General features: G+C 42.8%; 2 protein-coding genes across 5 annotated transcripts; one reads left to right on the top strand and one right to left on the bottom strand.

Annotated features, from left to right (window-relative positions):
- Positions 1–7,566: 7,566 nt before the first annotated feature.
- On the bottom strand, positions 7,567–26,624 carry ARMC6 (armadillo repeat containing 6). Of its 2 annotated transcripts, none has more exons than XM_075280683.1 (8): positions 26,579–26,624; positions 24,436–24,591; positions 21,623–21,705; positions 16,651–17,221; positions 14,917–15,062; positions 14,155–14,286; positions 10,155–10,292; positions 7,567–8,193 (listed from the first exon to the last, which is right to left on the bottom strand). In XM_075280683.1, exons 2-8 carry the CDS (start codon positions 24,554–24,556, stop codon positions 7,981–7,983), a joined length of 1,404 nt encoding a protein of 467 aa, XP_075136784.1. In that variant the 5' UTR covers positions 24,557–24,591; positions 26,579–26,624; the 3' UTR covers positions 7,567–7,980. The 2 variants fall into 2 exon arrangements, with proteins under 2 accessions (XP_075136784.1, XP_075136792.1); XM_075280691.1 differs by having other exon boundaries at positions 26,585–26,609.
- Positions 26,625–26,857: 233 nt separating this feature from the next.
- SUGP2 (SURP and G-patch domain containing 2) lies at positions 26,858–51,827 on the top strand. Of its 3 annotated transcripts, none has more exons than XM_075280645.1 (12): positions 26,858–26,923; positions 31,862–31,986; positions 34,632–35,990; positions 38,969–39,062; positions 40,330–40,817; positions 41,136–41,247; positions 41,599–41,945; positions 44,216–44,277; positions 45,549–45,685; positions 46,263–46,382; positions 48,562–48,620; positions 49,236–51,827. In XM_075280645.1, the coding sequence occupies exons 2-11, from the start codon at positions 31,872–31,874 to the stop codon at positions 48,587–48,589; spliced, it is 2,862 nt and encodes a 953-aa protein (XP_075136746.1). In that variant the 5' UTR covers positions 26,858–26,923; positions 31,862–31,871; the 3' UTR covers positions 48,590–48,620; positions 49,236–51,827. The 3 variants fall into 3 exon arrangements, with proteins under 3 accessions (XP_075136746.1, XP_075136763.1, XP_075136755.1); XM_075280654.1 differs by having other exon boundaries at positions 26,864–26,908; XM_075280662.1 differs by lacking the exon at positions 49,236–51,827 and having other exon boundaries at positions 46,263–46,386; positions 48,562–48,610.
- The last annotated feature ends 20,262 nt before the right edge of the window (positions 51,828–72,089 follow it).

A 72,089-nucleotide genomic window follows, 5' to 3' on the forward strand; every position in this document is an offset into this window, starting at 1 on the left:
TAATGTCTGCGCAAGATTTTGAACTGACATTAGCAGCGGACACTACCTGTCGGACACTGACGGTAGTGTGAACGCCCCCTTACCATTACCTGTAGCCACGTTGTTCTGGAAACTGATCTTCAGAGGTCCTGGCTGTTATATTGCCGCAGATGTAATATTGATGGCCTATCCTAAGGACTGGCCATCAATATTAGAAAGATGGATAAATCCTTTAGGCTGGGGCCTCACGGGACATAAACGCCGCGATTTGCCCGCAGCAGAGATGCTGGAGGAAAAATCGTGGCGTTTTACAGTGCAAGCAAAGGGGATGGGATTCATGCGAATCCCACGCCAACTTTGCGGAAAAGAACGCAGTGCGGAGATACTGCGATTTGCAAAGCTGTGTACTTATAGGGACACTGCCAGTGTTTCTGTAGGTATAAGTGACATACTGCGATTTCCAAAACCACAACAGTTTTGGAAATTGCAGCGTTTCCACTGTGTGTATTTTTCTGCAATGTTTGGATGGGATTGCGCACACTATATACCTAAACATTCATACATATACCATATATACTCACAGATATACATTTATATACTCACACATATACATTTTTATAGCATATATACATACATTTATATACATTCATATACTATATATATATATATATATATATATATATATATACTTATATGAATGCATGAATAATATATATACTCACATACACTCACACATACACATTATTATAGCATAATTTATATACTCAGACATACCTATATACAACCATACAGTACTCAGTATACAAGATAAATGCTAACAGTCAGGGCTCGGGGCCCACTGGGGGATTTCCCGGTTCCCCGGTGGGCCAGTCCGACCCTGACAGAGGCTGTGTACGAACTCAACCGCATGTGGTGGCCATTGACTGCACAATTATGTAGGTAATACATGGCATGCAGCAGCCATGTGACTAGAACATAGCCTGAGCCGAGTGTGTGGCAGTACTGTGTCATAAAAGCTTTCATAATGTTTCACCAAAATGTTATCGTCTGTGTGCTGGCATAGGTGAAGCATTTGGACATTCTGTACATAGGCTGTTATATATGATTTATTTGTGCCTCATATAGTGGATGATGAACAAAATAGTTAACCCCTTGATGTCCAGGGCTATCTAGGCCTTAAAAAGATAAGAGAACAAGATTAGATGTTTTAACTGAAAATGGTTATCCCCACAATAATAAATAATTAACAGTATAGCTATAATAAAATGTAAAAAATAAAAATAAAAAATTGCAAAGATTTGGCAAAAGCACCATGCTTGCAAGTAACAAGATTTCGCCAATGCAATGTAAGAACAGAGAAATAAGTAGGACACTGAAAAATGTAAAGACGATACAATACAAAGTTGCCAGATTGTGCATCTACAGACTACATAGTCAAAAATGCAGTCTCGTCACAGCTAATTTGCTCATTTCTTCACAGCAATGCAATGACTCAAGCAGCAGCACTTTAGAAAGTACAGTAAGTTCTTCTTCACAAGTTTGTGCTCAAAGCATGCAACTGGAGACATGTTATAGGTTAAATTCCAAAGCAAGCATACGTGTGTAAACAGCCTGAAGGTAGCAATTTACTGGAGACAACATGGGAAATTTATTAAGATTGTCTCCAATTTCTCAATACTTCAGACACCCTCTTGTGCCCTAGAACTGAAACCTACGAATCCATGGCTACTCTCAGCTGCAGAATGACCATATGACCAAAGGAAGTGATGTCCCATTCTGAGAAACAGAAATCAGTGATGTTTTCTAATCCTGCAGAGGCCTATTAGCCCTGAATGCTCCTGGGAACGCTCACTCTCGATATCTGTTCTGTATAATTGTGGTGTCTAACAACTGACCAACCAGTAAACACTTGTTGGTCAACCGATTGAATTGAATTTTATTTATGCAATATAAAGGCACGGATAGATAGTGTGGTAACTACACTAGATGGAAGCCCTGCGCACCCACAGTGCCCAATAGCTGCATAACTTTCCAGGTAAGATTAAAGGGGCTCTATCATTGGGAAAAGTCATTTTTAACTAATCACATGCTTGCATATCCTTTAGAAATGCTACTTCACACCTACCTTTAGTATGTAGATTGCCTCAGTGGTTTCTGAATAAGTCCGTTTTTATTGATATGCTAATGAGATTCCAGCCAGCACAGGAAGTTCCCAGCAGCCTCCTCTCTCCTATTATCTCCTATGTGTGTGAGGCAAACAGGAAGCTGAGTCATCAGCAGCAGCAGCAGCAGCCTCCCATAGGAAACAACAGGAGAGGAGTGCACAATGTATCGTGCAACAGTCTAATTATCATATGAATAAAAACGGACTTATTCAGAAACCACTGAGGCAATCTACATACTAAAGGTAGGTGTGGAATAGACTTTCTAAAGGCTATGCAAAGATGTGATTAGTTAAAAATGACTTTTCCTAGTGATAGAGCCCCTTTAAGGGCAGAGCTTCAGCTAACTACAGTCTCTGCACTGTCTGTCCTAAAAATGCAAATTATTTGCAACACTTCGCTAGTTTCCTATGCCAGTCTTAATCAGCTCCCCTGCAGCCTGTGAATTACGGTGCAGTTCCATGTGGCAGTACTTAAGTCTCTTGTAGACAAGGACTGGCATAGATCATGACAGTTTTTTGTAGTGAGTTAGAGTAAGCTGGGCTGAGGCACCCACAGTCTTCCTTTATTCCCACCCCAACCACTGTCTGAAAAAGTGGTAGCCGGGTGGAAATAACATCAAAATAGTACAAATCCAGTGTCAACGATGCACCACTTTTAAACCAGTTTTCTGATGTACATATTACACTAATGAGCAATATTTTGAGCTTTTGACTTTCAGGCTCCATATCTCACCATCCACAACAGCTTCCAACATGAGACTACCATCATTTTATAGACAATCATCTTGGCTATCTCATACATAAATTTGACTTGCAACTATTTAGCATATGATTAGTTATGCAGATTCTTGTCATGTAACTGCATTGTTACTGTTTTGCTCCTAAAAATCTAGATTTTTATTACGGTATTTTATTAGTATTTTATTAGTATTTTGTAATTCCAATTTTGACTTTCAACATTGTCTGAATTTTTCTGGTCATGCTCTCGATCAGATTCAAGCACATCTCAACCAAAATCTGATACCAGGTCTCAATGTTGGTGCATACTGATTGACTCACTCAAGTACAAATACAGCTATATCATAACTACCCACAAGTTTTCAATTGTGTCGCGGTCTGGGAACTGTGGAGGCCAATTCAGCACCCCTACTTCATTGTTATAGAACCATTTCTTTGCTAAAATCGACATATGCTTTGGGTCATTGTCCTGCTTGAACACTTATTTCATCCTTTTCATACCCATAGTAATCATGTGCACAAAGTAACTCGTCTTGTAGGACACTCACATATAGTTCAGCATTGAGACCACCATCAATCCTGGTGAAGTATACAACACCTTTGGCTGTGAAACAACCCTATATCATCAGGCTTCATCCACCAAACTTCACAGTTCCTTCAATTTCTCAATAAGTTAGACCTCTTTTCTCTTGTTTCTTCCACTTCTGTCCACTTTTTGTATTTTTTTTCTTTGCAAACTAGAGCCAACGCTTTATATGATGATATTGAAGTTGAGGCTTTTTCACCTTTTTTCGGGCAACCATTCCAGACCTGTGTAACGTGCATCGCACAACGCTTATATGGACGTCTGTGATCTTACTATTACGAAGCATATGATTTACCTCCACTGCCATGTTTGTCGTGCCAGAACTGATAGACCTTGTGATGAGCTGACTTGCTGGCTTCAATATTTTGCCTGGACGTCCACTTCTTAGCTTTTGAATGGATGGACAGACTTAATTTCCAATTCTATTTTTCCAACATGGGCAATATGCAAATCTGTTTTCCAGGATGTAATTAGGAAAACAGTGCCTCTGCTTGCTGCCCTCTAGGGACAACCCCCTTAAACATCATGCATGACTTTTTCAACAAGCCTATTGCTATGATGCGAGGTTTAGCCAAACCAGTAAATCTATTCCAAAAGGAACAGAATCCTAGCTGTGGACAGCACTGTTTCGATCTGGTTGGATCTAATCAGCACAGCGTAGGGAAACAGCGCTGTCCACAGCTGGGATTCTGTTCCTTTTGGAATAGATTTACTAGTTTGGCTAAGCCTCGCATCATAACATAGATGCTCCTCCTCTTCCTGGTGCCCTTAGTGGCTGCCTCGATACAGGGCTCCAAGCTTGGAGCAACCTTATCTTTCCTTTCTCACTCTTTTTCTCTGTATCTTCAAAAATCCTGTAACCAAGAAACTAGCACTATGAATTAGCAACTATAAATCGAATGGAAGATCCTGTGGAGTTTTTTGTTCCTTTTGTATCTATTGTTAAAGCATGGACAATGACTGAAGACCTGGAGCACATGTGCCTGTTACCATCCCCCCAGGACACCATGCGGCATGGAGGAAAACCTACATGGAAGTGTGGACTTCTTCGTTCAAGGAGATGATTTTTGGCGTCTATTGCTGATGTGTGAAGATTCTACAGCTGACTGGTATTTCTTTCTATTACTGTGTACACGTGGGACTCTGCTACAGCCTGGAAACCTACCATCACCCACCTACCCCAGGAGTTATGGAAGCTTGGCAAGAGAGCAGCACCATGTATACCTGGATGGCTTCAGACTTCTTTGGGGAAGTAGAACACAGTGGTAAGGAGAAAGGAGGAGGAGGAGGGCTTGTGATGAAGGACATTTGGGGCATTTTTGTTTGTGGTTAATGGACAATAGTGCTGATGCAAGATACCAAACTATCAGCTGTAATCTCACCACCTACCAAAGGAACTGCCACATGTTATCATGATAGCTGCATATGTCCCCCACCTCTGCAAAAATGTTTTTCTGCCTGTTATACATACATGCTGTGACCCCCTCCTCATGTCCTCCAACCACGGTTGGGCTGTATTATTAACATCACTCCACACAGAGAACTAAATGATCCTGCAGTGTGTCTGTGTTTCTTTCGTTTTAGTTGCTATGATTCCTAGGATTTCTCTGCCATGAGCTTCTATGTGTTTCTCTCTTGTTATATACTACTGTACCATCTATGAAACTGTATCACTGAAATTTCCCCATTGTGGGACTATTAAAGAGGACCTTTCACCATATCCGGGCACAGGCAGTTCTATATACTGCCAGAAAGCTGACAGTGCGCTGAATTCAGCGCACTGTCGGCTTTCCCGATCTGTGCCCGGTGTGAAGAGCTTACGGCCCGGTACCGTAGCTCTTCTATGGTCAGAAGGGCGTTTCTGACCATTAGCCAGAGACGTCCTTCTGCCTCGCGGCGCCAATCGCGCTGTGCTGTGGAGCCGGGAGGAACGCCCCCTCCCTCTGCTCACACAGCTTGTCCGTAGACTAGCATTATCAGGAGAGGAAGGGGGCGTTCCTCCCGGCTCCACAGCACAGCGCGATTGGCGCCGCGAGGCAGAAGGACGTCTCTGGCTAATGGTCAGAAACGCCCTTCTGACTGTAAAGCGCTACGGTACCGATAGCGCTTTACACCGGGCACGGATCGGGAAAGCAGACAGTGCGCTGAATTCAGCGCACTGTCAGCTTTCTGGCAGTATATAACACTGCCTGTGCCCAGATATGGTGAAAGGTCCTCTTTAAAGGATTATCTTATCTTATAACAATAGGCTTGTTGAAAAAGTCATTCCTGATATTTAAGGGGGCTGTCCCTAGGGAGCAGCAAGCATAGGCACTGTTTTCCTAATTACATCCTGGAAAACAGATTTGCATATTTCCCATAATCCCCCAGTGGAACTAAAATGACTTTTGTAAGTCTCTATTCGCCTGTAAAGGTGCTCTCTCTTTAAGGAGTGATATTATCCCCAGCAGCGCCGCACCTCCCATGAGGCGACCGCTTCAGGCGGCGCTATGCCAGGGCCCCAGGGAGGGCGGCATTTTTACTTACCTAAGCCAGTCCAGGACAAGCTGTCCTGGACTGGCTTAGCACTGAGCGGTGGTTTGGGGAGGTCACTGGAGCAGCGCTGCTCCAGCAGCCTCCCCTCACGCTCAGACAGCAGGTCCTCTCCGTGCCTGCTCTCTGCCTGCGAACGGCGCTAAGCACCGCCCCTTCGTTCCGCCACGCCCCCTCCGCCCCTTCCTCCGGGGGGAGGGGGGGCTTTCTGTAGTTCGACTCAGGCGGCGAAAGGGGTAGGTTCACCCCTGATCCCCAGAACCTATTCTTCCAACAGTCACAGAAGTGCCCATGATGCATTTTGGCAATGTTCTTGGCTGACAGACCGCTATCGATAAGCTGGATGATGCGGTTTCTCTTTTCTTGGGAAATCTTCTTCATGGCTGATCCTCGATTTGAACCAGTGACTATTCGCTTGGAAATCAACCAAATAATAAACTGAGATATTAGTAAATGTGAGAACAGGTTGCACTTTGTAGTACACAAGAAAAAGATTTTTCCACCACCAGGAGCAAAATAGTAACAATGCAGTTACATGAAAGTCAAAAGTTCAAACAAAATATTGTTACCCTTTTGCTTGCCAGTGTATAGTAAATTTGCCCCTAATGTGTTGTCTACAGTCTAGATACTAATAGCCAATGCAGGCTTATATAATACTGGAATGTGGAATAAAACCCTTGCAGCATAAAAACTTTTATATTTAAATATGATGAAGTACTGTGTGTGTGTGTGTGTGTGTATATATATATACTCATATATATATTTATATTTCTATCTATAGTACAGAGCCTTCACTTCAGGGCAGATCCTGGGGGATGAGAGGACACTGGCTGGGTCTGTCCTGACACTGTGAGTCTGCTGAGATGGTATTGTGTTTCTTTGGTTGATTCATGTGGCTGGTAGTAAGTTACACGTACTATTAGAATTCATTATTTAGTTAGTGCTCAGACGAGCAGGATTTTGTTTCACACTTTTTTGCCTGAAGTTAAGGTTGTATTTTATTATGCTAATATTTGTGGCTGAAGTGAAGGTTTATTTATTTTGGTGTTTTTCTATATAAACCTCTTTGCTACAGATTTGTGTCCCTGTCTTTGGTTTGGTCCGCACCATTGCTGCTACTGAGCTACCTTCTCCACAATATATGTACACATATGTATGTGTGTGTGTATAAGCTAAAAAGCAACACATCCATGTCCACCTATATAAACAACAAATCATAATGTCAGTACGACCAAAATCCAAGAGGAATACTGAAGGAATGGCTTATATTGAATGCACAAATGTTACAAACCTGATTTTGCCCTGAAAAAGGAGAGATTGCCTTTAGGATAGCACCATGTCAACATTTATAGCGTGTGAGGCTATGTGTTTAGAAGAGCAAAAAGGTTCTCACTAGCGTTCGGCTTTCCATCGTTTGGGTCCGCTTTGGGACTGAAAAGACAAAGAGCCTCTCCGGTTAAAAAAAACTGTTACCTGAGGATACCCATGGACCACAAGACTTTTTTCTCCAACTATTTTAGGCAGAATCTGCGGTGGAACTCCTATGGAGACTCCAATGCCGATGTGAACGTAGCCTACCCAAGCAATACAAGGCATTAATATGCTGGATAAAGCCTGATAAATAAAGGAATTATACATCAGCTAAGGCAGGGAAAACAAAGCATTACTGTAATGATTTCAGAAATTCATTTTCACAGTCAACATTTAACTGGGTTCCTGCATTATTAATGTTGTCTCAAGCAAATACAAAAAAGGCAAGATAAGGCAACTGAGTGAAAACATTCAATGAACCAAAAAAAGAAAAAAAGCAAGGAAACAGTACAATAAATGCATATACTGTATAATATGTAATGCAACGAAAAGGAAATAAATAGGAATTGGTGATAACTTGATTTTTTATAAGGGATACAATGAAGGTATCACATTTTCTCTAGATGTTGACATTGATTTTTTTTTCATATGGGTATAAAGTATATTGGGGTTAGTGCACCAAGCTGCCTTTCTGGCCAGTCCATAGCTCTCGGAGTTCTACTTTACAGCCAAGATCTCTCAGAGCAGCCTTGGCAACATCATCACAGTCCTTGTGAGTGTTTCGTGCTTGAAGAATTAAAGACTCTGCTCCCATTTCCAGGATGGGTTGTGAGAAATCGCGAGTGCGGGACACAAGGTTCCTGATCACCATGCAAGCTTGTTTCTGAAGCAGTCATAAATGAGATAAAACATTAGTAAAACTTCCATCCAATAGAAAACAGGTTCTAAAGTTCTCCCTAGCAGCTCTCTAAGGGGATGTTTACACAGACATTTTTGCAGGCAGATTCCGCCTTAAAAAAAACTGCTCCCAACTTTTCCATTCATTCCAATGGAAGTCAGTATAAGATTTTTTTGCACTGGCTGATTTTTTTCAGAAGGGTCATAACCTGTCTTCAGACAGATTCCGCCTCGCAAAGAACATTGAAATGAATGGGAGGCGGATAAAAGATGCTAGCGTTTTGAAATGAATGGGAACGTCTGGAACTTTCTCCCACTGAGCTGTTGCCAAGAATAATTCCACATACATTTGTATTGTCAATATGCAGTGTGGGTCACTTCAAATAGTAAATTTTATACCACATAGGGATGTGGTGTTTAGTGATATATATTTTTTTTTATTGATAGGGCTGCAATCTTGGTAGTTTATGAAAGCTTATATTCTGGGGCTACGCCCACACTCTGATCATAACTGTGCCTGTTCTGAGTGAATCACAGGATACCACCAGTACCTGACAGACTCTACCAAGTTATATATGGGGATCTATTAGATTCTGGAGTGGTGTCTGTTGCAGTACGCAGCGCTATTTTCTTCCCTTGACGGTCTTTTGAGTCAGTTTCAGCACATCCACCTAATGAGTCCAACACCGATAGACAAGGATGGCTCACGCTAGGTTCACTCTAGCGTTGGGGTTTCCATCACGAGGACTCAAAAGATGGAGACCCTATCCGTTTGAAAACACATTACAAATCGGAGACCCATGGAACCCACAGACTATAATTGGATCCACCAGTTTTCTGCCTGGATTCAGAAAAGTCCTCCTTGCAGGACTTTTCTTTGTGCTGATTTTAAGCGGATTCTGCAGCGAAGTCTCCAAACTCCAACATTGATGTGAATCCAGCCTTAGTTCCATAGCCCAGGTCCTCTGATACTTTGGTACCAATCTGGCTAATGAATACGCCAACCAATAAGCTTCAGTGTAACAGCATTTTACTTATTAGGTGGACATTCTGAGAAAAGAATAAAAACAAACCCCAGGTATGCTGCAACAATACCTAGACATATCTAGGATGATGTGCAGGGGCAGCAGGACATATAAAATGTGCTTATTTCAATAAAGGGATCCTATCATTCAAATGCATTTTTTTCTCACTAACACGTCGGAATAGTCTTAAGAATGGCTATTCTTCTCCTACCTTTCCTTGTCTTCTCCGTTCGCCTGAAATCGCGTTTTTTGTCGGTATGCAAATGAGTTCTCTCGCAGCACTGGGGGCGGGCCCCAATGCTCAAATAGCACTGGGGGTGTCCCCAATGCTGCGAGAGAAGTCTCTCCAGCGCCGCCTCCATCTTCTTCAGCAACGTCCTCTTCACGCGGCGTGGAGAAGACAACAAAAGGTAGGAGAAGAATAGCCTTTCTTAAGGTTATTCCGAGGTGTTAATAATAAAAAAAAATGTGTTTGAATGACAGGATCCCTTTAATTTAAAAGCATTTAAAAGCTTATTAAAGCAATAAGGAAAGCGCCAGCATTTCCACAGTTATAATTGACATGCTGCAATTTTTAAAAATGCTTTTAAACTGGAGATTTTTTTTCTGCAATGTGTGGATGGGATTAGCCAGAATCTCATCCACTTTGCAGGTACTTTAAAACGCAGTGTTAAATGCTGTGGCCAAAATGCTGCGTTTTTGCAATGTGGGGACCCGGGCCTTAATGACAAAATTGGGTAACTAATTAGGAAGAATATATGATAACTTCTTGAACCTGCTTCTTTCTGTCACTTAATTAACAATGGTTATGGTTGGTTGTACTCATACATTCTGCTTTTCTTAGATAATCTTTGTATCTTTGGCCTAGTGACTGTATTCACGTCTAAGCTTATTCATACATAGGTATTGAGTTACATGTTACCTGTACGCTTGCATCCTTCGGATGAGCCTTCATTGCTTGAAGAGCAGCCAAAGCCCCACCTCCTTCCATAATGACTTTACAGTTTTCTGGCTTACGCAAGGCTAACATAGCAAGGGCAGCACAGCCCTGATCACAAATCTAAAATAAGAAAGCACAGATTAGATCTTCAATGTAATTGGTATTAAAGAGGTTGTCCAGGCCAAAAATTGGATTTTTCTCATTGTATTCACTGGGGACACAGCACCATGGATTTAGACCTGGCCACTAGGAGACAGTTACTAGGGAAAAGAAAAGCCGTTGGCTGTGCCTCCAGACTATACCCTGCCACAGGCAGTGTGCATGGATCAGTTTATACCGCAGCAGTAGGAGAGAGACACAAAAGAAGAAAAGGAACACAAAACCAACAATCACCAACATGCCCAGAGCCTGAAAAGGAACCAACACAGTTTGGGCAGGAACAACAGTATAAAGCAAGGGTGGGATCTGTGTCTCCCAGTGAATACAATGAGAAAAGGATTTTACAAATTTTACAAAAATCCTATTTTCTCATTTATTTCACTGGGCACAGCACCATGGAATGTCCTAAAGCAGTCACTATCGGTGGGAATAACATGGCCTTGCGAATCCTTAGCGCTCAGCCGCTTGCAGAAACTTACAACCCAACACGGCATCGGCAGAGGCCACAGAATGGATCTGGAGAAACACTGAAAGTGGATGGAGGCCCAAGTGGGAGACTTACTGACCTGGGAAGCAGAAGCCTGATGCCGAATGGCCCAGGGAGCTATAACAGCTCTAGAGGAGAGAGCCATCACATGGAATTGCTATCCTGAGGATGGTCGAAAACCCACAACGCCTCAAATCTCGGATTCAACAGCCGCACCATTGAATGCAGCTTAGTCAAGGTGGGGTGGAACAGTGGTTCCTGAGACAGAAGGTCGGCCTGCAGAGAAAGTGGCCAAGGAGTGTTCACCAGCAGGAATATGAGACCCATGTACCAGGCCCGGAAGAGCCAAACTGGTGCCACCAGAAAGGCTTGAACCCTCTCGGATTTGAGATTCCTGAAGACCCGAGGGCGAAGAGGAGGAGGAGGCGAAAATTGGAACTCATAAGAGGAACAGCAGCGATGACTCAATGATCCAGAGACCTGGCCATGTAGCTGGGGACCTTGAGGTTCCAGTGGGAGGCGAAAAAGGTAGACATATTGCGTGTCCCAAAGGAAGCACATGTAAAGGAAAATCTGTTGATAAAACGACCCTAGTCCGGAGCGATATTTTCTTGACTCAAGTAGTCTGCCACCCAATGATTCATGCCAGAAAAAAGGTGGACCACCAAAAGAGCCGGAATGTGGCGCTCCACCCAAGGATGAGATCGGGAAGCTTCTAGTATGTCCACATGGCTCCTGGTGCTCCACTGAGGGTTCAAGTAGGCAACCATGGAGGAGGTGTCGTCCTGGACTGTGCCCAAACGTTCTTGTAGAACAAAGGTCCAATGAGACAGAGTTAATAAGATAGCCCTTCGTTCCAGTAGGTTAAACCAGAGGAAGGACTAGGCCTTTGATAGGCCCTGAAGGTCAAGGAACCAAAGACCGCTCCGCAGCCGGGAAGCTGGCAACGGTGGGAATCACCTACCAACAGAGGGCAAGGGAGACTTCCCCAGAGAAATTACTGGGGAGGAGATACATTGAAGAAGCTCTTGGCTAAACCTAGGACGAAAGAGAATCAGGCAGTCGAGGCTAGCCCTAAATTTGCCCCAGCAGGTCAGAATTGTCAAGTGGAGAAGACGTGAAAGTAACGGAGGGAAAGCAACCCCCTAGAAGGCCATCATGCCCAGGACAACCTGTCAAAACAAAGACAACAAGGAAAGTACCTCCGAAGGTGGGACACATCGGACCTCAGGATTCTGGCCCCTGGGTGGAGAATCGTGTCCTGGAGCAAGACCTTTCCTCATTGATGAGCCAACCGAACTGGCGAAGAAGGACCAATGTGATCCACCAGCTGGTCAGATTGTCTGACTTGGCAGGGCTTCACCAGAAGGTAGGCCAAGTATGGAATCACGGCAACACCTCTGGAGTGGAGGATGGCTATGAGAGACAACATCATCTAGGTAAATATAGAGAGGACAGCCCGAAGGGGACAGTGACAACTGGAAAGATCGTAAATCCACCACAAAAAGAAGAAAATACTGACGGCACAGCACGATGATGTAGACAGACGAAGAATTTGCCTGTCTCCAGGGATGCCACCACAGACCGCATAGAATACAGCAGAACATGCAGACATGGATGAACCTGTTGAGCCCCTTCAGGTTCTGGAGGCCAGAAAAGCCCCGGAAAGAAGCAGGCCTAGTTGTGGCCTTGTCTCGCATCAAAATGCGTTTGGGAGGTTCGGTAGGGAAGTCCAGAAGGCCTGGAAAAGGTACCGTGGGACCAGGAAAGGGGGTCTCCACACCAATGTGGGGGGAAACAGGTAAGCGACCAGAAAGACCAAAAAGTGACCCTGAAAAAGGGGCTTATTAACTAAAATTTAAGGCCCAGCTCTGGGGGTCCCAGTGATGCTCCTTAAACAGAACACATGCTTTATTTAGGGAGAGCACTGAGGGGCTGAGGGGGACCTGAGAAGGAAGAGAAGAGGCATTAAAGTGGGCCTGTGGTGGAAGAGGAATACTGAGGTAACTTTCATACATGTCTTCTATTCTTCTCATACTCACCAGACTGGCGTTTTCAGGTGCCGCAAGGTCACCCCCTTGGTAGACTTTGCTCGTGTGAGTGGGGTAATTGGATAATCTGGCCGCCGATGGGGCAAGGGATGAGTGGGGGTTGGGTGACTGGCGAGGTGCTCAGAAGACAGAAACACCTGAGTCAGGTCTTATCTGCCTCCTATGGACACTAGATTTAAACTGATTCATGCACAGTGCCTGTGGCAGGGTATAGCCTGGAGGTGAAGCCAACAGCTTTTATTCCCCTAGTGTCTGTCTCCTAGTGGCCAGATCTATACCTATGGTGTTGTGTTCCCCAGTGAAATAGAAAAGAAAATAAGCTGGGGGAGGTAAGAAAAAAATAAAATCATACTAATCTTTTCCCGATGCTCTGGTGCTTCCCAGTGTAGTCTGGTCCTGCCGGTCCATTGTCATCTTCCAGCAGTAGTCCCTGCTGCACATGACTGCTGAGGCCAATCAGTGGCTTCGGCGGAAGGGATCCAGCAGGTCACAACTGGTGAGCAATTTCACCTCATGAAGTCATCAGAGCAGCATGACCGGACACCAGAGCACCAGGAAAAGGTGAGTATGATTTTTTTTTTTTTGCCTCCCCTGGCCTATTTAAAAAAAATATTTTTTTGCCCGGACAACTTCTTTAAATCCTTGCATGCATTTTTAGGGCACATGTAATTACTGTTTGACTCCCTAAAGTGACAAACAATGGAATATTGCACATGCTCAGTGAAAATAAAGCACTCTAGGAAAACCTAGAGTGAATGTGACTGTCAAATCTAGTGGAGCTCTGCAACTTCAAGTGCACTGTGGCCCCTGCAAAAAAAAAAACAGATCAGAGGGGGTGCTGGAAGTCAGATCCCTATTTTATCTAGCATTGATCTAGAACTGAACAAATATCATAATGGTAAGTCATTAGTATTAAAGTGGTTATGACATGAATAGTATTTATGCTCTATCCATAGGCTGATGGTCCTTTTCCCTGCTGAACATTTAGCCTGACCACAGCCAGGCCAAATGTGGGTGTCACTGGTGGTGGACAGCACTCCTGTGAATTTCAATGGGAGTGCTGAAGTTAGCACTGAGCTATCTCTGGTCCATCCGTTACATAGTATGGTTGAAAAAAAGACCATCAAGTCCAACCAAGGGATGGGAAACGTATACATTTCCATAATCAACAATGCTATTTTGCTCTAAAAGACATCTAATACTATAAAATTGCCTACGTGTGTGGGTGTACTTATCTGAGGACACACTCATACATATTCATCATTAAAATAATATAAAAAAATACCTGGCAATTGGAGAGGTGCCGTGTCATTGCAAGGACAATCAAATCAGTTCCCCCTGAGTTTACAATGGCATCTTTCACATCATCGTTCCCTGCGATTGCTCTGATGGCGCTCAATACCTGTTTTACAAGCTCCTAATGATAACAGATATGAAAGTGATGACTACAGGTAATAAACAGTTTTTGATACTACATGATTTGAAAAAATACAACAGAATTATTTTAGAATCCAAGGAATGCTTTCAGATTCTTAATCCCATAATTGTGTTCCTTATGTTTAGTTAATAGTGCTTCTCAAAGGCTCTGTTGTTCTACTTTAATACTCATAAGGACAATTCTGGGAAAGATCTACAACCTACAGGTGGCCTTTTTAGTGTCATGTTGCTATGACAGGACCATCATCCCTGTGGACAGCATTACACCAGCATTTTTTTCTAGGTCTGTCGCAGTGAAAGTTCATTCAGGGTTGATAAATTGCAGAATGGCAGCAGCTTTACTATTAGCAACATGCCCACTCCGAATTTTTCCCCACAAATCCCTTAAGACAGAGTCAGTGCCCCCCCCCCCATCTACACACATCTGAGTGATAATGGATTGCTAGATATATATCAGTATCTTTAGTGGTATTACGTATATTACAAGATGTAGCACTGAAATATATTTATGTTAAAAAATAGAGAATTCCCTCTATTTAAGCATAAGCTTTAATCACTACTACACAATACTTTAGTTTACTAATAATAGAACCAACAAACAGGTTATTACCTGATGATCGATGCAGTCAGCAAGTAGGGCCAGCATAAAGTTCAGCCCACCCAGGTCAACCACATCTTGGCAGAACTCATTGCGCACACAGATTCGTGCAATTGTAGAACACAGTTCACTTAAGACTAGACTGTTATCTGTGAATCCTAGAAGACAAAATCACATTCTTTTCAGATCATCATTGGCAACATATGTCTTACTAAAGCGAGGGATTAAAATAAAAAGGTTTGTACAGCAAATACAAGTTTTAGTTTTTTAAAAGTCATGCTCACTTCACTGGTCCCCCTCACTCCTATTTTGATTATGCCCAGTCCCCACTTCTTGTTACAGTGACCGTGACTAATAGCAGTAATCACAAGCCATGAAGGTGACGTATTACTGCCAATGACATCATTGCAGCAGCAGGAAGTAGGAACAGGGCAGTGTCAGACCAGGTCAGGTCAGTTTATTTATTTTTGTCTATCATCTTTAAAATTCATAGTTATTCACTGCCGAACCCACTGAACCTGCATTATTAGAGATTTCATAAAGTGATGACATCACTAGGATTGGGGAGACACAGTGATAAATTAGAGCTTCAGCCTCTTTATTCTTAGGTTTGCTGTGGGTCCCAAAGGTCAGATCATGTCCTAGTAATAATCTGTCACGTTATAAGATTAAAAAAAGAAAACTTTAAAAAGGTTGACCCACCATTGGCACGTATTGCCTATTCACAGCATAGGTAATAAGGTGTCTGATCACTGGCGCTTCAACCACTGCAACCTCCAGTGATCACAAGAACAGGAACCCACAAGTTCTCCATTTGAAAGGAACAGTGGTGCACATGCGTGGCCACCACACCATTAGCTTCTATATGACTGCAGGGATGCCAATCTACAGCCTACCCAGAGAATTGAATAAGGCAGTGGTCATGCATGTATACAACTGCTCAATTTACATGGAGCACATTGGATGCTAGCCTCCCTGCTTGGAATTCCCTTAGACATAAGTGGAGAGAGCTCTGCATGCACAGCCATGTTTTTGCTTACTGCAGCTGTAAGATGGGGGTTAAAGACCCAGCTTTGAGATAGATGAAAGGGTCACAGAGGTGGGAGCCATATCTCTTAGGACATTTATAGCATATCCTGTAGAAGATGGGATAGTAAGGAATATAGCAAAAGCCCTTTTAACCACCATAATTAAACAGAGGCCTCAAGATGCCAATGAAGGTTGAAGAACAACATGCAGATTACACACTGTAAAGCTCCTCTTCCCCCCTCCCCCCAAAAAAGAGAGCTTTTCTGATTTTTGAAGTTGCAAAAAATATTTTCAACTCTTTTTTTTGTTATATCTTTTTCTGGATAAATGTGCTAAATAGTGGCTGCCATTCCAGCTTTAACAGAATAAATGCCATAAATGTCTGACAGATGTGCATCTGGTCCCACCTCTGGGACCCACATATATATCTCAAAAACAAGGGACCTCCACTCTTCTTTTGTGGCTACAGTGAATGGAGAGATGACTGCGCATGTGTGGCTATCTTCATTCACTTCTATAGGAGTTCCAAAGATATCTGAGTAGGGAGTGAGTGGATAGAGCCAAGCATGCATGCCATTTCTCCACTCACTGGAACGATGAGACAGAGGTTAGGTGTCCCCCTATCTCGTAATGGGAATGTCTCTTAAGTAAAGAAAAGAGGATTATACCATACAAGTTACAGAACAGTTACCTAATGTATTTAATATAAAGAAATACCTTTTGCAGCCTCTATCAATAGTTTTAAGCCAGCATGCTCCAAAACAATCATCTTGGCATGGTCATGAGCATGTCCAAATGGAACTCTAATGTCATCATCAAAGGTCATGATCCTCAAGGCGGAGCATGCTTCACGCACTACATCTGGATCCGTGCCATGGTTTGATATGGCTTTTGTAAGATGGCGCAAGATCCCTGCTTTAACAAGATCTTGACGATTCTGTTCATGCTTTAGACATACATGGCGAACAAGGCGAATGGCAAATAAAGTCACTTCAGGATCTTTCGAGTAATTCTGTAGTGCATGAATTAACAGCTCTTGTCCTACACCCTCCAGCAAATCAGGTTGCCCATCAGTGAGAGAACACATAGCATAAAGGGCATTTAAAAGAACCTCTCTGTCACCCTCACACTGTTTCCATGCTTCCAGTACCACAGGGTAAGCAGACTTCTGTCCAGCAAGGTACCGATGTCCCATGCCCTGCTTGCACTGATCTCCAAACTGTACAAGAAGCTCAGAGATACTGCTTACAGAAGATGTCTCCACTGCTGCTCTCATGGAATCCAAAGTCTGTAATTAAGAGAAAAAACAGGGTGAAACACCTAAATATTACATAGAGATCAATGTCTGACTTTAGTCAATGAAAAGTGAACACAAAGTTAAAGGCATCCTATCATACAAACACTTTTTTTTCCCTGAGTAACACGTAGGAATAACCTTAAGAAAGGCTATTCTTCTCCTACCTTTTGTTCTCCGCACCGCTGTTCGCCTGAAATGCCGGTTTTCGTCAGTATGCTAATGAGTTCTCTCGCAGCACTAGGGGGCAGGCCCCAGTGCTCAAATAGCACTGGGGGTGTCCCCAATGCTGCGAGAGAACTCTCTCCAGCACCGCCTCCATCTTCGTCAGCAACAGCCTGTTCATCCTCTTCTTCTGGCGCAGGTTTCAGACTTCTAGACCTCGGGCAGAGCAGACTGTGCATGCTCACAGGCCACGAGAAAATGGCCGCTTACAATACTGTGTAAGTGGCCATTTTCTTGTGGCCTGGGGGCTTGCGCAGTCTGCTCTGCCCGAGGCCTAGAAGTCTGAAACCTGCACCAGAAGAAGATGGGTAAAGAGGATGTTGCTGACCAAGATGGAGGCAGCGCTGGAGAGAGTTCTCCCGTAGCATTGGGGACGCCCCCAGTGCTGTTTGAGTGCTGGGGGCCACCCCCAGTGCTGTGAGAGAACTCATTTGCATACCGACAAAAAATGGGATTTCAAGTGAACATCGGCGCGGAGAAGACATCTAAAGGTAGGAGAAGAATAGTCTTTCTTAAGTTTTACATACTGCTGGAAAGCTGACAGTGCACTGAATTCAGCGCACTGTCGGCTTTCCCGATCTGTGCCCGGTGTAAAGCGCTATCGGTCCCGGGACCGTAGCGCTTTAGTGTCAGAAGGGCGTTTCTGGCACTTAGCCAGGGACGCCCTTCTGCCCAGCAGTGCCTATCGCACTGTACTGTGGAGCGGGGAGGAACTCCCCCCTCCCGCTCCTCATAGTACTCGTCTATGGACGAGCTGTGTGAGCAGAGGGAGGGGGCGTTCCTCCCCGCTCCACAGTACAGCGCGATAGGCGCTGCTGGGCAGAAGGGCGTCCCTGGCTAAGTGTCAGAAACGCCCTTCTGACACTAAAGCGCTACGGTCTCGGGACCGTATCTGGTATCTGAAAGCATGTATGATTGTAGCATTTAGAGAATAATAGCTTTCAATTTTTTTTTTTAGAAATGAATAGTACAAGTGAATATCAGAAATTTATTTTACCGTATTTTTCGGACTATAAGACGCACTTTTTTTCCCCAAAATTTTTGGGGAAAAGAAGGGTGCGTCTTATAGTCTGAAGGTGGCGCCTGGCATCCGCTGTAATAGAGAGGCGGAAGCCGGTAAGTGATAGACGCCATTACAGGTGCCGGGGCCTGCGACATCGCTGCGCTCCTCTGCCCCGCATGAAGCCAGCAGCGGCAGGGGCTCCTCCGTGCCCCCGCCGCTGGCTTCATGCAGGGGAGAGGATCGTAGCGATGTCTCAGGCCCCGGCGTCTATCCCTCCCCGGCATCCGCCTCTCTAGTACAGCGGATGCCGGGTCAGTATCAGCGGCCCCTTCTCCCCCGGGGCCGGTCCCGTACCTGTAAAGTTGCAGGCCGGCTCCTGCGCGGCGATATCGCAGGAGCCGACCTGTTCGGGTGACAGCCGGGAGCCTAATGAAGCTCCCGGGCCTGTCGCTGCTATATATTAGTATTGCGGCTGGGTCTATGACCAGCCGCCGTAATACTAATACACAGAATGTCCCATAGACGGCAATACAGTTGTATTGCCGTCTATGGGACTTGCGATCAAGTGACCGCAGGTTCAAGCCCCCCGGGGGGGGGGGGGGGGAATAAAATAGTAAAAAAAAAAAAAAAGCTTTAAAAATATGAAATAAATAAAAGTTCTAAATCACCTCCTCTTTTTTTTTTCAATACAAGGTGATCTAAGCAATAGATATCCCCCAAAATGGTATAACTAAAAAGTACAGCTGGCCCCGCAAAAAAAACGCTCTACGCATCCCCGTACAGCTGCAGGGTCACCTGTCAATGTGGCCTTGCAGCTGTTGCAAAACTACAACTCCCATATATTAAATATTTTACCAGTTTTTGCTTCAAATTTTTTTTCCCTATTTTCCTCCTCTAAAACCTAGGTGCGTCTTATAGTCCGAAAAATACGGTACATTAGGGAAAAATGTTTCTCTCTCTTTTTATCTAGCTCCTTTCCTGCTCTTCCATTCCCTGCTAAAATGGACAATTCACCGTACAGGCCTGTCTTCAGTAAAGAAGTCTATGGAAAGGTGAGGGAAAGGAGGAAGAGGAGTTGAAAAAACCCTGACATCTTCCTGCAGTAAAGAATCCCATCTCACCAGAGCTTTCTTTACATCAATAGAATTTAGTACTGCTAAGGGCTGGTTCACACTAGCGCTCAATCTCCGCTTTCAGTTTCAGTTTTCTTCTGCCGACAGGATATTGAAACCTGGCAGACTGTGTCCGTCCATGAGCGTTTTGTGGTCTCCACGGAGAAACCGTTTTTTTTTAAACCAGACACAAAGTCCTGCATGTCCGACTTTGTGTCCGATTAGAAAAAAAAACAAAAAAAACGGTGTTGCCACAGAGACCACAAAACGCTCACGGGCGGACACTTTGAAGACCCATTCAAATGAATAGGTTTGAAAACTGACTGCCGATTTCCTTCTCCTGTCAAGTTTCTTGGGCAGAAGATGGAAACTGAAAGCGGAGACCAGGCGCAGATGTGAACCCGCCCTAAACTGATAGAGATCTGATAAACACGTACTGTTATTTGTAGCAGCATGTTTCTGTTTGTGAGCTCTAACTGTTCTTCACTGAAGACATATCTGGCGTTATGTTCAGCAGTTTAAAATGGACGGGGGAAAGGAAAAAGAAGTAAAAGTAGAAAAAGAAGCATTTTTCTCTGATAAAATATATTACAAAGTTTGTTATAGTTGCCTTTACTATTCATTTATGAAAAACTTGAAACAGGAATCTAAAGCTACATTCCCCCAGCATGCCTATACACAGGATTTCCTAGAGCAGCCTATATTACAAGTATATTTATGACAAGCCTGAGAGCATTCAATAGGCTCCCGACTGTCATAGAAACAAATCCCCATCGATATGAAAATGGTGGTGCCCAGACAGAGGCTTCAGTTGGGTTAATGCACTGACTGCAGGCGTTGCCACCACTAAGCTTCTGACATCCACCATAATAGTACAACAGATGTCGAGAAAAGGGTTAAAGCCCAGTTGTCCTTGTAAGATAAAGCCTTATGCAGAGGTTCTGAATATAAAGATATATCAAGAAATGAAACAGAACAGAATTTTGGATCATTTTAGATTTCTAATAAAATGGTGGTCAATGGTGAACATTTACACCAAGTTACCTTTGAAGGGGTTTTTCCATGATTATGATAACCTTAGAAAAGGTGATAACTATCAGATCAATTGAGGTTCGACATGAGCCACTTGATTGTGACTGAGCTGCAAATAGGCCAAGTGACCAATGAATGTGATGTCAGAGGCCTGTGAATTGGCGATATCCTGAGCACTACTTTGCTGACCAGTGGAAGTGCTAAGTGTCAGACTCCCACAAATCTAATATGCACGACACATCATAAGGATAGGTCAGCAATATTTAAATTGTCAGAATTTTCTAACAAATTTTGCATAAATCAATACTACAGGCAATTGTAACACATTTTGGAATATTTCTTATCAGAAAAAGAAACCCTTCTTTCTCCTTCTTTGTCTAAACAGACTTTCACTACTGAAATTCTGCTATATTAGTTTTAAGACATATTGTAGATCGCATCACTCAGTTCATGGCTATACAAATCTATGGAGAGGGTAAGAGAATATGTAAGCAGAAGGTGGGAGAGAGAGCAGCAAAAAACCATGTTAAATTGTGATGCTAGAGCTGAACAGGAATCACACCAAAGTACTTAGTTCACATTAGTACAGATCAGTATAAATATATATATATATATATATATATATATATATATATATATATATATCCTGCAAGATCCTGGGGTTGGTTGAGAGAATGCCAGTAGGTAGAGGCGATTTTGCTCCATAACTGTGCAGTATATAAGAATGAGACGCCAACCACGACCTCATATAGAAATAGAAACTACAGAAAAGAGTCTACAGAGGGGGAAACCACTTGAAACTACTGATTATAAACTGTATAATGGCTTGAAATAATGTTATTTTTCATATACTCACCCTGTACTATTGATTTATACAAAGTCTGTTTAAAGGTAAGGTATACTTTATGTCCCAGAACACCCCTTTAACAGGGTTGTGACTGCATACATTGCATTTTTCGAGATTTATTAGACCAATGTAACTTGTGTGTTCTGCATCAGTCTCATCAGTATAAAAAGACATACCAGAAGGATATCGTGGTTCGGAGTAGCCTCACTTTCTTCGCTTTGTATCCGCACAGCCTTGATTATATTTGTCAAGTCAACTCCTAATTAAGCAGAAAGAAGTCCAAATAAAGATTTCTGTGTTGCCTTTCTTATAATAATGTGAAAAATGTCTACTCTCCCAATATATAAATGCACTACATAATATACACATTTAGGAGAATATAAATAGATCCCTCTGTACAGTACATGTATAGAAATCAATATTAAAGGGGTTGCCCAGGATAATCTTTTTAACCCCATATCTAACCTCATATTCTCAAGTCTCTGCTGCACGCGACTACCTGTGACATTCTATGTCTTTTCCTTAAGATGCAGAAGGGCCTCGGTGGGCACGTGTGGCAGGGACTTCTGCCAAGAGACGATGCCAGAGCAGTAGAACCAGACCGCTCTGGGAGACACCGGAACACTAGAACAGGTGCACAGGGTTTTTTTTATTTTTCATCTTACACAGCCTTATATATATATATATATATATATAAAAAAAAAAAAAAAAAAAAACAGTTACCCTGGTTAACCCCTTTAAGGATATCCTAATAGATTAAGGAGTGAAGGTAAGTAGCACATCCTTCTAAAATGAGTAATGAAAAGAATCCCATGAAATAATTTAAAATACAATAATAACAAAAAATACAATCCTATAAGCAATCACTAATAAAATGTCATCTAGGAACCACAGCCTCAAGGTAATACAGAAGGCTCATAAGCAGAGTAAGGGGTTTTTAACATCTAGATTTGTTTAACCGGTGTAAAAACAAATGAAAACATATGTAAGATACTACACTTTTGCGACTGGAAAAACAGAAATGGATCTTTTTTTTCTTTAGTATTGTAAGTACGCAAACAAATCCTCTATTTGTATCTCTTAGACCAGGGGTCTCAAACTCGGCCCCCGAACAATTTTGTGCGGCCCGCACAAGCCTAGGGACGCCAGATCTGAGTTGAATACATTGTGAGATGATTATATCCACTAGCCGCTACGTTCCGGCTAGTGGACATATAGGCGCGATGTGATGACGTCACATCATCACATCGTGCCTATAGGTCTATTAGTGAAACTGCAGAGCACGGCGGGGGAGCGTTGGATGGTGAGTATAAGTGTTTTTTTGTGTGTTAAAGAGGACCTTTCACCATTTTGCCCACAGGCAGTTCTATATACTGCCGGAAAGCTGACAGTGCGCTGAGTTCAGCGCACTGTCGGCTTTCCCAATGTGGGCCCAGTGTGAAGAGCTTACGGTTCAGTACCGTAGCTCTTCTATGGTCAGAAGGGAGTTTCTGACACTCGTGCTGTACTGTGGAGCGGGGCGTTCCTCCCGGCTCTCACAGTACAGCGCGATTGGCTGTGCTGTGAAGAAGGACGTCTCTGACTGAGTGTCAGAAACGCCCTTCTGACCATAGAAGAGCTACGGTACCAGGACCGTAAGCTCTTCACACTGGGCCCACATCGGGAAAGCCGACAGTGCGCTGAACTCAGCACACTGTCAGCTTTCCGGCAGTATATAGAACTGCCTGTGGGCAAAATGGTGAAAGGTCCTCTTTAAACATTGAGGTGGAATGAAGGGGCTCATGACACTGGAGGCAGACGAAGGGAGGGGGGAGAACGGCATGACACTGGGGCAGAAATGGAGGGACATGAATCTGGGGGAAGAGATGGGGGGACATGAATCTGGGGGAAGAGATGGAGGGACATGAATCTGGGGGCAGAGATGGGGGACATGAATCTCGGGGCAGAGATGGAGGGGACATGAATCTGGGGGAAGAGATGGGGGGACATGAATCTGGGGGCAGATGAAGGGTGTATATGTAACTGGGGGAAAGATGGAGGGGGGACATATAGTTTACGGCTGACTGTAGGAGGATTATACAGTGTGGGGGCACATGAAAAATGAATGGGCGGAATCAACAAAAGTGAGTGGAGCTAAATTTGCCGCGGTGCGGCCCGCCAACTGGCTGGGATCTTGCTCTGCGGCCCACATGCTGAGTTGAGTTTGAGACCCCTGTCTTAGACGGATATTCAAAACATAATATGAAGCCCCTTAGCTTATGATATAACAATATTCATTGACACCATCCCTCTATTCAGTTATACAATGGTAAGCATCACCCTGGGCGGGTAAAAACAAGGGCAGCACCAGGATTATGAATACAGTGGATTCATAAGATAAGGCCCCATGCACACAACTGTAGTCATGCAAGCGTCTGTGGAAAACAAAACAGTTGGAACACAGTCCGTATTCATGTGCTGTCCTTGTTTTACATGGACCCTATCAATACAATAGACGAGACCGAGCTGCAAAAAATAACATGGACAGGACCAGCTCCATATTTTTTTTTTATAATTGCTTTTTAATAATATTTTTCACAATTTTCAGGGAAACAATACAACATACTAAACACACTATCAATATAAAGGATATGCACCACATTTTCAGACTCAGTCTTATGGACCCTTCCCAGATTCATAAAAAAAAAAAAAAAATATGCACGGGGGCCATAAGTATGAATGGGTATAAATTTAATAACAATAATAATAATAGCTCACAGACAAAATATACGATTGTGTACGGTCTAACTATACATAATTTTAGTATAATTTTAGGAACATAGAATTCCAGACTACATATTTTGAATTTTGCCCGCAAATCCATAATTAAAGTAGGACATTCAGGTGACACCGCAGGTTGGATGTAAAAACACAAATTTAGCGTTTAACAGTTTTTCATCTTTTACTAAATCTTCTTTTTCATAATCACTATGGTAAATAAATACGGTACCTTGCGACTCAAACTGTTGAATTGCTTCATTTAAAGCTTCTTCAGGTTCCATATCAAACTCTGCAATATTTTCTTGTACGACAGCATCAAAGGTCTCCTGTGATATCCACTTGCAGGCCATTTTCAGAATTCTTATTGAGCTTATCACTTTCTTAGCTGAAACATGGAAAAGATGGTGTTAGTCATGATCATCAGCTCAATTTGCATTTTTCCTACATCAGATCTGCTACTTTCCAAAAACTGTTTGACACATACAAACACACAAAATGACAGGGGTCATCTACAGCCTTTACCAGTGGGCCCCAACATCCAATGGAAACAGTATAGCTAAATGAGCTGTCGCTCAAATTTCCCTCCATATTCCTCCATGGGGTCGAGAAGCAGAACACTTAGGCTTAAGGGCCCACATTGCGGAAACGCAGCTTTTTTTGTTGCAGATTTTGCTGCATTTTTTTGAGCCAAAAATGGCTACAATAGGAATGGGAAATATCTAAACTTCTCCCTTCTGCTGAATCCACTGTTGGCTTTGACTCAAAAAACCGCAACAAAAAAAAGCTGCCTCTCTGCATCGAGGGACCTTAGCCTAAAAAGGGTATTCCCATCTCCTTGTTTCAGCAGCTTTGCCTGCTGTCTCTTATTCTCACTTCCTGTATTTCCACACCCTCCAAGCTTGCTGAACCTCTTTTGATGCATCCCATAATTTTATTTGCCTTGGCGGAAGCTGCCTGGCACTGGTCACTAAAGGTGAGCTTGCTGTCCACCAAAATCACCAAGTCTTTTCCAGTGGCAGTCTTACTAAGTAATTTACTATTAAATACATAATCATACATTTTATTCTATCAACCAAAATGCATAACCTTACATTTGTCTACATTAACCCTTGAGTACTATCCTGGTGTCTATCATAATGATATGTGTATGGTAGCGGTGTATGATACCATGATAGTACTTACAGGTTAAAGGGAGTCTATCAGTGGCTATATAGTTTTTTCAATAAGCATATCTTTACATAGCCTTTAGAAAGGCCGTTACAGGCATACTTGTCTTTTCTTGATCCTCGTAGCAGTTTTTTAATTAACCCAGTTGCCTTCATATATAAATTATGGGCGTTATCTCTGTGCCCAGAGCACCCTGGCGTCATCAGCCGCCTCCGTTTCTCACCACCCCCTCCTTCTACCCCTCTTCACTGCTTCCAGAGCAGCTAGTCCCGTACAGTGCGATTAAAATCTCGTACAGGGTATGTGTGAGATTTTAATCGCACTGTACGGAATTAGCTGTTCTGGAAGCAGTGAAGAGGGGTAGAAGGAGGGATGGGATCATGTTTCAAGAAGGGGGCGGTGAGAAACAGAGGCGGCTGATGACGCCGGGGTGCTCGGGGCACAGGGATAATGCCCCCAGAAGATTAATTTGCATATGAAGAAAACTTGGTTAATTCAAAAACGGCCGCAAGGATCAAGAAAAGACAGCTATGCCTGGAATGGCCTTTCTAATGGCTATTTAAAGATATGCTTCATTATAAAAAAAAAACCTTCTAGCCAATGATAGACTTTCTTTAAACTTCACTTGCCAAGTCTCTATCTTCCTTAGATCCCCCTATAATATTCTACTATCCTCCTCAGTTATTATTATTTTGCAGAGTTTAGTATCATTAGCAAGTCATTACTACAGTGGCGGCCAAAAAAACCGCACCATTTCACAAAATGTAATGCTTGTAGCGAAAAGGTTTTCTTGTCTTTTTCTATCCTCTTCTCTCCTGTATGACGAGTATTTGGCAATTTTGTACATTTGCCAGTCGATTTTGTAGTAGGAGGTATACATATCATTTGTAGGGACTCAATGTATACGCATCCACTGGCGGTGCATTTTTTTGGCCGCCACTGTAGATGTCACGCACTAGTGATCCAGAAACATCCCTGTCCTCATGATCTCTACTGTATGTCACATAGCAGGTGTAAAAGTCTCCAGGATAACTGGCACATCCAACTGTCCATTCAGTATGGTACACTGCACTGCAATGTCTCATTCATTCATTCAGCCTGTACACCGGACCAGCTACGGCCCGGTTAATGGGGGTATGACATGCAGTCATTATATGAAAGGATTATGGTTAGCTCTTACAGAAGCAGAAACGATTCCTACATACAATTACCGCACTCTATGAGACAGCAGCTTCTTATACAGACGCCAGGGTTCAGGCATAACAGCAACCATCGGCCGGAAGTGACGTCATCGCCACGAACATTAAGCCACTCGTACTAAAGGTTAAAATAGATGCTAATTTTTCTGAGACCATTGAGATTTGTATTTATTGCCCACATTCGGATTTTCAGTAAACTATGGGCAGCATTTTATTGTTTTGTATAATTTGCCCTTAATAAATATGGCTCTCAGTCGACAACGTTGACGTCATCACCTGACTACGCGTAACACGTGCGACTGCCCGGGAGGAAGTGGATGTACGGATTGGATTGAAGTAGGGAGCGAAAAGGTAAGGCTTGGGTTTTAGGCCTAGTTAATATTGTATAGCTCAGTCAGTGGTTGTCTTACTGTACTGTGTGTCATTGGCTTGGTGGCTTATTACAAGGGCGTGTGGTAGAGTGGTTTTCCTTCATCTCCCATGTTACCGCACTGTCTTTCATACTATGATTTGTTTAGCCGTAGGGGCTGGCAATGCGAAAAACAATGAAGTAGAGGTATAGAAGAAAAGAAGGGACCTGTGAGAATATAAAGAGAGCTGTAATGAGTTTCCAAGTTCCTCTTAGTCATGGAATGGACATTTATGTCTATGGGATTGTGCTTCTTAGATCTGGAATGAGCATGCATATTAAGGGGGGATTCCAGGACCCCCCTGTGATCAACTCACAAGCACTGAGGGCTGATAATGTCATGCTCAGGTGTCACTAAATACCCAGACTATAAAATATTGTGTTCTATAGTAGCAAAAAAATCTAATCACTAGTCAGTATGCATTAGTCTAACCGGAAGATAGTATACCCTGGGCCACCATCTGACTGAGGTCAGCCAATTTCTACCACCAATTATTGTTCACTAGCCTCTGCCCGCGACTTGGTCTGCGTGTTGTTGGCATCATGACGCTTAGGTTGCTCAATCCTCCTCAGCTCCACTTGAGAACTCTGTGACTTCTGGTTACCTTCATAGCACTCGTTGTTTTAGAATTTTGCAACAAATTAGATTTTCTTTTTCCAGGCATGTTTAAAAATGGCAAACTACCAATTTGGATTTTTTGCGTGATTGAGGAACGAACATCCACTATCTACACACATACAGTAAAGATGAGTGATCATACATACAATCTGCACCATCAGCAGGGAAATTCAATATAGACTCTACCTGCTCAGGAGGCTGAGGGCCTTCGGAGTCCAGGGGACACTTCTTAGGGCCTTCTTCAACTCTGTGGTTGCCTCAGCCATCTTTTTCGGTGTGGCCTGCTGGGGAAGCAGTATATCAACCAGGGACAGAAATAGACTTGACAGGCTGATCAGGAGGGCCAGCTCTGTCCTGGGGAGCCCCTTGGACCCAGTACAGGTGGTGGGTGACAGAAGGATACTGTCTGTGGTGACCTCCATGCGGGGGAACAAATCCCACCCCATGTATGGGACCCTGATGGGACTTGGCAGCACTGTAAGCGACCGTCTGCTTCACCCCAAGTGTGAGAAGGAGCGCTATCGCAGGTCCTTCCTTCCAACCGCGACCAGGCTGTATAATCTACATCAGACTAAACGAAGAGCTCTCCGCACAGAGAACTAATGATTATGAGGATGACCATGAGGTCTTCCTCTTTCTCTTCTGTTTTTCCTTAGCTGCCATGGACTCCTAGTATATCTTCTCTTCTCAGCTTATCTGTGTCTACGTCTGTAACATATTACTCTGTATTATCCTGTATCTGTATTACTATGCTGCTGTAACACGCTGAAATTTCCCCAAGGTGGGACTATTAAAGGATTATCTTATCTTATCTCATATATATATATATATATATATATATATATATATATATATATATATTGAAAGTTTGGATGTTCGTTCCTCAATCACGCAAAAAATCCACATTGGTAGTTTGCCATTTTTAAACATGCCTGGAAAAAGAAAATCTAATTTGTTGCAAAATTCTAAAACAACGAGTGCTATGAAGGTAACCAGAAGTCACAGAGTTCTCAAGTGGAGCTGAGGTGGATTGAGCAAGCTAAGCGTCAAGCAGCTCTTAGAGCAGGCAGATTATCGATGCCAACAACACACTCATTATATGGTGTCCCAGTGAGCTGCTGAGATGCCAGAATAATGACAGGCATGGCGGGAGGAACAAGTTCAGCGGTAGGACAGCTTGAGAGCTGCCGGAGCAGGTGAACCATCGATGGCAGCAATTTGCTGAATATAAACAGATAATTGATGCCAACAACACGCAGACCAAGTCGCGGGCAGAGGCTAGTGAACAATAATTGGTGGTAGAAATTGGCTGACCTCAGTCAGATGGTGGCCCGGGGTATACTATCTTCCGGTTAGACTAATGCATTCTGACTAGTGAGCTTTGTACTCTGGTGGGATCATAGAGGTATGGAATTCACTGTTATCCTTTCATTTTGGCAGGAGGTTCATCACTTTCTAAATAGTAAGGATGACCTTTTAGGTCTGGTCTGATACATTATACCCACTAAATATGGGAGGAAGCTTCACCGGCTACTTCTGTTTTACCCCAGGAAGACTATACTAGTACATAGGAAGCCCCCTAAGGGCCATCTCAGCCAGAGGTACCCCAGACCACTTCATGCAAATTTGGGGTCTTTGGGTCAGTGCACAAATCCATTTCCCATTTGCCATTTTCGATCTTTCTGGCCAGAGATTTGTGCAAGTTTTTGCGTGTTAGTCTCCCTACAATTATTCCTCATCTATTTGATATGCATCTGTTTATGCCGATGATGTTACATTGTTCACATGCTAGTACTGCTTTCTGTTTTATTGAGTTAAGTATATCCTGAGGTTTTTTTTTTTTGTTTTTTTTTTCTGGTGTGGAGTTCCTACACTTTTTCTTGTGTATTTTATATTACTGTTTTTATTTTAAAAATGCAAAAATAAATACTTAAAATCTAGTACTGCCATGATTATATTGACAAAATATGGGTAATGTGCCAATTTCAATGCCATGAGAAACGAGTAAGGCCTGGTTCACATCTGCTTTCAGTATTCTATTCAGGGAGCCCGCTTGGGAACCCCCATTAAAAAGCAGCTAGCTAAGAAACCACACGGATCACATAGACTATAATGTTATCTGTGTGGTTTCTGCTCAGTGTCCACACGAATCATGCAGAGAGAAAATTACTGCAAGTGGCACTTTTATCTTTGCATGTTTCATGCGGAAACCACACGGACCCCATTTTAGTCGGTGTGCTTTCTTAGCTAACAGCTTTTTAATACATATAGGTTTCCGTTTGGAGGGTTCCCAGGCGGGCTCCCTGAATGGAATACTGAACGCAGATGCGTACCGGGCCTAAGAAAATTGTACAGTCATGTGGCTTCTTTTTTTTTTTTTTTTTTTTTTTTTTTTTGCAGAGGCTGTTACATGATTATGAAGCACAAAATACATATTTTAGTCAGTGGACATAGGTTTATAATGCATATCATTCGTTTCAATACATTGATATATTCACAAAGAGGAATTTGGTTGGGCAGGGAAGAAAATCTTTTTTTTTTTTCTTTTTTTTTTTTAGGGGCTCTATCAGCAAAATCATGCTGATAGAGCCCCACATATGTGTGAATAGCCTTTAAAAAGGCTATTCAGGCACCGTAAAAGTTATATTACACTACCCCCCTGTTTTAAAATAAAACCCTAAAAAAGAATGTGATCTACTTACGCATCGTGCACGGGGGGCGGGCATTCAGGGTGCGCCGTCTTCTTCATCCACGCCTCTTCTTCCTCCGATGTCCTCGGGTCCCGTCCTCCTCCGGCGCTCGCGAACTGACACTGATATAAAAAAATGGCCTGGGCGCATGTCAGTAGCATGCGGCTTCTACTGCGCATGCGCCCAGGCCATTTTTTTTTTATATCAATGTCAGTTCGCAAGCGCCGGAGGAGGACGGGACCTGAGGACATCGGAGGAAGAAGAGGCGTGGATGAAGAAGACGACACACTCTGAATGCCCGCCCCCCGTGCACGATGCGTAAGTAGATAACATTCTTTTTTTAGGGTATTATTTTAAAACTGGGGGGTAGTGTAATATAACTTTTACGGTGCCTGAGTAGCCTTTTTAAAGGCTATTCACGCATATGTGGGGCTCTATCAGCATGATTTTGCTGATAGAGCCCCTTTAAAGCTGGAAGACCTGAATGAGAGGCAGATTTTAGGGTGGAATCTTTCTCAAAATCCATTGCTGAATACTATGTGTGAACATAGCCTTATGCTCTCCTGTTATGTTTCGCAAACAAAAGACCAGAGGTCCCCAATGACCGAGCCGTGGATCACTTTGGACCGGACTAGCACTGTCTTTAAAGGGGTGTTTCCATGATCATAACCATTTTAAAATACGTAGATAATTAAAAGTTAAACATTTTTACAAATGTAAGTACTGGTAATTAAACGTTTTGCAGAGTTTTAAAGATTTTCTCTAAATATCTTGTGGTATCAAGTTGTTGTCTTGATCAGTTGCCTTTGGATATGAACATCAGTACAGGACCTTCTAAGATCAGAAAATCAAACAACGTGAGGCCTCAGCCTAAAACGGGAAAACTGCTGAGCAGCTTGAGGCAGCAGGAGCATGAAGTAAGGAAGGGAGTAAAAATGTACCAAAACCCAAAACTAACATGGGAGAAAAATTGGAGAGCAGTATAGTGCTATATTTCAAATGGATAGGAGGTCGGTGGGGGGAGGGGATCATACTGGAGAGGAAGAAGTGAGATATACACTCAATTCAACCGGGTAATCAAAGCTGTAGGCACTATGGCAGACACGGGATGTTAGACCTGCTGGACCATTGTGAGAAGTGAGCAGGTATCAGAGATGGAGGTATTGAAAGCACTGTGGATTCGAGCAGCCCTCAGGATATATTAGGATAGTTGAAATTGGGCTTATTTGAGGCTGGTGAGCTTAAGAGAAAAAGGAGTCTATCAGCTGGAATGGTAATGTACACGATAGGAATACAATTCCAGCCATGCCTTTCAAAACCTGTTTTAAGAGATATACAAATTAACTTCATGGAACACAAGGGGCGTTGCCTTCAGTCCACGTCATCAATAAATATACCCATTCAGGCCTCTTCTCTGGCCCCTATGGACAATGGAAGAGCAGCATCAGCAGCCCTGCTGTCATTGAGTGCCATGCTGAAATTCATGCACCATCTAAACCCATCAAAAAATACTATTTTGCTGAAATGTGCATGAATAAGTTTTTGTTATGTATATTTTTTTTCACTTCCAGAATTAAGAACATGGCGGGCCAAAGGATGACCCGTGAAACCTTTGATGCAGTAGTGAAAGAGAAGATGAAAAGGTACCATGTAAGCATGGACCAAGCCATCTTGGATACTTTACGTGAGTTGGAGGGTAAGTATGTTAAACTCTATGTTCTGTAATGATTGCTGATAAAGGTCTTGCTGGGCAATCTGTTTTCTTGCAGTATAAACCTACATACTTGTCCTATCACTTTTTCTGTTGTTAATGGCTCCATTATGGCTGAAGTAGCATATTTTGCATTTCTCACTGAGGCAGATGGGTGTGTACAATACAAGGCAACCTGGCTCCATCCTGTTTGTTTTTGTTTTTTTTCTCTTTTACTACAATTGTTTTTTTACTTGGAGTTCGTTTGGGCTTTTTTTAAACCTAATATTAAAGAGGACCTTTCATGGTTTGGGGCACAGGCAGTTCTATATACTGCTGGAAAGCCGACAGTGCGCTGAATTCAGCGCACTGTCAGCCTTCCCGATCTGTGCCCCAGGTGAAGCGCTAGCAGTCCTGGTACCGTATCTCTTCACAGTCAGAAGGACGTTTCTGACACTCTGTCAGGACCATCCTTCTGTACAAGCAGCGCCAATAGCGCTGTACAGTGTGAGCAGGGAGGAACGCCCCCTACTGATAATACTCATCTATGGACGAACACTGTGAGCAGAGGGAGGAGGCGTTCCTCCCCGCTCACACAGTACAGCGCTAATGGCGCTGCTTGTACAGAAGGATGTTCCTGACAGTGTCAGAAACGTCCTTCTGACTGTGAAGAGCTACGGTACCGGCACCGCTAGCTCTTTACCCCGGGCACAAATGGAGAAAGCAGACAGTGCGCTGAATACAGCGCACTGTCAGCTTTCCAGCAGTATATAGAACTGCCTGTGCCCCAAACCATGAAACGGCCTCTTTAAAGATCTAGATCTAAAATATCCCTTACACAGATAGAGAAATCTGAGAGCCATCAGGAAAGCTGTCTATGACTAACAACCACCAGCAGCTACTCAGAAGTAGATAGACTCTCCTTACACTGAGTAAAAAAGAATACTACCCGGTGCCTCGGTGTCTTAGGTTGGAAAAGGATTGAATGCAATGTCAGCTTCTACCCGGACAACTACCCAGGGGTGGTGAGGATAAATGTGAAAAAAAAGAAAAAAAACCGGGATGTGTAGAGAGCGCCACTGAACAAAGTCCAAGGAGGCCAAAAATAAATTATCCATTTAATGGTTCCAAAAGACAGACAGGAATGAGACCGGGAAAAGGCTCTCTCTGCTTCTGGAAATTCACCTTGGCCTGAGGAACACGCCAGCTAATCGTCGAAACGTGTAGCCATTTCTGTGCCATTCCTGTCTGTCTTTTAGAACCATTAAATGAATAATTTATTTTTGGCCTCCTTGGACTTTGTTCAGTGGCGCTCTCTACATATCCTGGGTTTTTTTCTTTTCTCCTTACACTGACTGTGAGAAACTGCAGAATCCTCTCTGAGCAGTGTACAGAGCAGCAACACTGTGTGTAAAGTTGCAAAGGCTATGAAGAGAGACCTTCCACTTTCCTGTATTTCATGTTGAATAAGTTGATTTGTAAAGACAGACCTTCCTAATAACTGAATCAACAGCAAATTAAGAAAGAGGTCAATTAGTGGTGTGAATTTTAGAAAGTTTTGGGTTTTTTTTTTTTTTTTTTTTTTTTTTGCTTATTGGGGATTTTTTTTCTGTCAGAAAACAGCAACATTTTTATGTAAAGTGCATTACATTGTGGCACAGAATCAAATGAAACTAAGATCTATAGAAAGTTTGTAACCATTTAAATGTCAGTTTACATTTTGGTGGTTCTGTCCAGCTATTGCATATGTATGGAGATGTCATTAGTTCCCTGAATTCATTTTCCCAAGATTGTTAGGTAGAAAGATTGTATATGTTAAATTTAAGCACCTTTATTCTTTAAAACGTAACTAAACTTTCGGACAACTTTTTGATTTCTGGCAGTATATGTCATTAATACATTTTGTAATATACTTTATTAGTGCATTTTGGATCATTTCTGTGTATCTCTTTATTGTTCCCCCTTGCATCAGTATTGGAGAGCTGTTCATACCTTTGTGTAACTCTGTATGGAGCAAGGGTTTGGAGTAGAGGCTGTTTAAAATGTAGAGAAAAAAAGAGTAGAAGAGGGTCACTTCAAACAGCTATATCCTGGGTGTTATAAAACTTAAAAACTTGCTTTTGTTATATGAAAGAGGAGATTGCTTTCAGTTTCACACGAAAGAAGACATAGTCTGGATTAGAAGGTTGCAGTGCTATCTGTATTATTTCCAGAGATATCGACGGTTGAAAACACAGTTGGGATTTGGATATTTATACCGTATATATTATGCAGCTGCATATAAGTATCCTAAGTAAAGACGCCGTGCAGTCGTGGCCTGTGATGTTCCGTGTCCTTCCCTTAGGCTGCTGATTTGCCTCAGAGGCCTGTGCAATGAAGACTTCCGTAATATATATATATATATATATATATATCACAGACTATGCCAGGGATTCATGAGTCTACCTCCTTCCCCAAGCATGTTCAACTACTACCACTGATTTACAGGGCACATTACTATAATAAGCAATATACATCTGGAATGTAACGAATCTGTATAGGAACGATTTTTTTTTTAATTCATGCCAATGTGCTATTTATGTTGAGTACCACTTTTTTTTTTTTTCTGTTTTTGATATGTGAACTATTGTAATTCTTTTTGTTTTTAATAGGTCCGTCCACAGCAAGAAGGTCAGTGCATGACCCTGAATCTCTGTACAGAGATAAACAAAGGTATTCTGTGCGTGATCTTCCTCACAGTTCTGTAGACAGAAGTAGGGATATGGAAATGAGGAATATTTCAAGCCAGGCTTACCGTCATGATTTGGAAATGGAACCCTCTGGAAGAGTATCTAGTTCTTTAATGGATAGATGGGGTACTGCTGATCCAATTGTGAAGGAGAGGTTATATCGAGAAGAACTAAATGCTGAAAACCGTCGGCTCAGTGAATTTGAAAACTTGAGGTCCTTAGACCAAGAAGAGTACTATTCTAGAGAGCTAAGCCTAAATCGTAGAAGTTGGGAACTTGAGCGCCCTCTTCGTGAACCACAACTTGCCATGGGGCGATCAGAAATGTATAGGGAGTTGAGTTCTCGCCAGAATGACTTAGCTCCTATAAAGAATGTTTTCAATTTACCAGGATCTATGGGACCAGTGGCCATAAAGCGCGGAGAGAAGAAAGGTCCTAATGTAACACAGCATTCACAGACTTTTGATAGTAGACCAGGTAAAGCTGGTATGGCCTCCGCTAAAGCAAATGTTTCAAAAAATAAATTTACTGGCTTAAGCAACCAACACCCAGTATTTAAACTGGGATTACAGATTATTAAATGGGCCAAATTTAATTCTTCGGAAGTCGATTTAGAGCTTCAGAAACAACAGAAGGATTTATTCAAAGTAAAGACTGAAGCCTGTAAAGTTATGGTGGATTGTTTCAAAGTACCAATGGAATCATATCAGAGAGATCTCTGCTTCTCCAGTATAAAACCTATAATTCATGGTGCCTTAAAACATCCCAAAATCGACAATGACCTGTTGGATTTGTTAATGCGCACAAGAACTGTGAAAACCAAGAATGATCTCTTTGAAGTGATCAAACCATTTGACAAGGAGATGATGACGGTCCAGCAAAATTTGCTGAAATGCGTAACGCCTTTGCTACTTGCCTGTAATTCATATGAACTGAAGCATGCTCTTCTCACAGATCCAAGGCAACTGCATAATGCCTTGAAGAGCACTGTGTTAATGTGCCAGAAATCTCTAGTCTTGATAGGTCAGACATTTGCCATGATTACCTCTGTCAGGCAGAATAATGTTCTTGATGCAATAGGTTTCTCTGATAAAAGCCTAAAGCCTTCAGACTATCCAAATTTCAAGAACTATTTCCTTTTTGGAAGTGACTTTATTTCACAATTGAAGAATTGGCTTAGAAACAAAGACCATAAATTAACCCTAAAATCCAGAGCCGAGTTGCGTGATGATCCTGTTGTTGTGAAGAAAGAGGAACAAAAGACTGAGGCAGAAAGTCAAGGTTAGTTGCCTTATAAGACAGCAATACTAGAAATGGGCTAACGTTACACATTTTTACGAAATGTTCAATATTGTGCAAAATGCACAACTGTACCAAGGAAAAATGCGGGGGAAAGGGAGGGAAAGTGTATACAGCCCACTAACAGAAAAATATCGTGATTTTGGAGAAAAAAAACAGCTTTAGTAACACTCACGTTCCTGTGTGTAAGCAGCGGTGCACGGAATGAGCCCCTCGGTCCGGGGCGCTCCTGGGCGAGACAGTCCTTAGAAAGTGAATCCAGCAACCAGCCACTTATTTAAAAATATTTCATTTTATTGATATACTTCCATTAAAATCGCATAATGCTTGACATCTAGGTGACACTCGTTCGATGGACAGAAAGACAGCTAACGCGTTTCGGAAAGTATTTCCTTATTCGTAGCTACAATGATTTTACAACACCTTCAGGATCTCCATACTATTTTGACCAGAGGTTTGCAACTAAAATTTGTGACCAGAGCAAACGTTTACCTTTTGAAATGCTGAGTTTTAAGTCCTTGGACATTTACCATACTTGCAGGGGTTAGATGATGCAAGATGTAGAGTGGGTGGGTATCCAAAGAAAAATGCAACAAAAACCTATATTTTGCACTGCAGGTTTTTAACACGGATTATGTAAATTATTACTGTGTTTTTGGCCACGGTTTGATACCATTGCAATACTAAGGTTGAAAGCCTGGCCAAGCTGTGCAGAAATTGTGCTGAAAGCTGTAGGGCAACCTGGCAGTTTCAGCAGTTTTTTTTGCAGCAGGCAGGTCCACTGCAGACATCATGCAATGGGCCCTGACCAGGTGGTCGTAGTCTAGATGTGTAATTCTTCTTTATTTTGTTTAGTCTACACCAAAATTGGTAGCTTCTTTTTCATGGAACAAAAATGTTTTTAATTATTTAAAATTGGAGAGGGTATCAATTAATTGTGTAGATCTTGTAAACAAAAAGGGAAGGCAAATGTCTAGTTCAATTTTTTTTTTGGTTTCCTCCATAATAGTGTCTGATACTTTATCCTGGCCCCTATCACTCATGTGACCATGGAGCCACATTGTGGTGACTCTCATAGCTGTGCACACAACAATTGGGAAGAAAGGGATGGTAATAATAATAAAATATATATACTGTGTGTGTGTGTGTGTGTGTATATATATATATATATATATATATATATAATAAAATCTCTACACACACACGCGCGCACACATATCCTTGCAGGGTTGCAATGTGTACTGCCTGGGCATATAAAGACAATGGGTGGTCTGGCACTAGTTAAAGAGGACCTTTCACCACTTTTGTGCACATGCAGTGTTATATACTGCCAGAAAGCCGACAGTGCGCTGATTTCAGCGCACTGTCGGCTTTCCCGATCTGTGCCCGGTGTAAAGAGCTTACGGTGCCGGTACCGTAGTGCTCTATGGTCAGAAGGGCGTTTCTGACCATTAGCCAGAGACGTCCTTCTGCCTCGCGGCGCCAATCGCGCTGTACTGTGGAGCGGGTAGGAACTCCCCCCTCCCGCTCCTGATAATGCTCGTCTATGGACGAGCGCTGTGAGCAGAGGGAGGGGGCGTTCCTCCCGGCTCCACAGCACAGCGCGATTGGCGCCGCGAGGCAGAAGGACGTCTCTGGCTAATGGTCAGAAACGCCCTTCTGACCATAGAGCACTACGGTACCGGACCGTAAGCTCTTCACACCGGGCACAGATCGGGAAAGCCGACAGTGCGCTGAAATCAGCGCACTGTCGGCTTTCTGGCAGTATGTAACACTGCATGTGCCCAAAAGTGGTGAAAGGTCCTCTTTAAAGAGGATCTTTTTCCACCACAAACCACTCCAACTCTTTTGGATTCTTTAGTAGGCTTTGCTCCTCTATTTCCAATACAGGGTTTGTTTTTTTTAAGATCCCACCATTCCCCCCACAATCATGTGTTAGTTTCAACACTCAATATGCTAATTGCTCTCTCAAGTGGGCGGTCCATGGTTGTATGCTCCATTCCAGGACTGCCGACCTGATGTTATAGAGCCTAATTAACATATTTGGTGCTTGGAAGTTAATAGAAATGATTTCTCAGAAGAGTGGAGGCTAGATTAAAAGGGCTCTATCATTTGAACGTGTTTTTTGATATTCATATGCCTGAATAGCCTTTTATTTTTAAAAAGGCTATTCAGGTGCTGCTACTAATTTTTTAAAGGACCCCCCCCCCCCTCCACTTTTAATACATACTGGTAAAACCGATATGTTAATGAGCCTGTCCGTGCACCCTGGGTGTTCCTCCAAGCCTCCATGCACCCCCCTGCGTCATACCTTCAAACCGCCCCCTCTTTAGCTTGTGCTCCGATAATTCCCACTACTTCGTCCTTATAACCGCCTCCAGTGTCTCATCTTGCTCCTGCACATTGAAATGTCAGGCATGCACAGTAACACTCCCTTCTGAGCGCTACTGCACATGCTTGTGCGCTATTTTCATGTACGTGGCTGTCATTTAGACAGCCCCCCCCCACATGACGATGCCTGTAATCAGATTGGGGCTGGAAAACAGCATTGACACCTAGAGCTGAGTGATTATGACCCCAAATCAAAATCACAGTTTCAGATTTTTTTTTTCTTTCATTCTTAATTGAACATTTTAACTTGATTGCAAATAATGATTAATTTTGGATACGCCTGTTTTTCATGCCACTGAATTTTGATTTTGGTGCTTTGCATATCCGCATTGCTGCCTGGGTAGTGTTCAGTTAGTGATTTATCCATGGCAGGGTGAAACAAGATTGAATGAATGCAAAATAATTGTCAGCAAGTTCATGATGATTAATTGACCCAACATTCGATCTATTTTTTAATTAATGGCCTATAGCTCTAGTTTCACCTATTCCAGGGCAAACCCTTTACCATTTGTGTGTCTTGCTGTCTGTTGTGGTCTGCTTTTAAATTTTTATCTTTTTCTATATTAAAGAAAGAAAAGCGGCTGATCCTAAAATTGTGGCTACTATTGATCAGCTTCTAGAAAATGCAAAGAAAGGAGATGCTAGAGGAAAGTCTGAATTTTGGTAAGAACAATTTGGAAATTTAAGGTGACAGTTCATTGAATTCAGAGCACTTTCAGCTCTCACGTTACATACTGTGGTCCTGAAACTATCTGTGCCATAAGTTTTGGCACTCATATTCTTTCAACTCCAAACACCAACTAGGCAAGAGTTTTGGGCTGTCATCACTCACAGATATATCAGCATGCCAGGAATTGCAGGAGTCTAGAATAATAATGAGGTTAATCACAGTCTTGTTTGCAGGTATTGCAGCGGGAGACAATCTGTTGATTAGCCCCATTGTTCCGAGAATAATCTGCATGTAAAAGCGAAGAGGAATCTGAGGCAGAAGTCTCTCAGATGAATGTGCCTAATCAGCTGGGTGACTTATGCAATGACTTATGCAGCTAGATGAGATAGATAGATATAATCTATCTATGTGGCATATTCAAGGTGGAATTTGGTACTGATTTCTGTGTGGAATCCCCTCAAAATCAGCACCAAATCCCGCCATGTAGACACTGAAAATATTGAGTCTTTGTAGAAAGTTCATTCACTTGCCAATAAAAGTTGAAAAACTTAAGAAATGTTTAGAACTGTACTTCAGTATACCACAGAAATGAATGCCATAACCCCTTTTTAATAAACAGAAATCTCCGCTTAATGCTGTCCAGAATATGGAATATATTCACAGTATTATGTAAGGCTTTGTTCTAAGCCTCCAGTATCTGTTAGGTCACTTTTAATGGAAATAATAACAGAGAATGCATTGCTTATGCAGACCACATTATAAGTCAAGTATCCTGGGAATGCAGGGTGACTTACTGTGAGGTCCATTGGCTCTTCTTTACATCCGTCATGTTATATCAGTAGTTTTAAAAGTGTTGTGACCTGTTAAATGCAGATGTCATAAATTCCTTCTTAGAAGTGTGATCTTCCCCAGCCCAGCAACACTACATTTCTGTTAATCGACTAAGGCACCAATTTTATTGGAATTGGGCAAGATATGAAAGTCTGATTCAGCGCAGCGACGCCTGACTGTTACTATAGAAACTTTTGGAGATTATGGACATTTAACAGATCTTTCCTCCCGGCATCTGGCTGGTCCCGGCCCTCAGCTGTGTTATAGCCTTCAGTGCCCACAGCATGACAGCGCCATACTATTACGACGCTGAGCATTAACTATATATATCTGCGCAATGTAATAGTACGACGCAGAATGGGAAGGGGTTTGGGGGGGTTTACCTTCTTCCTTTTTAATCGGGTTATTTATTGATTTTGTTTGTTACAGGTTCTTGTTTGATGAGGGTAGCAATGAGTATAAATATTATCGTCAGAAGTTAGTAGAATTACAGAAAACCAAAGATCGTTTACAGGAAAAGAGCTCACAGACAAAAAAATGTAAGCGGTCTCCTGAAGAGTTGGCTTGTGAGTCAGTGAGGGCAATGCTGTATGCAAGGAAGGCACAAACTGTAAAGAGGAGGCTCTATAGGAGCTTGGCCTTCTCAAGAAAAAGAAAGCAGGCCAAATTTAAGAGCCCTGGAACAAAGGCATCTCATTCTGTTAATGTTAAGGTGGAGAAAATAATCAAAGAACAACAGAAAGTTGAAATCGTACCAAAACAAGAAACCACAATAGAAAAATCTGTTTGTGAAAAAGCGGTCAAGTCAGAGCAAACTCCAGATAACAGCCTTAAGTCTAATAATACAGATGCGCAAAAAGATGAGGAAATGCCTGAGGAAAAAGACTTACAGTCAACAGCAGCAAATCCACAAGATGGTTTGTAGCAAATTTTTTAACATTTCTTTTTCTTTAATCTTATTGAATGCCGAATAAACATTGCATGGTTTTGCCATCATGATAATAAAGCTTGTGCTAGATTCACTTTATTGTTAAAAGCACCTCACACAAATCTAGTTATCTTGGACTACATTCCTTTATATGTTATAGCTGCTTGTCAGGCCTCCCCACTCCTGTAAAGCACAAAGTACTATCCATTCTTATAATCACCTCTTCCAATTTGTCTTTGCATTGCTTCAATCGATGTTCTGTGATATAACTTATTTCTGGGGGGGTTTGTTCTGTGTTTTTAAATAGTTGATGAAGAAACAAAGGATACTGCAATAAAGTTGGCTCGATTTGTAGCTCAAATGGGACCAGAAATAGAGCAATTCAGCATGGAGAACAGTGCTAACAACCCAGAATTTTGGTAAGATTGGGAAAATGTTATGCTTGGCGGAAATCTACTACCAGATCAATGTGTAAGGCAATGCCCAAACATGCCTGCCTTGTGGTCTAGCAATATTTCAGTTTCAAATGGTGCACAAAGCAGTTTAGAATAAATAGTGCACCAAGAGGCTCATATATGCCTGGGTGCACCATATACCTCTTATAAAATCAAAAAATAAAAGTTATAGAACTGTAAAAAATAAACAAAAATTAATAAAAATAAAAACGTGTGTGTATGTGTGTATATATATATATATATATATATGTATATTATTATTTATTATATTTTTTTTTTTCTTATTTCTCTCCTGCCTTTTCCCACTTTTTTAAGGTTTTTATGTGACAAAGAGAGCACTGCATACAAATTCTACAGGAGTAAAGTGGAGGAGTTCAAGCAGGGTGAAGACGAGGCAACATCTGATGATGAGGAAATTGGACTCGAGGACTGTGATTTGGAAAACATAAGGACCGGAGATGAACCACAAAATGATTCTGATGTGGAAATAGATGCAGAATGTGAGGCCACTGAAGCTCCAAGCGCAGAGCGTACAGCAGCAGCAGCTGCATTTGTCCAAATGCCTATCCCAGCACGTCCTCCTATAGCACGAAAGAGAGTAGGTAATCTCAAGGTTGGCATGCTCCCTCCCAAAAGGGTATGTCTTGTGGAAGAGCCCAAAAGTAAGAACTTTATTTTTTCTTTTTTTTTTTTTCTTTCCCCTGTTTGATCTCTGCTTGCAATTTATGTAATTGATCTGTTCACAACTGGCAAATTTCTGTGACTGACTGAAAATCTGTTCTGTACATATGAATGGTTTTTTTTTCGTCAGCCATGTGTAAGTGCACCCTAGTAATGTGAAATTGAAATCACTGGAGCCATTTAGTCTTGTCTACAATAACTATCTTGAAGACTAAAAATGATGGCTGTTAAAAACTTCTTGTATGGGTAGAAAGGCTTGAAGTACAGTCACGATTTGACATGCCTGTGCATATGCTTTTTATAATACCTTTGGGGTGGGTAAGAGGCTGAATGGTCATCTTATACCTTAAGCATTTCATCAAATTCCTGTACCATAAATAGTCATCTGCTGATCAGTACAGAAATACAGAGACTGATCAGTAAGACATTATACTGCGTCATATCACATCAATAAAACACTGATTTTGTAAATCTTCCTATTACAAGGGTACAGAAGGAAACCGTATTTAGCACTGCTGTGGATGTATTTGCAGATAAAGTTGTTATCCAGCTTCCAAAAATGAAGTTCTTTATGGATTGAATTTGTTTTTCTAGCAAGTTATACATGCTTGTTATGATCCCCAAACAAATCCTGAACAATGTTTCAGCTGGATACATTATACCTGCAGAAGTAAACTCCCTTCTGTTTAGGAAATACCATTGTTGTAAAGAGATTTACAAGATTTCCCAGTAGAACTTTGCCAAGAACATCATACTGTCTCAGCTAGCTTGCCCATTTTGATGTAATTTCTTCCCCTAGTAAGTGACAGAAATGCATCCAGGGGCATATCTAACATAACTTAAAGGGATTCTATCATTAGAATTTTTTTTTTTTTTTTATTTATTTTTTTAGGCCAACCATGTCTGAATAGCCTTAAAGGCTATTCTTCCCCTACCTTTAGATGTCTTCTCCGCACTGCCGTTCCAGTGATATTCACAGTTTTCTCCGCATGCAAATGAGTCTCCAGACCGCATTGGGAGCAGTCCCCCTGTGCTCAAACAACTCAAACAACACTGGAGGTGTCCCCTGTGCTGCCTTCAGACTCTCCAATGACACCCTCCATCTTCTTCTTATTACTGCCTTTTCTCTGTGGCTTCGATCGAAAGACTTATTTGATTGTCCATTTAGCCACAGGAAAATGGCTGCCACACATGTGCAGTCGGTGCTTTCAGTTGAAGATGTGGAAAAGAAGTGGTCGCAAGAAGAAGATGGAGAGCGTCACCCGAGAGTCTGCAGGCAGCACAGGGGATGCCCCCAGTGCTGTCTGGAGACTCATTTGCATATGGTGACAACTGTGTATATCACCAGAACGGTGGCGCGGAGAAGACATCTAAAGGTAGGGGAAGAATAGCCTTTATGAAGGATATTCCAATGTGGTAGGCCTGGTGGTGTATCATGAGCATTGTGCATCCGTCACCCTGTCAATTGTTCACTGGTTTGTCGCTTATTTGATACCAATTGGTAGATACTAACTGCTGCATACCGAAAACATGCTATTGGACCTACTGTTTGAAGATGCTCTTACTCGGTCACCTTGCCAATCCTTTTTTTTTTTTTTTTTTTTCCTGCTTCCAGCTTAACAACTTGGGGTTAGGGTCCCACGTAGCAAATAGCAGGGAAACGTATCAGTTTTTCCCCACAGTGGTTTTCATTGTATTTTTGTCTGTGGACTTTCTGCCCATATTATACTTGCATGAAAAATGCCAGTGTTCGAGCAGGTATAATTGCCGTACTATGATTTTCAAAAACGCAGGCATGAAAATCTTTTTTTAGGGGGGGTTGGGTTTTTTTTTTTGGTTTTTTTACAATGTAGGGATGGGCCTAGCCAGAATCCCATTGACTTTGTATCTACTGTAAAGAAAAGCATTTTATTTTTTGCTGCAGCATTTCTGCCCTGGCAAAAACGCTGTGTTTCTGCAACGTGGGGTTGATGCCAGAGCACTGATTGTTTACTTGCTGGCTAATATACCTCTCCACATAACAGAAGTACCTCAACAGTGACTGTGAATCTACCTGAAATATACTGCTAACTGTCATAAGAAAATCAACATTTTTGTTTACCTGTGCCTGGTGGTTGTGGTTTTTTGGATTTACAAGAATTTCATGGAGCTGATTATCATTCACATACTAACAACTATTTGCATACTTGCATACTGTTTAGTTAACCCTTTTTGATTTCTTTATAATGTTTTTGTATTTTATATTTATTAGTTCATGATCCAGTACGTATTGAATATGAACATCCACGAGGACGTAGATATAACAAGAAAAGGGTAAGCCATGCCACGTAAAGTCTATCCTATCTTGGAAATGTGTACAGCAGTGATCTTTTCTCATCACTTTGTGCATTGCATCACCAGGCGCACATCTTCCTGTATTTCTGTGTAATTCATATGTGGGGTCTTGTGCTTTGTAGATGTGCAGATGAGTTGTTTGATGCTCCCGGGAAGTGGGATGCCTGGCAGGGCATCAGTTTTTGCCTGTGGTTGCCATCCAGTTCTGCTTCCCCAACCATAAGTATTAAAAGGGCTGAGCAGGAATTATCTATTACCAGGTTAGCTATCTTGCTCCAATAAAGCCCTTTCTCTTAAAAGACTGCTTTGTTCCTAGCGTCCGTCCACTTGTTGTGACCATCCAGAAGTGGATTTTTTCTCTTCTGACAATGGCCTTTGTCCATAGTCAAGCCGGAACTTTTGGACAAACCAGTTCATGTTGTGCCATCGGTGACTGTGCAGATTTGTCTGCATTGTCTTCAACTCTACCTCCAGTTCCACTTGTGCACTGCCTACATCGCCAGCCCATCTCCTCCGACTACCCCACTGCACCACCTGTATGCTGAGTTCGGCTCCACCTACTTTCCCAGTTTCTCTTCACTTGCATCACTGAATAGGCTGGCATCACTGGGTTGGATGCTGTGCAAGGAGCTGGACAGGGCTCAATTTGACTACAGCAAGGTATAGATATGATGGGTTACAGGACCAGATAAACAGGGAGCTGAAGCCTGGCATACAAACAAGCTGGAAAGTGGCATTAACATTTGGGATAAATCAGAAACTGCACATGAGATATGTGGGGAAGGGGTTTACTGAAGGCTGAAGAAGGCTGTTGGATTTTTTTAAATTAAAAATAACAACTTCATATTGTTTTATTGGAAACCCCCTTTATCAAGTCCAAGTGTGCTGCAACCATAGACAAAAACAGTTAATGTGGGTTGCGCTGAAAGGCTCATTTACATATGACTCATTTACAAGTTTGATACAAACAGTGTATGTTCACTGTGCAGCTGACGGCTATACAACATATAAAGTGGTATAGAAGCAATCTTGACTGTGGTAGGTTATTTAAATTTTTTTTAAAAGCACCTACCTATCCTGTGAGTATTGATGTTTCAAAGTCATGGTCTGCTTGAACTGATGGATCTTCCATCCAGACAAGTATATTATTCTCTTCAGCTATACTTGACTGATGCCTGTTGTACCAAGCCACACAGTCTTGTGGTGTGCAATCCATTTGCATTTTAACACTTTTTTTCCCTCCCTCTTAGAAACCAGTGGACTTAGAATTTGCCAATAAGAAGCTTTCGAAACAGAATGTGGGGTTTCAGATGTTGAGTAAGATGGGCTGGCAAGAAGACCAAGGACTTGGCTCCCAAGGTTCAGGCATCAAAAATCCCATAAATGTGTATGTTGAGCAACAGATTTACTCTACACTTTGTCAGCAGGCTTTTGTTGTAGCTTTTTTTCTTACATTTTTATTTATTTTTTTAAAAAAGCACAAATCCACCTTTATATAGTCTACCCCCAGCTACAGATTTAGCAGGAAGTCTTTATTACTGCTGGGTTGCTCTGCATAAACATATTTAGAAGTGTTAGGTCTGTGACCCACAGGCTTTTTATTCATTAGTATGTTTACTACTACCATTTACATTATATTAACCTATATTTCCCAAGTAGTATAAATATCAGATTTCCTCTATTGCAGGGTTTGCACCTTAATGTATTTAATAGAACTGAGAACTGGTACATTTCCAGTGCTCAATGGACAACCAATAGGGCTTGGATGACTCCCCCTGGAAACAGTCACTGGCACTTCCAGAAGTTATTTAGCTTTGAATTTCCTGCACATGAGAGCGCCTGACATTTCACTGAAGGTTTCTCACTCACGCTACAGTATTTTGACATATACTGTCCAAGTGAAAATGCCATTTACTGGCTGCGTTTAGTTTTTCAATAAGAGTCAATTTTTGCCACTTTTTTAGGGGCACAGTCTCCGGTGGAGAGGGCCTCGGGGCTGAAGAAAACAAAGATGGCAGTTCTGCAAACTTTGATGCTTTTCGTCAAAGAATGATTGAAATGTACAGCAATAAAAAAACAAATGAGTAAGTATTAATTTTTTTTTTTTTTTCTTCAATTTCTTTTATTTATGCACTACCGTTCAAAAGTTTAGGGTCACTTAGAAATTTCCTTATTTTGAAAGAAACGCACAGTTTTTTTTGTTCAATGAAGATAACATTAACTGAATCAGAAATACACTCTATACATTGCTAATGTGATAAATGACTATTCTAGCTGCAAATGTCTGGTTTTTAATGCAATAACTATATGGTGTATAGAGGCCCATTTCCAGAAACCATCACTCCACTGTTCTAATTGTACATTGTGTTTGCTCACTGTGTAAGAAGGCTAATGGATGTTTAGAAAACCCTTGTGCAAGTACGTTAGCACAGCTGAAAACAGTTTTGCTGGTTAGAGAAGCTATAAAACTGACCTTCCTTTGAGCTAGTTGAGAATCTGGAGCATTACATTTGTTGGTTCGATTAAACTCTAAAAATGGCCAAAAAGAGAACTTTCATGCGAAACTCGACAGTCTATTCTTGTTCTTAGAAATGAAAGCTATTCCATGCGAGAAATTGCCAAGAATCTGAAGATTTCCTACAACGGTGTGTACTACTCCCTTCAGAGAACGGCACAAACAGGCTCTAGAAAGTAGAGAGTAGAAAGAGAAGTGGGAGGCCCCACTGCACAACTGAGCAACAAGACAAGTCTCTAGTAGAGAAATCGACGCCTCACAGGTCCTCAACTGGCAGCATCATTAAATAGTACCCGCAAAACGCCAGTGTCAATGTCTACAGTGAAGAGATGACTTCGGGATGCTAGCCTTCAGGGCAGAGTGGCAAAGAAAAAGCCATGTCTGAGACTGGCTAATAAAAGGAAAAGATTAATATGGACAAAAGAACAGACATTGGACAGAGGAAGATTGGAAAATAGTGTTATGGACAGACAAATCGAAGTTTGAGGTGTTTGGATCACACACAAGAACATTTATGAGATGCAGAACAACTGAAAATATGCTGGAAGAGCCTGATGCCATCTGTCAAGCATGGTGGAGGTAATGTGATGGTCTGGGGTTGCTTTGGTGCTTTGGGAGATTTGTACAAGGTAAAAGGGATTTTGAATAAGGAAGTCTATCACTCCATTTTGCAATGCCATACCCTGTGGACAGCGCTTGATTGGAGCCAATTTCATCCTAGAACAGGACAATTATCCAAAGCCACCACCAAATTATGCAAGAACTATTTAGGGAAGAAGCAGGCAGCTGGTATTCTATCTGTAATGGAGTGGCCAGCGCAGTCACCAGATCTCAACCCCATTGAGCTACTTTGGGAGCAGATTGACCGTATGGTACACAAAAAGTGCCTATCAAGCCAATCCAACTTGTGGGAGGGGCTTCTGGAAGGATGAGGTGAAATTTCTCCAAATTACCTCAGAAAATTAACAGCTAGAATGCCAAAGACCTGCAATGCTGGAATTGCTGCAAAAGGGGCATTCATTGACGAAAGCAAAGTTTGAAGGGGAAAATTATTATTTCAAATAAAAATCATTATTTCTAACCTTGTCAATGTCTTGACTATATTTTCTAATCATTTTGCAACTCATTTAATAAAAGTGTGAGTTCTCATGGAAAACACAAAATTGTCTGGGTGACCCCAAACATTTGAATGGTAGTGTGTATATATTTTTATATATAATATATATTTAAAAAAAAAAAAATACTGCGTTAATGGTCCTTGGAAAGAAGTGGATGAGTATGTGGATTAAAAAGGAAACTTAAACTTTTGAAAAGTGCATTTGGGAGCAAAATAACTTCCTGACCACATTTTATGTGGCTTTTTTGTCCCTTGGACACAAGTGGCTTAACAGAGGCAGTGATTTGATGGTCTGTCTTCTGTGTTGTGGTGCTAGATATATAGTAAAGATTACAATTAAGAGCTCATAGAAAAAGATTGGAAAGATGGGTATTATGCCAGTATCGTGCTTTTGCCTTTTTTGGCTACACTGGCCATTGCCAGTTTATACAGGCCACAGCTTTGAGCTGAGTCTGGGTTTCTCCTCTTACATATTGATTGCTTCTGTAAGCGCTTTTCAGCCCTTTCTTTCCAACTTGGACATCTAGATGCATTTTTACTTTAAAACCAAATGTTACTAGAAAACCTAGCACAGAGGTTTTTCGGGGTCATCTTAGTTGGAAAGTTAAACAATTTGTCTTTTGGTATATAGGGAAACTGGAAGACGAGGTTGGTTGTGAAGTTCTGCTTTGTTTATATGGTCACTGGCAGGTAACTATATATTTTTATTTGTTTTGTTTTTTTTTACTTAAAATTTTGTTTGCAATAATTTTTCTATACCCTTGGCAGTGGTTTGCCAAAATTGAAATGCTGATTTAAGAAAGCAAACTTGTATCTTAAATAGTCAATTGATTTTAATTTTTTCATATTTTACTGTGAGGTTTTTTTTCACTCTGAAAAAAAAAAAAACCCTCTTTATATAGCAGTTGCTAGTTAAAACAAAATCTCTGGAAAAAAAATCCTTATATTTAAGAAAATTGTTTGGGGTTTTATTTCCCCCTTTTTGGTATTTTTGCCATCAAAGTTATTTAGAAAAACGGTCGTTTGTGCGGTTTATTATACTTAAAATAGTTTCTTGTTTCGAATTATCAGCGTCTTTGTGAGGATAACGCGTCCCAAATCACACAATGCTTTTCCTGTGTGATTGTAGTATGAGACTGGATTTTTATTCTAACACAATTCATATTGGGCTCTCTGCCTTTACCATTAAGCAGTATGATTTTGCACCTTATGGTAAGGCAAGCTTGTGTGTACTCGGTGAATTTCATGCCATGAAGTTTTCAATTATTCATTCTGTTTATTTCTCCTTCTTTCTCCATTTCACAGGTTACTGGAAGACTGCTGAAATATGGGAAGTCATTTATGTCTATATATTTTTTGGTCTCTGTTAAGAGCCCTGTAGTTCTCAGACTGTCTCTTCATAAACTTCCTACAAGCTGATTTTGTTCTGTTTTGCTTTTTTAATGTTCTGGGATATACGTTTTGCCCATACAAGTTTCTTTCTGTCCTGTTGCACAAATGTATGACACTTACTGAACTTTTTTAGAAACCAAATGTTTTAGGTTACCTGTTTATGAGAAGATTGGTCACTACAGGTGTAACCTTCCATTGGACTGTGATTATTTTCAAGTATGTCTTAATGTTTATTAAGATATTACTTTGTTGAAGAGTATTGGTGTAATTCTTCCCTTTTATTGACGGTGTATGTTATGAGTCAATCAACCCCCTTAGAAGAAAATGTGTTAAATGTATACTTGTTTGGTAAAGCTGTTTCCAACTTTGATTTTTGGCAAAAAGAGTAAAGATACATTTTCATTTTCAGAGCATGTCGTATAGTATTCTAGAATTTAATTTAATATTATGTTTCTCCACTTTACCAAATTAAAATGGTATGTATAAGTCAATTATGATATACAGTTAGGGGCAGAAATATTTGGACAGTGACACAATTTTCACGAGTTGGGCTCTGCATGCCACCACATTGGTTTTGAAATAAAACCTCTACAACAGAATTCAAGTGCAGATTGTAACGTTTAATATGAAGGGTTGAACAAAAATATCTGATAGAAAAAGTAGGAATTGTACACATTTCTTTACAAACACTCCACATTTTAGGAGCTCAAAAGTAATTGGACAAATAAACATAACCCAAACAAAATATGTTTTTTTTTCAATATTTTGTTGCGAATCCTTTGGAGGCAATCACTGCCTTAAGTCTGGAACCCATGGACATCACCAAACGCTGGGTTTCCTCCTTCTTAATGCTTTGCCAGGCCTTTACAGCCGCAGCCTTCAGGTCTTGCTTGTTTGTGGGTCTTTCCGCCTTAAGTCTGGATTTGAGCAAGTGAAATGCATGCTCAATTGGGTTAAGATCTGGTGATTGACTTGGCCATTGCAGAATGTTCTACTTTTTTGCACTCATGAACTCCTGGGTAGCTTTGGCTGTATGCTTGGGGTCATTGTCCATCTGTACTATGAAGCGCCGTCCGATCAACTTGGCAGCATTTGGCTGAATCTGGGCTAAAAGTATATCCCGGTACACTTCAGAATTCATCCGGCTACTCTTGTCTGCTGTTATGTCATCAATAAACACAAGTGACCCAGTGCCATTGAAAGCCATGCATGCCCATGCCATCACGTTGCCTCCACCATGTTTTACAGAGGATGTGGTGTGCCTTGGATCATGTGCCGTTCCCTTTCTTCTCCAAACTTTTTTCTTCCCATCATTCTGGTACAGGTTGATCTTTGTCTCATCTGTCCATAGAATACTTTTCCAGAACTGAGCTGGCTTCTTGAGGTGTTTTTCAGCAAATTTAACTCTGGCCTGTCTATTTTTGGAATTGATGAATGGTTTGCATCTAGATGTGAACCCTTTGTATTTACTTTCATGGAGTCTTCTCTTTACTGTTGACTTAGAGACAGATACACCTACTTCACTGAGAGTGTTCTGGACTTCAGTTGATGTTGTGAACGGGTTCTTCTTGACCAAAGAAAGTATGTGGCGATCATCCACCACTGTTGTCATCCGTGGACGCCCAGGCCTTTTTGAGTTCCCAAGCTCACCAGTCAATTCCTTTTTTCTTAGAATGTACCCGACTGTTGATTTTGCTACTCCAAGCATGTCTGCTATCTCTCTGATGGATTTTTTCTTTTTTTTCAGCCTTAGGATGTTCTGCTTCACCTCAATTGAGAGTTCCTTTGACCGCATGTTGTCTGGTCACAGCAACAGCTTCCAAATGCAAAACCACACACCTGGAATCAACCCCAGACCTTTTAACTACTTCACTGATTACAGGTTTACGAGGGAGACGCCTTCAGAGTTAATTGCAGCCCTTAGAGTCCATTGTCCAATTACTTTTGGTCCCTTGAAAAAGAGGAGGCTATGCATTACAGAGCTATGATTCCTAAACCCTTTCTCCGATTTGGATGTGGAAACTCTCATATTGCAGCTGGGAGTGTGCACTTTCAGCCCATATTATATATATAATTGTATTTCTGAACATGTTTTAGTAAACAGCTTAAATAACAAAACTTGTGTCACTGTCCAAATATTTCTGGCCCTAACTGTACATGTAAAGAAGTACCTAGCAGCAAAGGTCCGTTTTTTTTCCCCTCAACTTTCTGGTCAGCCCGTAAACAGACACAGAGGGGCAGAAGAACATGGTTCGGCAGAGAATTCGCCTGATTCATAAGTAGACCTGTTTCTCATCATGAAATTGTTGAATCCTCTACAGTGCAGGGATCATCAAGATGGCATATTATAACGCGCCGTCTTGATGATTCTGCCCCACTGTGTTTTAGAACAGGTTATACCTTCTAAATCCGGCTTCAATTTCTTACAGCTCTCCAGATTTGGACCTTGAACCTTCCCAGTTACAGGTTATTCATTTGAAGAGCTATTTTGATAAATAAAAGCTCTGAAGAAAAAGTGAAATAAACTCCTTAACTTTGATCCTTCAGGTGTGTGTGTGGTGTTTTGTTTTTGTCCACCCCCCACCCCCATTTATTGACATCTAATGATTTTTAAAGAGGTATCTGCAATATAATTCAATCAGTATAAATCAATACTTGAACACTGCACCTTTCTCTGGGCTTTGGAAGCCGTTGATTTGGGTAGAGTTGAAAACTCAACTTTTACTTGAAGAGGACCAGAGCTGCAGTATCGCAGTGAGACTGCTATATAATGGACAGGCTACAGATCTGAACTTATTACTTGAATAGGAGCAGAGCTGCTTCTGCATAAGAGATCACCTGATCAGTGGGGGTCTGATATCTGGTCCCTGCAGCAATCAGATACTGGTGACCTACCCTGTGTAGTATGAAAAATTCTTAAGGGCCCAGAAAACTTGTTTTGAGTATCTGGTGCTTTATGCTGCCCAATTTGAAACCAGAATATACAGTCGAGAGGAAAAAAAAAATACAGAACTGAAGTGGTCCCTAAAAAATTAGTGTGGGACATTTTCTTATAAATCTGGAAAATTGTTGTGGCGCTTGTAAACTTTATAATGTCCAAAACACATTAAAGGACAATTAAAAGATGATGCCAATATAAGGCAGAGATATGGTAGATAGTATTTATTCATGTATTTGTCTGATATGACTGTTTGGAAATCAGAGCATTTCACATTTTGAAAATTGCAGTTTTTCCAAATTTCTATCAAGTTTCCTATTTTTTATAAACAAAAAAATATTGATTAATATTTACCACTAACTTGAAGTACAATGTGTCACGAGAAAACAATCTCAAAATCGCTTGTATAAATTAAAGCGTCTCAAAGTTATTACTGCATATAGTGATACGTCAGATTTGAAAAATGAGGCCTGGTCATAAAGGTACTTTTAGGGTGCCTTCACACGGCATAGCGCGCCGCTCCTTTAGACACGTATACACTTGTCCGAGCACAGCGCTCCAAAACGGAGCCCATTGATTTCAATGGGTGCCGATATACGCGCACTACCCTTTGAACTCAATAGGTAAAAAAAAAAAAAAAAAAGTCTCCGATTGATTTCAATGGGTAACGCGCGTATATCAGCACCCATTGAAATCAATGGGCTGCGTTGAGCTCCACTGAATCTCATTTATTTTTATAATACCAATATCAATGTACAGCTAAGCTTTATCCAATCAGAATTGCAGCCAATAAGTGTTATACGCAATGAACACTGTAACATATAAATTGCCACATAGAGAAAATTGTACACAAAGAAAGTTCTTGCTATGTGCAGAGTGGTTCGGCAGGAATCTGGAGGACAACAAAGGCTTCCACATACATTAACCATTGACTTATGCACAGATAACAAAAGGCTACATAGGGCTATGTGAGCCAGTATGGAGAGTCTTCCTGTTTAGGAGTGAAGTTGCTATTTAGTGGAAGTGCATATGTTTGTTGCGGCATGCAGCTATAGCCCACATTCGCTCAGAGTCCATTGGCTCATAAGGCAGGATTGGCGATTTAAAACCCTGCTGTCATGAGGGCGAGCTGTGATTTGGCAAACCAGATCCGTACAGATATAAGGTATTTTCCCTCTCCTGGGGGAGGTTTCTGCTTGAGTAGTATTCTAAGAAAGTCCTCTTGTATTATCAGATGTTCAGAGATGGTAAAAAGCTTTTTATGAGGAAGAATAGATGCTGATGATCATGTGCCTGATGAATGTAAAATTTGCACTCAGAGTCAAGCCTCTCCTACCAGTCACCATGCATCTTCTTCTAAACCTAAGCACAAGACTAAAACAGAGTGATGCATTATTTTGTCTCCAGCATCTTTCAAAAGAGACTGAACAGATGACGGATAAGGAGTATTTTTTTTTTTAAATTGTTTCTCTAGTAAGAAGAAATCAAAAAAATTCAAACAGGAATTTTGTCATTTGTCTCAATCCTCTGGCTCTTCTGATGGGGAGCTTCAGACAGTTAAGTCAGATTCAATGTGAAAATTTCTGAAAATTAATTGCGTTTCAAAAAGAGAATACTGATAAATTAGTTAAAATTGTTTGATTTCCCGGGCATCCGACGCTGAAATCTATTATGGAGAAGGAATGGAAGTTTCCAGCCAGATTTGAACTTCATTCCAGATTTAAAACTGTATACAAATTAGAACCTGTTGAATGTGGAGCTTAGGGGAAGCCAAACATAGTTGACCCAGCAGTGGAAAATCTATCTAGAAAATCTTTTTTTTTTTTTCCTATCTTCTTAACCTTTTCCCTGCCGAGAACGTAGCTCTATGTCCTCCCAGGGAGGCAATTCTGTAGCCAAGGAAGTATCTAGTACATTCTTACTTTTATTGCCGATATCTCGGGACTGGAAGGGGCTATCTTAATGGTTTAAGATTCATTTTAAAGACAAGAATCTCATCTTTAAAATGTGTTCAAGAACCTCATGATAGCTCTTATAGTTACAGAGCCATTCACTGTTGAAAACGCTATTTGGCATTGAGATCCTATTGTGAAGATCTTGGTATCATTTTAGAGATGAGATTCTCATCTTTAAAATGAATCTTAAAGGGATTCTATCATTAAAATTACTTTTTTTTTTGTCCCGAACACGTAGGAATAACATTAAGAAAGGCTATTCTTCTACTTTTAGCGGCCATTTTCTTGTGGCCTGTGGGCATGTGCAGTCTGCTCTGCCTGAGGCCTAGAAGATTGAAACCCAGGATGGAAGAAGAGAGGGAGAGCGTGTTCCAGAAGAAGATGGAGGTGTCACTGTAGAGTTTTCTTGCAGAATTGGGGACACCCCCAGTGCTGTTTGAGCACTGGGGACCGCCGCCAGTGTTGCGAGAGAACTCATTTGCATACGGAAGAAAAGTGAGATATCTAATGAACGGCGGCGCGGAGAAGACTTCTAAAGGTAGGAGAAGAATAGCCTTTCTTAAGGCTATTCCTACATGTTAGGGAACAAAAATGTCATTTTAATGATATAATCCCTTTAAACCATTAAGATACTGAGATACAGGACTCTAAAGTGTCCTCCCCCCTCCTATCTCAGGAAGCATCTTGTGAACTGTACAGTCATGGCCAAAAGTTTTGAGAATGACACAAATATTATATTTTCACATGATCTGCTGCCCTCTGGTTTTTGTGTGTTTGTCAGATGTTTTTATCACATACAGAAATATAATTGCAATCATATTAACAAAAGCTTATAATGACAGAATGAGTTAATGCAGCAAGTCAATATTTGCAGTGCTTACCCTTCTTCTTCAGGACCTCTGCAATTCTCCCTGGCATGCTCTCAATCAACTTCTGGACCAAATCCTGACTGATAGCAGTCCATTCTTGCACAATCAATGCTTGCATTTTGTCAGAATTTGTAGGTTTTTGTTTGTCCACCCGTCTCTTGATGACTGACCACAAGTTCTCAATGGGATTAAGATCTGGGGAGTTTCCAGGCCATGGACCCAAACTCTCTGCTTTGTTCCCTGAGCCATTTAGTTATCACCTTTGCTTTATGGCAAGGTTCTCCATCATGCTGGAAAATAAAATATAAAAAACAAAAAAAACTTTGCAAGTCTTCAGTAGGTGATACCTTTTTTAATGGCTAACTCATAATGGCTAACTCATAATGATGACAGAATATGACGTTTCGAAGCTTTCACGGTACCAAAACAAACATTTTCCTTTTACCATCATGCTGGAAAAGGCATTGTTGATCACTAAACTGCTCTTGGACGGTTGGGAGAAGTTGATCTTGGAGGATATTATGGTACCATTCTTCGAGGGGGGCATGTCAAAGGTTCGCCACAGGGCCCGGTCCTTCCTAGTTACGCCACTGGTGAAGGCCATGTCATTTGCCCAATAAGTTGTTAGCATATGACCGGGCCTTCACTCCCAGTGGAGTCACAGACAGTGAGAGCCATGTCATTTGCTCTGCCAATAAGCTATTGGCAGATGACTGGACCCTCACTATTCCCAGGCAAGTCACTGACAGTGAGAGCCATGTTATTTTCTCAATAAGTTATGAGTAGATTAGCAGGAGGACCTGGCTTTGCACGGGTATATTTCATTTTTCGTTTGTGTAGTGGTCTTATAAAAATTGCCCAGTTTTGCTCTCGTGTATTTTGTATTTTGTTTGTGTGTGTGTCTGCCCGTGACTTCTGCGTGTTGTTGGTGTTTGATCCGTCTATATTCAGAAATTTACTGCCATTGATGGTTTGTCTGCTCTGGTGTTTTTGCAGCTCTTAAGCTGTCCTGCTGCTTAACTTGTTCCTCACTCCAACTTCTCAACAGCTCGCTGGAACACCATATAATGAGCTTGTTTTTGGCACCGATGATCCCCGTCAGCTCCATTTAAGGAGAACTCTTTTAACTTCTGGATACGTTCATATCTGTCATTGTTTTAGAATTTTGCAACAAATTAGATTTTATTTTTCCCAGCATGTTTAAAAGTAGCAAACTGCCAATTTCGATTAAAGTTGTTTTCCCATGTCAGTGTGTCAGCATGGAGCAGATCAGATAATATGCAAATGCATGTACAGAAATTCACTGAGGATTAGCTGAGTGTTTACATAGATTCTGATAAAGCCAGGTCTGTAATCTCTCTGAGATAAGCTGCAGCCAGTGTAATATAGTATGTGAACATAGCTTCATAACAGTCGTGAAGCCACGTCATTTACTGGGATAAAAAGTAGCCTATGTGTTAATCAAGGTTAAAACTATCTGTGTGCCAAATTTCATTCAACTCCGTTCTGCAATGTCATTTGCTCAATACGTTATTAGCATATGACCGGGCCCTCACTCTCAATGAAGACACTGACAGAGACAGCCAAGTTATTTGCACAGTAAGTTATTAGCAGATGATTGGGCTCTCACTTCTTTAAGGGATATTACTGACAGTGAAAGCCATGTCATTTGCTTAATAAGTTATTTGCATATGACCTCACTCCCAGTGGAGTCACTGACAGTAAAAAGGAGGAAAAGAAGCCAGGTGAATATATACTGTAGGTTACAGTACATACAGGCAAGATCTGAGAAGCCTGGGAGAGCTGTCCGTGGGGCTGAGTACTTCATCCTCCCCTCCAAGCTGGGCTGTCTGCCTGCGCAGTGCATGTCATTGAGATGCTCCGCCTACGCCGCAATTACCTATCTAGCTGAAGAGTGAGTGCCTGCTACTTTCACCAGTACAATATCTACTAGGGTTTGTATAACAAGTACTGTCAGCCATGTCATTTGCTCAATTAGTTTTTGGCAGATGACTGGGCCCTCACTTCTCCCAGGGATGTCTGACTGAAAGCCAAATCATTTGCTCAATCGGTTATTAGCATATGACTGGGCCCTCACTCTCAGTGAAGTCAATGACAGGAATGGCCAAGTCATTTGCTCAGTAAGTTACTAGCAGATGATTGGGCTCTCACTTTTCCAAGGGATATCACTGACCGTAAAATCCATGTCATTTGTGCCATACGCCATTAGCAGATGATTGGGCCCTCACTTCTCCCAGGGATGTCACTGACTGTGAAAGCCATGTCATTTGCTCAGTAAGGTATTAGCAGATGACAGGTTCCTCACTTCAAAATGCCTTTCAAATTTAAAATGGAGGACTATGCCATGTCATCTGACATTAGAAATTTCCATATAAGTATATGACACCAGTGAGTGCCATGCCATATGCTCAAAGTATTTTGCAAATCACAGGTTTCTCACTCACTCCAAAATGGCTCTCAAATTCAAAATAGATACCATGCCATTTCATATATATATCGTATCATATCCTACTAACATTAGAAATGTGAGTTTGTATATTTGTGTATTTGATCCTCTATCACGCAAAAACGACTGAAGGGATTTGAATGAAATTTGGCACATAGATAGATTGTAAGTTCAATTAAATCAGACTTTTTATCCCGGTAAATGACATGCTTTCACGACTGTTATGAATTTATGTTCACATACTATATTACACTGCTCTTATCTCAGCTTCTGACAAAGCCAGGACAAACACTAACCCTTAGTTCACACATTTGCATATTATCTGATCTGCTCCAGGCAGTGCTAATTCACTGGAGGTGCAAACACCATTAATCCAAATTGGCAGTTTGCAAATTTTCAACATGCCTGAAAAGAGAAAATCTAATTTGTCGCAAACAAGGAGATCTATGAAAGTAGCCAGAAGTCACAGAGGTCCCCTCAAGCGGAGCTGAGGGGAATCATCAACAACACGCTCATTATATGGCGTCCTAGCGAGCTGCTGAGATACCGGAACAATCACGGGCACAGCTCGAGAAATGAGTTCAGCGGCAGGCCAGCTTGAGAGCTGCCAAAATGCCGGAGCAGGCGGATCATTAACGCCAATAACACGCTCATTATATGGCGTCCCAGAGAGTTGCTGAGATACCGGAACAATCACGGGCACAGCACAAGGAGCGAGTTCAGAAGCAGGACAGCTTAACAGCTGCCGATATGCCGCAGCAGGCGGATCATCAACAACACGCTGATCATATGGCATCCCAGCAAGCTGATGAGATGACAGAACAATCACAGGCACGATGTGAGGTACAAGGTCAGCAGCAGGACAGCTTGAGAGCTACCGACTGCCGATGCAGGCAAACGATCGACGGCAGCAGTTTGCTGAATATAGGCAGATCATTGACGCCAAGAAATCGCAGACGAAGTCGCAGGCAGAGGCTAGTATAGATATATATTGTCAGGGTCTGGGGTGGCATAGACACACAAGTCCAGTTTCTTTCGTCCAAAACAATAGTAGAGTTTTATTTTCACTCAAAAAAGGTAGTGCAGCAACAAAAGGAAACAATACAAAAATAAATATTTGCCCGGCTAGGCTCTAACTGAACATAGAATAGGTTGCCTCACCTAGTATCACAACAGTTGAATCATTCAGGACACAGCTCCAAAAATATGACCTGTCTGTTGGCTCTCCAGCCAAGCTCTGCCAAAGTGCTGCTGCTGGAGCAACTTCGTAAGTCTCCTTGACGAGGAGACCCTGTAGCTGAGTTGCTGCTGGAATATCCACAAAGTGTGGACCAGAGGGGGGTGGAATGACAGGTCCCACTACCAACCTACCTGTCATTCCTAAAAATTTAGCCCAATACTGAGGATTTACCAAAATACTCAGCAGACGAAAGTTGTCTGCTGAGAACAAACATTCCTGGAGTTTTCTCATCTCACCCAACTGAGTAGTGTGGGTGAGATGTACACCCCCTCCCTTACCTGACCAGCTATAGGCTTACATATCCCACCCCTCTTCTCCAGACCGGAGGGCTAGGCATTTGTGGACATCATACAATGCACCCTTGACGGCGTCAGCGTTTCCCAATAATTTCCCTGGCCTGTGTTCCACATAAAACACAAAATTCTGCAGAGACAGGACCCATCAGGTAACCCTTGCATTTCTGTCCTTATTGATTTTCATCCATGTAAAGGGAGCATGGTCAGTGACCAATTTAAACTTTCTCCCCAGGAGGTAATACCTCAGAGCATCCAGTGCCCACTTAATGGCCAAACATTCCCTCTCTACAATGGCGTAATTTTTCTCAGCGGGGGACAGCTTCCTGCTCAGGTACATTACTGGATGCTCCTCACCATTTACAATCTGGGACAGCACTGCTCCTAGACCTGCATTTGAGGTATCTGTCTTCACCAGGAACTCCTTCCTAAAGTCAGGGGCTATCAGCATTGGCTGCTGGCATAGAGCTTGCTTTAACCTCTGGAACGCCTCCTCTGCCTCTGGTGTCCAGTGGATTATCACTGACTTCCCACCTTTCGTCAGGTCAGTGAGAGGAGCTGCAATAAAGGCAAAGTTTGGCACAAACCTCTGATAGTAGCCCGCAATGCCAAGAAATGCCCTGACTTGCTTCTTGGTTAGCGGTCTTGGCCAGTTCTGTATTGCCTCCACTTTGATCTGGGGCTTTATTACCCCTTTGCCAATGACATAGCCCAGTTACTTGGCATCCTCCAGCCCTAAAGCACATTTCTCAGGGTTGATAGTAAGGCCTGCCTCACATATGGAGTTCAGTACTGCCTGCACCTCAGAGAGATGACTTCCCCAGTCTGAGCTATGAATCACCACATTGTCCAGGTAAGCTGCTGCGTAATCATGATGTGGTCGTAACATCTGGTCCATCAACCTCTGAAAGGTAGCAGTTGCTCCATGCAAACCAAATGGCATAACCCTGTATTGGAATAGACCTTCCGGAACAACAAAGGCAGTTTTCTCCTTGGCTTCTTTAGACAAAGGTATTTGCCAGTAACCTTTTGTAAGGTCCAGTGTGGTTATGTACCTGGCATTACCCAACTTCTCAATCAGCTCATCGACTCTGGGCATGGGATAAGCGTCAAACTTGGAAATCTCATTCAATTTTTGAAAATCATTGCAGAACTGCCAAGTACCATTGGGCTTTGGTATCAATACAATTGGGTTAGACCACTCACTTTTGGATTCCTCATTTACACCTAACTCCAGCATACGTTTAACCTCAGCTGACACCACCTCCCTACGTGCCTCTGGTATTTTGTAGGGTTTGAGGTTTTTTTTCCTCCCAGGTTCAGTCTCTACATGGTGCTCTATCAGGTGTGTATGTCCTGGTAGGTCAGAGAACTTGCGTCTATTTTTCTGCAGGAACTCTTTTTGCCTCCTGTTGCTGGGGCACTGAAAGGGTGTCATTTACACAGACTGGTTGGATTGGTGGCAACGAATCACCCACCTCTGTATTTGAGACCACCAAGGATTCCCTCTGGTTCCAGGGCTTAATCAAGTTCACATGGTAGATTTGAAAAGGCTTCCTTTTCCCTGGTTGGTGAACCTTATAGTTGACTGGCTCTACTTTTTCCACAATTTCATATGGGCTTTGCCATTTCGCTAAGAACTTGCTCTCCATAGTAGGCACCAAAATAAGGACTCTGTCCCCTGGTTAAATTCTCGGACTCTGGCAGAACGATTGTAAATTCTGCTTTGGGCCTCTTGTGCTCTTTGCAAATGTTCTTTTACAATTGGCTGACTGTTGAATTGCGGTCCTGCATTTGAACTACATGCTCTGACACTACGGTATGGGGAAGCCTCCGTTTCCCAGGTTTCTTTGGCTATATCAAGTAAGCTCCTGGGGTGTCTACCATAGATTAATTCAAAAGGGGAAAACCCTGTAGACGCTTGTGGAACCTCTCTAATAGAGAACATCAGATATGGCAACAGGCAATCCCAGTCATGACCATCTTTTTCTATCACCTTTTTAGCATATGCTTGAGAGTCTTAGTAAAGTGCTCCACTAACCCATCTGTCTGGGGGTGATACACAGAGGTCCGTATGTGGGTAAATTTTATTTATTTATTTTAAATATGATTTTTATTGAAAAGAAGAAAACCTATTATTATATTACAATATAATAAAAAAGAAACTGTTACAAAAATAAGAAGAATCGGCATAGGTCCAATCAGTAGAACAGGGATTACAAGTTGGAACGTCGGGCTGCAACCCAAATATATGGATGACACAAACATGACCAAACGAGCAAAGACCAAAGGGCCAGACATACAAACGCTACAAAGACACCAATTCTACGAGAAGACAGGAAAAGAATGAGAAGGGGAATACAACCAGAGAGGAACAGAAAGGGAAAAGGAAAAAGAAAGAATAGGGGAGACGGAATAGGGACAGAAAAGAACAGGAAAATCAAACAGTAACATAAACAACATAACCACATACCTGAATACAATACTGAGGAGACACAAATTACATCCCAAAAAATAAAATAAAGCCACCTGGGATAACAACACAGTAGACGAATAGTGATCAAGGGGTCCCCATGGGGGCAACCTGGGGCCGAGGAGAAAAAACACCCTTATTAGACTCTACATACGAGATCCAAAGAGACCACTGGGATCGAAACTTGGCGTAAGTATGGTTTTTGTTGGACAACAGACGTTCCAAGGTGCATGCCAAGTTCACATGGTGAAATAATTCAGTTAAGGTCAAACAAAGGGCAGACTTCCACTGACGAGCGATCATGGCCCGAGCTGCGAGCACGATCTGACCCAGAACGACCTGCATCTCCGAGGGAAAACCACCAACATCTAAGAAACAAAGGGCGAGACCAGGAGAAGGACTGATATCAAAACCGGCAAGGGTGGACATGAAATGAAATACCGCTATCCAGAAGGCACGAACCGGTGGGCAGTCCCACCATAAATGCAAGAAGGAACCTACTTGACCGCACCCCCTCCAGCAGAGTCTGGAGCACGAAGAATCAATGTGCGCCATTTGGGTCGGGGTCCTATACCACCTCAACATAATTTTCAAAGCCGTTTCCCAATGTGCCGCCCCTTTAGATACGCGCTTAACAAATCCAGCTGCCGTATACCAGTCCGACAGAGAGATGGTTCTGGCAAGATCCGCTTCCCAACGGAGCAGGTGAAGAGGTTTGACCCGCTCCGGGGGGACAGAGAAAAAGCCGTAAAACGCAGATAACCCACCTCTAACAGGCGTGGACCTATTCCACAGTTTTAAGGCTAGCCTGGGAAAGGTCAATCTAGAGGGCTCATAGGATTGAAAGAAATGACGCAACTGCAGATATTTAAAGAAGTCTGTTTTAGGGAGCTGGAACTCTTCCTGCAACATGGAGAACGACTTAAGCCCGTCATCAGAATATAGATGGGCCACTTTATAGAGACCCCTAGAGACCCATCCACGAAGTCGCAGCTGGGGAAGAAAAGAGGTCAAATACAATATGGGTAGCTTCGACAAAGGGACCAGGTCTTCCCTGGAGGTATATGACAGAAAGTAACGCCAAGCAGAAACCGAGGCCCTAATACTCAGCAAGGGAGAGGAAGCGATGGGCAGGCTCAAATCCTTAGGGCGTAAAATGCTCATAAGCGGGGCATCTAAAAGGCATTCCTCAATTTCTGCCCAACGCCATTTAGAGGTCTCATCCCACCCGGCCTTAAGTTGGTCTAAGATAGACGCCATATAATATTTTCTAACATCAGGGACACCTGCACCCCCATGGGACCAAGGGCGTGTCATCACCTTAAGTCGGACTCTGGATCTCTTACCCTCCCAAATGTAGTTGGAAAGGATAGACTGAAGCTTAGTAAAATATGAGTCAGGGAGGGGGATGGCAACTGTACGGAACATATACAAAATTAGAGGTAACACCATCATTTTGACAATGGCGATTCTGCTAGCCCAAGACAACATTGGTCATGAGAAGGAGGCGAGGAGAGAAGTGATTTTTGTCAGAAGGGGGATATAATTAGCAGAGAACAGATCCAAACTAGGGGCCGTCAGGGAGATGCCAAGGTAAGCTATACGGGAGTCATTCCATTGGTAAGGGAATTGAGAACAGATCCCGTCTCAACGAGGGAGAGATGATAACAGGCAATATCTGTGATTTGGAGGAATTTACCTTATAATAAGAAACTCTACCAAATCTCTGTAGAACCTCCGTAGCAGCATTCAAGGAGGAACCAGGGGAAGTCAGGGCCAGTATAACATCATCAGCATATAGGCCAATTTTATGCTGCTGGTGACCCACAGTAATACCCGCAATATTTTCCGCCGACCGAATGGACTCCGCCAGGGGTTCCATCACCAGCGCAAAGATAATAGGGGAAAGAGGACAACCCTGGTGGGTACCATTCGAGATCCGATCAGACAAGAAGCCCGATGAGAGCACACGAGCCGACGGGTGGGAGTACAGAGCTAGAATAGCAGATTTAAAGACTGACCCCATGCCAAACTTATCCAAAAGGCTATCTAAGTAATCCCAATGGACCCTATCAAAAGCCTTCTCAGCATCCAAAGCCAGAAGCAAAGAAGGCATACCATCTCTTTCGGCTTTCTGGACAAGGTCTATGAACCTCCGTGTACCGTCTGGAGCCTGCCTACCGAATACAAAACCGACCTGGTCAGGACTATCTAACTGGGGGAGAAGGAGGAGCAACCGCTCAGCAAGGATATTAGCATACAATTTGATATCTGTGTTCAGAAGGGAAATAGGTCTAAAGTTAGCCGGGACAGTGGGAGATTTGCCGGGTTTAGGGATGGTCACTATAGTGGCTGACAACATTTCTTCCGGGAAGCATTGCTCCTCCGCCGCCTTCCTGAACACAGCTAAAAGATGAGGGGATAAAATATCTGCGTATTTCTTGTAATAAATCCCTGAGAAACCGTCAGGGCCAGGGGATTTTAGCGGTTTCAATGAGGCTATAGCTTCCGTAACTTCAAACAAGGTGATAGGCGAGGCTAGGGAGGTAGACTGCGCAGGGGAAAGGCGGGGCAGGGCCACAGAATCTAAGAATCTATCAATTTCTTCCTTAGACGGTTGGTATGTCTGGGGATCATCTCTAAGATTGTATAGTGACTTATAATATAAGCGAAACTGCTCTGCAATAAGGCGGGGGTCAATTACTTTAGTACCTGAGTCATCTACAAGGTGAGCAATACGGGTTTTGGGGCGCGACTGTTTGATTTTTTTGGCTAAAAAGGCACTAGCCCTACTATTATGCACATAGGCCTGACATTGAAAACGTTTAAAAGCTAAGTCCTGTTGGCAAGCCAGAAGGCCCTGCAGTCGGAGTTGACATTGCCTAATCTCCGCAGAGACAGTGGGGGTGGGGTTAAGCTTATTAATTGCGGAGAGAGAAGATAGGGAGCGAAGCGTAGCATCTATGTCTTTAGATCGTTCCTTTTTTGCCCTCGCGCACGCCTGAATAAGCATCCCTCGCATATACGCCTTATGGGCATTCCAGAGCACATGGGGATCTGACACGGAGGGAGAGTTGAGGGAAAAATATTCCCTCAGGGTCTCACGGAGGTGTTCACCATAGGAGGGATGATCTAGGATATACTCATTCAAGCGCCACTGGGTAGGCATAGCAGTGGAGAATTTCTCATGTAGAGAGAGGGACACCGGAGCATGATCAGTCCAAGTGATCAACCCAATATCCGTAGATTCCGCCTGCATCAACCCAATTTTATCAGTGAGAAAAAAGTCGATACGGGAATAAGAGGAGGACGAAGAGGAGAAATAACTATAATCTCGTTCCCCGCCATGTTGACAACGCCAGACGTCATAAAGACCCTGGTCAATCAAAGAGGAAGACAGTATAGGGGAGCGTCTCTTAGGGTTGGAAGAGTCTAGAGAATTATCTACTAAGCAATTAAAATCCCCACCAATGACCAACATACCAGTAGCAAAAGTTCGGATCTTGGAAAGCACAGATTTCCAATATTGCGCCTGAGAACGATTCGGGAGATAAACAGTTACCAAAGTATACTTAACATTGTTAATAAGGCAATTGAGCCCCAGAAACCGACCCCCGGGATCAACTAAAGTGGATTCAAGGGAGAAGGCTACCGAGTCCCGCACAGCAATAAGAACACCTTTACGCTTAGCATTGCAAGAAGCCTGATATACATGAGGGAAAGAGGGGTTAGAGAACTTAGGACTTTTACCAGCACAAAAATGAGTCTCCTGGAGAAAGAGTACATCGCAACGAAGGCGACGGGCCTTCCTCCAGACAGAGCTCCGTTTACAGTGAAGATATACGGAGTACCATAAAAACAAACTAAAGAGAAATGGCAAAAGACCCAGGTGGCTGTACAAAAAAAAAAAAACAAGGATGCATAAAGTATGTGTGAGCAGGCATAATAACCATACGACATTCCAGGTATAAAACAAAAACATAGAATGCAAACAAAATAGCATAGTGTCAAAAAACACCGAATAACCAAAAGTAATCAGCTGGGGGGGGGGAGAAAAACAGGTCAGTAACACTCAGCGAGAGTGAGTATTAGAAAGGCACACAGGTCACCTAAATCAAACAATAAAGTCATAACATTAGGCAAGGCGAGTCAGACTGCCGAAGCGGGTAACGGATTCACTTACGACCGCCCACCACAGTCCATTCCTTGGTGAGATGGGAAGGCCGCACTGAGGATTCAGGAACAGAGGAGTGAGAGTCAGCAGGGGCAAGCTTCCATTTACGGAGGAGGGACATGCCCGCCTCCACATCAGGGACGGAATGGAAAACCCCATTGCGGGGAATCAGCAGTTTGGTAGGAAAGCCCCAACGATACCGCACGCCCCGTTCTCTGAGGATCTTGGTGATGGGAGCCAGTTCACGTCTGGCCTGCATGGTAGCTGCGGATAAATCGGGGAACAGGGAAATGGATGCAAACGGAGCTGGTAAGGTGCCACATTTCCTGGCTTCCGCAAGAATCGAGTCCTTAACTTGATAGAAATGGACCCTCGTTAACACATCTCTAGGGACATCCACAGGAGCAGAGTTCGCTTTTGGAATACGATGGGTCCGATCCAGGGTGAGCTCCAGTTCAGTAAGTTGTGGGAGAATTTTCTTAAAGAGACGCTGGACATAGGCCACCAAGTCCTCCGATGCCACCTCTTCGGGGACACCACGGATCTTAATATTATTGCGTCTAGACCGGTCCTCAGCGTCAGCAGCTTTAATTTTGAGCCATCTGACCTCCGCTTCCAGGGTGTTGTGAGCGTCAACCAAGTCATTATGAGCAGACGAGAATTCCTCCATTTTATTTTCAAGATGGTCAGTCCGCTCTCCCAAAGCATCGATATCCTGTCGCAATTTGCCCACTGCAGAGGAGACAGTCTTGTTAATCCCCACCTGTAGAAGAACAAGCATCCCTTTCAATGTATCACACGTTACAGGGTCTGAGGAAGCTGGGAAGTCAGAGATGTCCGAGTGAGCAAAGACAGAGGAAGCATCAGAGGCAGGAAGGACATCAGCGACCCGTTTACACAATGACTCCTTGCCAGATGGAGAACCCTGAGGAGACACAACGAAACTTCTCTTACCACCATCAACCAGCAGGGGAGGACGTTCAGCTGGGAGAGAGCCCTCTTCAGGCAAAGAGTCCACCAATTCAGACCGTGGAGGCGACTTCGCCGGGGAGCGGGAACCTGATGGCGAGGAAGGCAAAGAGTGCGACATGTTGGTCGAGAAAAAGTCAGAAAGCTTCCTAGGAGTTTTGGAGGAGGATGGCTTCTTCCGAGGCATCATAAAAACAACAGGAGAGGTCAGGGACGCAACGGAAGCGGATGGAGCAGGAGGGCAGTCCTATGCGGCAGGAACGAGGATTGCGAAGCAGTGCAGGAGGTCAGATAACAGCAAATTCCAGCAGGGCCGTGGGGGCCGTATAACAAGAAGCCTAACAATCAGCTGGGAGCCGCTAGAGGTGACACTGTTAGCGATTTAATCAAACATGGTGAAGTAGGTGGCCGGCAGTGAGGACACACAGGCAATTACAGTTCCATGTGAGCCCAGTGTGAGGAGCCCCCCCTGGTGGTGGAGTAGGGGCTCAGCACTCACAAAGGGCTCAACCAGAAAAGGCAGGGAGCAGGCCAAGTAATATGCAAAGTCCAGTCCAGGTAGAAAGTGAGTAGCCCCCCCTGATGGTGGTGTAGGGGCTCAGCACTCACTTAAAATCTCTAGGTAATAACAAGCAAGCAGGGGAGCATGAGGCAGTGTCCAGTAAAGTCCAGGGGGAAAGAGAGGAGCCCCCCTGATGGTAGTGTAGGGGCTCAGCACTCTCTCTCAACCCCCCCAGAAGCCAAAGAACACAAGTGCGTCACAAAATGGCCGCCGTCACCGCCAGTCCCAATATAGGAATGTACAGGCCGTACAACAGGTTCCACACAGGTAGAAAGCAGCTGCAGGGCACTGGAGGCAGCGTGCAGGAGCCAGGAAGGACACCGCTCACCTCTACACACCAGCCGCAGCAACAGGTCGGAGCAGGAGGATGGAGGCCCGCCGCCGCGATCCACAGGAGGGAGCCGGAAGTGAAGATAGCGCGGCAGGACAGGCCGGTGAGTAGGCCGCAAAACTTCCAAGGTCCACAGGTCCGGGGGGAACAAGAAAAAAACGGCCCAGAATGATCCGCCAGGGTCCAGGTATGCACCGCCGGGTGTCGCCGACCTGAAACTGGCAAGCGAAACTCCGATGCCGAAAGGAGAAGGCCGCTGATGCCGGGAGCTCCAGCAGACGCGTCCTCTCTCCTCGCCGGCTAACCACGCCCCCCGTATGTGGGTAAATTTTAAACAGCTTGCATAGCTCTTTCATCACCTTTGACATGAAGGGCGTGCTTTGGTCGGTCAGTATATCTTTAGGTATGCCTGTCTTTGAAAACATATAGAATAACTCACGGGCAATACTCTTTGATGTCGTATTATGCAAGGGAACCGCCTCAGGATAGCGAGTAGTGTAATCTAAGACAACCAGAATATATTGGTGACCTCTAGCTGACTTGACTATTGGACCGACCAAGTCCATAGCAATCCTTTCAAAAGACACTTCAATGATGGGCAGGGGAAGCAAGGGACTACAGAAATGTGGGGCTGGGGCATGTACCTGACATGTAGGACAGGACGCACAGTAGTCCTTCACTTCTCTGTACACGCCTGGCAAATAAAATCTTTGGAGCATCCTCTCCTGTGTTTTCTCTGCCCCTAGGTGTACCCCCAAGCCCATGATTATGGGCCATATCAAGTATCATACTGCGGTATGGTTTTGGTACAAGAAGCTGCTCCACAATTTCCCCATTACTTTTTGCAACCTGATACAAGAGGTCATTATTCATGGCAAAATGTGGGAATTAATGGTCAGCATCAGGTTGTCACATTGTCACAACTGTCACATTATCACGAGCATTAGCAAGAGTGGGATCTCTCAACTATGTTGTACCAAAATTATCCCGTGAGACCTCTAATTCAGGTATATTAGGCTCAGGAGCTGGGGAAGAGGCATCATCTTCCTCTCCAGCCCAGACCTGTAATGGAAAGATGTCGCCCTCCTCATGCACTTTGGCCGTAGGCGGGGTTTCCACCTTTGGCTATGTGGTTGTACCTTTTCCCCACAAATCCCAGAACAAAGGGAAATCATGTTCCAAAATCACATTATGCATAAGGTTTTTTACAACACCCACTTCATAATAAACAGATCCTACTATAGTCTCTATTGTGACCTTGGACATGGGGTAGTCCTTGACATCCCCATGGATGCAACAAACACTCATACGTTTGTCCTGGATAAAGTCCCCAGCTATCAAGCTGCCATGCACCAGAGAGACCAGGCTACCAGAGTCCAACAATGCCTGGACAGAATGGCCATTCACCACAACTTGGCAGACCTGAGGCCCAGTCTCTAGTCCCAGTGCCGCAACACAGACAGGTCTGGCAAATAATGATTGTTGATCACAGTCCATTGGTTCAGAGGTGAATGGGCACTGGACAGCAATTATGTCCCCACTCATGGCATCTCCAACACTGTACCAGCCCTGGTTTCTCCAGCAGAGTCCCTTCTTGGGCTGGTGGACTGCCTAGAAAACCCATCACGAGCTCTTTTCCCTCCGCTCTCAAATAACGGAACAGTCTTACCGGGAGGGGCCCTCCACCGGGTGTTTCTGGGGCATGGTCGCACTGTAGGGTCATCTTGGAGTTCAGCCTCAGGCACCAGGTACCTCTCTAGAAGGCTGACGAGCTGGTTGGCATCTTTAGGGTCTCCATGTCCAACCCAGAGCTGCAACGCAGGCGGAAGAGCTCTGGTGAATCGGTCTAGAACCACCTTCTCTACCATCTTTGCAGGGGTACAGGTGTCTGGTTCCAGCCACTTTTTCACCAGGTGAATCAGGTCATACATCTGGGATCTGGCAGGCTTGTCCATCTGGTAGCTCCAGGTATGTACCCGCAGGGCACGGACAGCATTGTTAACCCCCAGCCGAGCAAGAATTTCTGGCTTTAGTTTGTCATAGTCCTGGACATCTTGCTGGCAGAGGTCATAGTAAGCCTTCTTAGCTTCAGTGGTCAAATAGGGTACAATGACATCTGCCCAGTCAGCAGCTGGCAGTTTCTCCAATTCGGCCACTCTCTCAAACACAGGAAGGCCTCCACGTCATCATCTGGGGTCATCTTTTGCAAAGCTCTTTGCACAGCTCGCTTCTCATCTCTGTGCTCCACAGGTCTTTGCGGGCTAGTGACAACAGTCTCTTTAAGGAGCGCAATTTGCTCCATCAGCAAATGATTCGTTTGTTGTTGCTGCATATTGGACTGTACAAGATGCTTCAGTATCTCCTCCATAGTCTGGGCCTATATAGTGGCAGCAGCCTTCACCCAAGACATACTTTTTTTTTTTTCCTCCAGCAAGGAGTGGACGTGTCGTTACCCCTAGCTACCGCTGTATGCCTGCGTCCTCCACCAATTTTAAGGGTATGGGGTTGCTTGGTGGGGTGGCATAGACACACAAGTCCAGTTTCTTTAGTCCAAAACAATAGTAGAGTTTTATTTTCACTCAAAAAAGGTAGTGCAGCAACAAAAGGAAACAATACAAAAATAAATAACTACCCGGCTAGGCTCTAACTAAACATAGAATAGGTTACCTCACCTAGAATAACAGAAATCAAAAGCCAGTTGAATCACTCAGGACACAGCTCCAAAAATATGACTTCTCTGTTTGCTCTCCAGCCAAGCTCTTCCAAAGTGTTGCTGCTGGAGCAACTTCTTAAGCCTCTTTGACAAGGAGACTCTCTGCAGCTGATTCGCTGCCTGAACATCCAGAAAGTGTGGACTGGATGGGGGTGGAAGGACAGGTCCCACTACCAACCTATCTGCCATTGCTAAAAATCCAGCAAACAAAAGTTGTCTGCTGAGAACAAACATTCCTGGAGTTTTCTCATCTCACCCACCTGAGTAGTGTGGGAGAGATGTACACCCCCTCCATTACCTGACCAGCCGTTGGCTTACAATTAGAGATGAGCGAGTAGTGTTCGGATCAGCCGATCCGAACAGCACGCTCCATAGAAATGAATGGATGCACCTGGTACTTCCGCTTTGATGGCGGCCGGCCGCTTAACCCCCCCCCCCCCCCGAACAGTACTCGCTCATCTCTACTTACAATATATATTTCCATTTAAGCATATGACAGGGCTTTCACTTACTTCATTGACAGAACATTGTAATTGAAGCTGTTGAGAAAAAGCATTCAGAAAGCGACACCTGGTGGCAGTTTTTTGTATTTATTCATAAAGTGTCATGGGAAGAATATGCAAATCTGTCTCCCAAGATGTAAACAGGGAGACATGCCTCTGTTATGTTGCCCTCTATAGCAAGCACCCTGAATAACATGCCCGACTTCCCAGAAGCCTTTGCTGCATGATGCGAGGTTATAACCAAATCAATTTCTCAGCTACGGACGGCACCGTTTCTGTCTCTTTGGACTTCATCAGCGCAGCGTAGAGACAATTGATTTGATTTAAGTGAGAGGCTGAAAGACCAGATTGTGGGGATAACGTCTATCCTCATGCAGCAAAGGCTTCTGGGAAGTCGGGCATGTTGTTCAGGGTGCTTGCTATAGAGGGCAGCATAACAGAGGCACTGTCTCCCTGTTTACATCTTGGGAGACAGATTTGCATATTCTTCCCATGTTCCTTTGCAGTGGAGCAACTATGGCTGTAAGTTTCCACACACCTGAGAAGGTGGTCTCTCCCTAAGGATAGACGTTATCCCCACAATTTTCATAAAGTGTGTAAATTTCCCTTTTTGGTGAAACACCGCCATCCTGTGGTCGTTTTTGAGAATGCAGTTTCTGTATAAAACTATGCCAGGGCCTTGTCAAAAGATAATAAGAGTGCCCATCTCGACATTGCACTCACGTTACGGATTTTTGGATTTTGACGAAATAGAAGTCCTAAAAATATGCCGTGCGCCGCAAAATTGCGTAGTGCGAATTTCGCCGCAACCGAAATTTTTTGGGGGTATTTTTTTCAACGCAGATCTGTTCGGGCTGCACTCTGAAGCTTTTACATGCAGAACTTTGCCATTCCCTAATTGACCGGTTCCAAAACGCAAATCACGTCCCTAACGAAAAACATATTTACAATTTTTTCGTCGTGGTGTAACACCAAATATATAGCGTTTCGGTGCAATACGGACGTTTCCAAGCCCCACGTTCGGTACCGTTTTAAAAAAACTTCCCAAAGCCGCCACCAATGCAAAATTCAATCTAGGTAGCAGCCCCCGTGCCTTCAGGCACCTGTCACAGCTTGATTTACAGTATATAATAGGGGTCAGTCTAGGGGTTCTTCCCCCTTCAAGTCTTATAATGGAGTTTCCATGGGAGCAGAGAGGGCCCTGTCAAGCCGTCCCACATTTGTCCCAAAAGTGAGACAGGGCGGACCATTTTTGGCCCAAATGTGATCTGTCAGAGTCA

This window comes from Leptodactylus fuscus, chromosome 1 (assembly GCF_031893055.1).
Source record: "Leptodactylus fuscus isolate aLepFus1 chromosome 1, aLepFus1.hap2, whole genome shotgun sequence".
In the NCBI taxonomy this organism is placed as follows: Eukaryota; Metazoa; Chordata; class Amphibia; order Anura; family Leptodactylidae; genus Leptodactylus; species Leptodactylus fuscus.

Coding starts and splice junctions, on each gene's coding strand:
- SUGP2 (XM_075280645.1), top strand. CDS start 31,872: ATGGCGGGCCAAAGGATGACCCGTGAAACCTTTGATGCAGTAGTGAAA. Junction 35,991..38,968: donor GACTGAGGCAGAAAGTCAAG/GTTAGTTGCCTT, acceptor TCTATATTAAAG/AAAGAAAAGCGGCTGATCCT. Junction 41,248..41,598: donor GCTAACAACCCAGAATTTTG/GTAAGATTGGGA, acceptor CACTTTTTTAAG/GTTTTTATGTGACAAAGAGA.
- ARMC6 (XM_075280683.1), bottom strand. CDS start 24,556: ATGGCCTGCAAGTGGATATCACAGGAGACCTTTGATGCTGTCGTACAA. Junction 17,222..21,622: donor CGAACCACGATATCCTTCTG/GTATGTCTTTTT, acceptor TCTTAATTACAG/ACTTTGGATTCCATGAGAGC. Junction 8,194..10,154: donor CGAAGGATGCAAGCGTACAG/GTAACATGTAAC, acceptor TGACTGCTTCAG/AAACAAGCTTGCATGGTGAT.